Genomic DNA, 72,089 nt, shown 5'->3' with positions numbered 1-72,089 from the left:
AAAATGCAGTTTTTAGTGGAAAAATTTAATCTCTTTTAAAAACAGTTTATTTTAGTTACAAAAGATATTTAATCTAATTCAGTTCCTTTAAAATAAGTCGTTGAACAACTCTCTACGCTGTTCCAGTGCCAAGGTATCTGTGGAAGAGAAGAAAGACAAAAATATCCCATTTAGGCAAAATGTTGTAGTAGCAACCACTTTTCTTGATTTTCAAGCCAATATATTTCCCTTTCTTTTCAAGCCAAGGGACAGATAGTTTCCTTTACAGGGGTCTCGGGCAAGGCAGTTCTAATGGTGTACTTTTTGTTTTGATCTGACCTTTTTTTAGGGGTTTTGGCTATTTATATTTCTTAAAATTGGATGTGTTAGTCTCTTACTAGGTTGGTAGCTACGACTGCAACCCAGATTTCTTAACGAATAAAATTAAAATATAGTTCTTTCTTTAGTGTAAACATTTATAATCGTCCTTTATGTAATAAGTTCCCTGTATTGGGGTTTTGGACATGGTGGTTTTAATAGTTTACTTCTTGATTTGATATGAATCTAATTTCAGAAGTTATCGGTTATTATTTTTCTTACTATTGGACGTTATCGACTCTTACTAGGTTGCTAGCAACTGCTACAACCCAGATTTCATTTACTATCGACAACAGTTCGTTCTTTAATGTAGTAATAGTTAGAAAAACATCATCGTTGCACTTCTTTTCTTATAAGTAGAGAGTATATTCAGTGTGTTGTCGAATAATTTCCATTGCACTTCTTTTCTTATAAGAGTTTTTAGAGTTTTGGTTACTATTGAGATGAGTCGCAATACAGTAGCTATCAACCTAGTAAGAGACGATCCATGCTTGTAATAAGACCTTATTCAAGGAACCAGCAATACCCATTACAAATTAATAGAAAAAGCTACCCCGGCTCACCCTTTATGAAACTTCAACATAAAATTTATTAATCAGAACATTTAATACATCCTAGAAGATCCACTGGTTGGGATACCTGGCTCTAGCCCAGTTGGCGTAGTTCGATACCCGGGATAGAAAATTTTTATTCATGATGATTTCTTAAGGAATAGTAATTATGGGCTATGTATTTTTAGCCCATAGTAATGAAATAACAAACCATTGCATACATTGGACTTAATTAGCTACTTGATTGTACGAAGCTGTCTCTTACTATTTCGAAGACGAAACAGTAAAAATGTTTTTGCCGATTTCAAATCGTTCGTGGTAACAAACTGTATCGTAAGAGCAACTCGTCTCAACAGTAACCAAAACTAAAAAAAAAAGCTTATAAGAAAAGAAGTGTAATGGAAAATATTTGACAACACAGTGAATATACTGAGGGGAGAAGCATTTATTCCCCACTAATAAATCTTATAACTCAGCTTTTAGCGTAATTAAATGAAAAAAAAACAAGTTTTTTTTTAACCGAAAGGAAGGAACGACGTTAAAACCTGAAACAAACAGAAATTATACCGTCACAAAAGGGGCTATCCCCTCTTCAACACCTCGCTCTTCGCGTTATAATATAACTCTTATTCACAATTTCACTTTAAAAATAATAGAAACTTTAGCTTAAGAGGTGAGGTGTTGAGGAGGGGACAGCACTTTTCATATACGGAACAATTTCTGTTCGTTTAAATTTTTTTCACTCCTAACTCTCAGATAAAAAATACTTGTTTTTAAAAATTAAATTTCTGAACGTTTTTCAACTAATGCAGGTTCGAATTTGGCTCACCATACATGGAAAATTAAAAGAAATTTTTCATATTGATTTTGGCAGACTTATTTCGGATATGAAGGGTTGCCTCCTCCTCAGTACCTTGCTCTTTGCGCTAAAGCTGTCAGCACTTTTAAAAAAGCTTCTTATTATAATTAAACAGCCCCCGTGCTTCAATTTCTATTAAGCCATCAAACTTTAGCGCAAAGAGTAAGGTATTGAGGAATGGGAAGCTCTTCATATATGGCATAGTTTCTGTTTTTTGTTTTTTTTATGTTTTTTTAATTCTAATCATCGTCTTTTAATGTAATTCCTTTAAAATGAGCTACTATACAGCTCTCTATGATTTTCCAAGGCCCAGCTAGCCGAGGAGAAAAAAAAGTGGAAAGAAAAAAAGATGACCATTGTGGCGAATATCAGGGTTAAAGTCAATTTCCTTGATTTTCAAGCCAATATATTTTTTTTTTGTTCAAGCCAAAGGACGATAGGTTTTCTATTTAGAAGTGTTAAACAGCGTGGTTCTAATAGTGTACTTCTTGTTTTGATCTGAATCTGTTTTCAGGAGTTATCCTGGTAAAATATATCCTGGTAAAACATGCGTAAAATGTTCCTCAGTTTACAAAGATCAGCCTGCATTTTTGCCATCTTCTTATATTTCTGAACGTAATTTTTCCCTTTGTCTTTATGCGTTCTTCGGTATAACCTCGCAGAGAATTTAATTTTTTCATTATAGCTTTTATCACCCCAGTATTGGTCATTGATGTTTTGTTTGGCTCTCTCTAGCTTTACTTCTCGATAAACCTGGTCCGTTGAATACCTTTTCTTTTTTTATATTTGAATCGGTAATCTTCATCATTTTGATAACGCTCCTTGATTTTTTGTCTAGCCTGCTCAATTGTTGCTTCTCTGTATCTTTATCAATATCATACCATTTCTTGCTCTTTTGTTTGGCTGCCTCAATTTTCACATGTCTATATCTACATCATTATAAGAACGCCGTTTTTCACTATCAACTTTACTTCTCGATACACCTGGTTGGTCGAATACCTTTGCTTTTCTCTTTTCAAGATGCTATATCTTTTTTTGTAGTATTGTGTTTTAACTTGCGTGTAGCTTGCTTTGCTCTAAGCATTATGTGAATGAGATCATAAATGTACCATGAATGCAACCATTTACATCTTTGTCGTTTTTTATATAGTAATTAAATAAAAAACAAGTTTTTTTTAACTGAAAGTGAGGAACGGTGTTAAAACTTAAAACGAAAAGAAATTATTCCGTATATAAAATAGGCTGTCCCCTTCTCAACGCCCCGCTCTTAACGCTAAAGTTTTTCATTATTTAAAAAAATAGAGTTGTGAGAAATTCAAACTTTAGCGTAAAGAGATAGGCGCTGGGAACGGGACAGCCCCTTGTATATACGGAATAATTTCTGTTCGTTTTAAGTTTGAACTACGTTCATTACTTTCAGTTAAAAAAAACTTGTTTTTTTATTTAATTTTTGGACTTTTTTGAATTAATACAGGTTTTGATTTTGGCTCACTGTACATGAATAATTAAAACAAAAAAATTGAACATTGACTTTACTTTTATTTGTTTAAATGGCTTTCTCGAAACCTGCTTAATTTTATTTACGAACGTTTTTATTAGTAATAAATATACGTAACTTACGATTTAGCTTACGTAACGAACTTCTATATTCATATATTTTTAAAACGTATATTATAGGGTTCGCCCCCTAGTTAATACCTTGCTCTTTAAGCTAAAATTCCAATTTTGTTCCAATTCTTTAAAAGTGACCCCTTAATCACCAATGCCGTCAATTACAATAAATAGCTCTTATGAAAGTTCTAAATAACATTTGGCTTAAAGAGAAAGGTATTGAGTAGGACCTGCCTGAAGTAATAACCCATCGCCCATCGCCCTTGCCATCGCCCTATGTTCAGTGTTGCCAAACTTTGAAGAAAACATCCCTCGCCGATTGCCCAATCTTTCAAATTGATTACAGTGTTACCAAATTTAGTCTCCTTTAACCTAAAGGACTATTAAAAGTACTTTAACACAATTGACTCACAGCAGAGAAGATTCTAAGGGGTCAGACACTACTTTTTGGGACAAAACCTTATATGCTTGACTAGTAGCTTATTTTAAAGCCCATTTTTCGCTGATTCATAATATATACGTCTTAACGCGTTTAAAATTCTTGAATTCCATTTAGTTCCCAAGAAATTCAAAATCCTTGTCTTACAAAAAAGCGGGCGATGGCCTTGCTTTGGCTTATTATGTCCTATACAGTGTTTTTATGAAATGAAAACCATTTACCATAAAATTATCATAACATTTAGTATTTCTTTCATTGCTACAGCTCTTTGTGACTTTTTTATTTAACCAGGGTGATTTTCTTATCGCCCTATTCTTAAAATTTCAGCCATAAGGTCAAAGAAGGAGAAAAAGGTTCCTATTCTTCTCAAAACGTGTAGTGCTATCATTGCGGATGAGACGTTTCAAATGAGCTGTCACTCGCCACAAATCGGAGCACAACCATAATTGACTCACAGCAAAGGAGATTCTAAGGGGTCAGACACAACTTTTTGGTACTAAACCTTATCTGCTTGACTAGTAGCTCATTTTAAAGGCCATTTTTCGCTGATTCATAATATATACGTCTTACCGTGTTTAAAAGTCTTGAATTCAATTTAGTTCCCAAATAAAGTTTTTCATAGAAATTCAAAATCCTTGTCTTATAAAAAATTACAAAAAAGCGGGCGATGGCCTTGCTTTGGCTTATTATGTCCTATACAGTGTTTTTATGAAGTGAAAAACAATTTAACATAACATTACCATAAGATTCAATATTTCCTTCATTGCTACAACTCTTTGTGACTTTTTATTTAACCAGGGCGATTTTCTTACCGCCCTAGTCTTAAAATTCTAGCCATAAGGTCAAAGAATGAGAAAAAGGTTCCTATTCTTCTCAAAACGTCTAGTGCTATCATCAGACGGATGATACGTTTCAAATGAGCTGTCACTCACAACAAATTGAAGCACAATCACAATTGACTCACAGCAGAAGAGATTCAAAGGGGTCAGACACTACTTCTGGGAACTCAACCTTATCTGCTTGACTAGTAGCTCATTTTAAAGGCCATTTTTCTCTGATTCATAATATATACATCTTACCGTGTTTAAAAGTCTTGAATTCAATTTAGTTCCCAAATAAAGTTTTTTAAGAGATTCAAAATCCTTGTCTTACAAACAATTACTAAAAAACGGGTGATGGCCTTGCTTTGGCTTATTATGTCCTATACAGTGTTTTCATGAAGTGAAAAACAATTTATCATAACATTACCTTAACATTTAGTATTTTCTTCATTGCTACAACTCCGTGTGAGTTTTTTATTTAACCAGGGTGGTTTTCTTATTGCGCTAGTCTTAAAGTTCTAGCCATCCGGGTTGCAGCGGTAGCTAGCAACCTAGTAAGAGACGATCACGTCCAATGTTAAGAAATATAAAAACCCATAGCTCCTAAAAAAGGAGTCAGATCAAAACAAAAAGTACACCATTAGAACCGCCTTGTCCGAAACCCCTGTATAGGAAACTTTCTGTCCCTTGGCTTGAACAGCAAGGGAAATATATTGAGCTTGAAAATCAAGAAAATTGACTTTAACCACGTTATTCTCCCCAAACGGGATATTTTTTTCTTTTTTTTTTCTTTTGTATCCAGAGATAGCTTGGCACTGGAACATCGTAGAGGGTTGTTCAATATCTCATTTTAAATGAAATTAATTGGGTTAAAAATCTATAGTAACTAAAATAAATTATTTCTAAAAGAGAATAAATTTTTCCAATAAAAACTGTATTTTTGATGCAGTGACGTCATAATTACTATATAAGAAACGTCAAAACTGTAAATGGTCTCATTCATGAATACATAATCCGGGTTGCAGCGGTAGCTAGCAACTTAGTAAGAGACGATCACCTCCAATGTCAAGAAATATTTATAATAAAGATCGAACTCTTCCCTATACTAGCTTGCATACGCAACTTCACTATAGTTAATATAGTTAAGATTACAGTATTTATATTATACATCATTATAAATTATAAAAGGTTCAAATATTCGAAGATTATAGAGTTAAAAATTTTCCCACACCGGGAATCGAACCCGAGCCTGTTTTATAGTAAAGAACGAACTCTTGCCCTAAGTTACCTATGTCTTGTCAAATTAGCTAATTAATTTCACCTGATTTTGTTTTAAAAATAATTCCCACACCGGGATTCGAACCCAAGCCAATTGGTTGAAAGCCAACTATCCTAAACCACTAGACCATATGAGATATGTGTAAAAAGCTAATTAATTATTTTATGATATCCGGGTTGCAGCGGTAGCTCGCAACCTAGTAAGAGACGATCACCTCCAATGTCAAGAAATATAAAACCCCGTAGCTCCTAAAAAAAGAGTCAGATCAAAACAAAAAGTACACCATTAGAACCGCCTTGTCCAAATCCTCCATAAAGGAAACTGACCGCCCTTTGGCTTGAATAACAAAGAAAATATATTGGCTTGAAAATCAAGAAAATAGACTTTTACCACGTTATTCTCCCCAAACGGGATATTTTTTTCCTTTTTTTTTCTTTTTCTTTTCCACAGATAGCTTGGCACTGGACCATCGTAGAGGGTTGTTCAATAGCGCATTTAAAGGAAATTAATTGGGTTAAAAATCTATAGTAACTAAAATAAATTATTTCTAAAAGAGAATAAATTTTTCCACCAAAAACTGCATTTTTGATGCAGTGACGTCATAATTATTATATAAGAAACGTCAAAACTGTAAATGGTCTCATTCATGAATTATAATAAGGATCGACCTCGGGTCTATACTAAATTTTTATAATAAAGAACGACCTCTTGCCTATACTAAATTTTATACGCCACTTAATTATAGTATAGGTTAGTACTTCAACATTATAATAAAGATCGAACTCTTCCCTATACTAACTTGCATACGCAACTTCACTATAGTTAAGATTACAGTATTTATATTATACATCATTATAGATTATAAAAGGTTCAAATGTTCAAAGATTATAGAGTTAACAATTTTCCCACACCGGGAATCGAACCCGAGCCTGTTAAGTGAAAGTTAACTATCCTAGCCACTAGACCATATGGAACGATAAAGATGTATGATTTAAGAGCCATATGCATATTATTATTTCACCATACCAATTATAATAAGGCCAAAACAAAATCGTCGACTTGCAACCTTACTTTTGACACATTAGTTAAATCTTCATCAGGCTTAAAAAATTTTTTGCTAGTTTACATTAAAAGACGATCATTGGCATAACAAACAATTGGATACATTGGAATTTTACATAAGGGACTGATATACTTCATCATAAATGGTATTTGTTAATTAGATTTTTCTAATATAATTATCCATTATTATCCGGGTTGCAGCGGTAGCTAGCAACCTAGTAAGAGACGATCACCACCTATGTTAAGAAATATAAAACCCCCCAACTCCTAAAAAAAAGAGTCAGATCAAAACAAAAAGTGCACCATTAGAACCGCCTTGTCCAAATCCTCTATAAAGGAAACTTATCCGGGTTGCAGTGGTAGCTAGCAACCTATTAAGAGACGATCACGTCCAATGTTAAGAAATATAAAAACCCATAGTTCCTAACAAAGGAGTCAGATCAAAACAAAAAGTACACCATTAGAACCGCCTTGTCCGAAACCCCTGTATAGGAAACTTTCTGTCCCTTGGCTTGAACAGCAAGGGAAATATATTGGCTTGAAAATCAAGAAAAGTGGCAGCTACTACAACATTCTTCCTAAACGGGATATTTTTTTCTTTTTCTCTTTTTTTTCTTTGTTTCCAGAGATAGCTTGGCACTGGAACATCGTAGAGGGTTGTTCAATAGCTCATTTTAAAGGAAATTAATTGGGTTAAAAACATTTTGTAACTAAAATAAATTATTTCTAAAAGAGAATAAATTTTTCCACCAAAAACTGCATTTTCGATGTCTTTTCACACTGCAGTCTTTCAAACATAATCGTATACCAGTGGTAAGATTTGAACCCACGCCTCCGAAGAGACTGGTGGCTAACACCAGTGCCTTGGACCACTCGGCCAGGTTGCCTCTCATAAATAACTATATATATGAATCTGGGTTGCAGCAGTAGCTAGCAATCTAGTTAGAGACGATCAGTCCAATGTAAGAAATATAACAAAACTCCTAAAAATAGAGTCAGATCAAAACAAAAGTACATCATTAGATTTACATTAAAAGACGATCATTGGAATAACATACCACTGCACACATTGGACTTAGTTGGCTACTTGATTGCTTGAGTTATAATAAAGAACGACCTCTTGCCTATACTAAATTATATAGGCCACTTAATCCGGGTTGCAGCGGTAGCTAGCAACCTAGTAAGAGACTTATAATAAAGAACGACCTCTTCCCTATACTAAATTATATAGGCCACTTAACTATAGTACAGGTTAGTAAATCCGGGTTGCAGTGGTAGCTAGCAACCTAGTAAGAGACAATCACGTCCAATGTTGAGAAATATAAAAACCCATAGTTCCTAAAAAAGGAGTCAGATCAAAACAAAAAGTACACCATTAGAACCGCCTTGTCCGAAACCCCTGTATAGGAAACGTTCTGTCCCTTGGCTTGAACAGCAAGGGAAATATATTGGCTTGAAAATCAAGAAAATTGACTTTAACCACGTTATTCTCCCCAAACGGGATATTTTTTTCTTTTTTTTTCTTTTTCTTTTCCACAGATAGCTTGGCACTGGAACATCGTAGAGGGTTGTTCAATAGCTCATTTTAAAGGAAATTAATTGGGTTAAAAATTTATGGTAACTAAAATAAATTATTTCTAAAAGAGAATAAATTTTTCCACCAAAAACTGCATTTTTGATGTCTTTTCACACTGCAGTCTTTCAAACATAATCGTATACCAGCGGTAAGATTTGAACCCACGCCTCCGAAGAGACTGGTGGCTAACACCAGTGTCTTGGACCACTCGGCCAGGCTGCCTCTCATAAATAAATATATATGTGAATTTGGGTTGCAGCAGTAGCTAGCAACCTAGTAAGAGACGATCAGTCCCATGCTAAGAAATATATCAAAAGTCCTAAAAATAGAGTAAGATCAAAACAAAAGTACATCATTAGAACTACCTTGTCTGAAACCCTACTAGATAAATAATGAATGTCGTAGCTTTATATTAGAGCTATGAAGTGAATAGAAAAACATATAATAAAGAACGACCTCTTGCCTATACTAAAGTTTATATGCCACCTAATTATAGTATAGGTTAGTAGTTCAACAGACAGCTTGGCACTGGAACATCGTAGAGAGTTGTTCAATGGCTCATTTTAAAGGAAATTAATGGGGTTAAAAACCTTTTGTAATTAAAACAAATTATTTTTATTACATTAAGAAACGAAATGTAGCCCATAGTATATGAAGTAATAAAAGAAATTTATATAAATGATTATTTTAATTATATTCCTTAAGAAATCATCATAAGTAAAAATTTTCCATACGGAAATTGAACTCAAGCCAACTGGGTGAGAGTCATCCCAACCTCTAGACCATATAGGATATATTAAAACATCTGATTAATGAAGTTTATGTTAAAGAACAAATTATAAACCTAGTTAGCTGCCTGATTATTTGAGGATCGTCTCTTACTATTCCAAAGAAGAAAAGGCCGTAGGCATTTTCCTGTTTGTAATTTATAATCCGGGTTCAAGCGGTAGTTATGGTAATATAATAAAGAACGACCTCTTGCCTATACTAAATTTTATACGACACTTAATTATAGTATAGGTTAGTAATTCAACAGATAGCATGGCACTGAAACATCGCAGAGAGTTTTTCAATAGCTCATTTTAAAGGAAATTAATGGGGTTAAAAAGCTTTTGTAATTTTCACAAAGGACCGATATAGCTCATTATAAATGGTGTTTGTCAATTATTACATTAAAAGACGATCATTGAAACAAATAATTATTGCATACATTAGACTTAGTTAGCTACTTGATCGTTCGCGGTTCGTCTCCAACTATTTCAAAGAAGAAAAGCCGTAGGCTTTTTCCTGTTTGTAATATTTTCCAGTTTAATATCAGGGTTTCAGCGGTATTACATAAAGGATCGATATAGTTCATCATAAATGGCTACATTGAAAGAAGATCATTGGAGTAACAAAGCATTGCAAACATTGAACTTAGTTCGCTACTTGTTATAATAAAGAACGACCTCTTGCCTATGCTAATCCGGGTTGCAGCGGTAGCTAGCAACCTAGTAAGAGACGATCACGTCCAATGTTAAGAAATATAAAAACCCATAGCTCTTTAAAAAAGATTTTGTACTAAAGATCACCCTAAAACAACTAGATTAAGCCAGGGTCCGCACCATAATTTTACCGACTCATTTTTTTTTACCGAGTACCCAAAAACATTGGGGGAGAGGTGTCCCCTCCCCCCACACGTGATGGTCCTGAATTAATCATGTATACTATTATCATTTTAAGCAAGTTTGATTTCTTCTAGTCAAGAGATTTAAGGAAACAGCACAAGAGAAACGAAAGAAAAAGGAAATACTACATAAAGGACCGATATAGTTAATCATAAATGCTGTTTTTCAATACGGTTTTCCTTATATAATTATCTATTATTATGCAAAATGCAGTATTTTTTTGGGGAGGAGTAAAAAAAAATTGAACTGAAATTAGAATAATTCCTGAAAATTTAAATAATTACAGTAAAGAACGATCTCTCTCCCATAGTAACTGATATGTTACGTTAAAAGACGATCATTGGAATAAAAAATTATTTTATACATTGGACTTAGTTAGCTACTTGATCGTTCGAGGTTCGTCTCTTACTATTTCAAAGAAGAAAAAGCCGTAGGTTTTTTCCTGTTTGTAATATTTTCCTGTTTTTTATCAGGGTTACAGCGGTATCCGGGTTGCAGCGGTAGCTAGCAATCCGGGTTGCAGCGGTAGCTAGCAACCTAGCAAGAGACGATCACGTCCAATGTTAAGAAATATAAAAACCCATAGTTCCTAACAAAGGAGTCAGATCAAAACAAAAAGTACACCATTAGAACCACCTTGTCCGAAACCCCTGTATAGTATCCTAGTAATTATAATAAAGAACGAATATTTTACCGATTATCTACTAATAACCATATATGACGTAATAAGTGACATGACGTAATATCTAAAACATATTGTGTACTAATAACCATATATGACTTAATGAGCGACGTGACGTGAAAATTGAAAAAATTAATTTTTATCTTATTTTCGTTTTTAGTTCAGAATCGCTAAAGTTATAAACTGCAAAAATATTTATGGTGTCTGAACAATATTTTAGTAAAACACCGTTAACATACCCATTATTGAGAGGTGTAGAGGACACTAGCTACTAAGATTGGTAAATATGGATACCACGCTTCATTATAAACAAAGCCGACATCTTGAGTTTCCATAACCTTCCCCCAACCTAACTCGGGTTAAGGAATAACCAGTCGAAGTGCATAGAAAAATAACTCCCATCTAATTGTAAATTTGTGCATATCCGGACGCAAAAACTTAAACGTGATTCAGCAGGAACGTAACATGAACTGAACTAAAAACACCTAAATGAAAACAAGGTAAACTCATCTCTTCTTACGGACCAGGAAGTTTTGATCAATTAGAAGAACCAGTTATCATTGACCCTCTGGAACACAAATCACCAATATCCAGAGAGTAAAATCAGTTAGAACAAATTAAGTCACTTAGCATGGTGCCTCATCTCTAAGGAATGTTATAAGCCAGTGTGTTTTCGACCAGATTTAAGCTTTGAAAAATCAATTCATTTAAAGCGCAAATGAAAGCGAATGAAAGGGTGAAAAAGACATTAATCTGATAAAAAATGGATGACACACTGTGTTATCCAATTCAACACTAACCACAATGCTTTCCTTTGATTTCCTAATAACACAAGAGAGTTTAAAGTCGTCCTAATAGCACCAAAAAACGTGTTAATTACATCTAGTTATGCAGTTTAATTGTTATATTGCTATTTGTTAAAGTAATGTAATGCAACCAGTGGTGCCAATTCATGAAAAAATTAGGGGGAGGGGCAAATGGATTTTTCAAAATCTATGTTTTATTCAATTCTTTCATGGAAAACACCAAAAAAAAAGGCATTTTTCAATGAAAACACCACCAAAAAGGGTTTTTCTAAATCTATGGGGGAGGTAAAAACTCAATGGGGCAAGTGCCCCCCTTCCCTCCCCCAGTTGACCCCGTTGAATACAGCCTGAGTGCATTAGATCTAGTTATTTAGATACTAGTGTTGTCATCAGCAACGGTAGTTAACGTTGTCAGTATGCTTGTCCAGGCGGATCGGTGGGAGGATTATGCTTCTCCCTTTGAGATCGAAAAAATAGGATATATATATATATATATATATATATATATATATATATATATATATATATATATATATATATATATATATATATATATATATATATATATATATATATATATATATATATATATATATATATATATATATATATATATATATATATATATATATATATATATATATATATATATATATATATATATATATACATATATATATATATATATATATATATATATATATATATATATATATAAAAAAAAAAATATATAAGTATATATATATATATATATATATATATATATATATATATATATATATATATATATATATATATATATATATATATATATATATATATATATATATATATATATATATATATATATATATATATATATATATTCTTTCTCCTGTCCATATTTGATTACAAATATATCTAAAAAATTTAAAATTCATAATATTCTTCCAGGCAAAGATAAGATGGCTTCGGACCGGCCACCTTAAAATCCTGAATTCTCTTAAAATGTCTGGACATGTCTTATTCAAACTATGAAGTAAAGATTAAATTTTTATTATTGGCCACCCTTGAATATTTTGTACATGTTCACATACCATGTCATTATCATATGTTTATGGCAAGATGACTCTTGTCATTCAAACTGTGCTTGCATATGTTATACTTTAATGGATTTTCACCGGTGTGGGTTCTCATGTGTAGGGCAAGAGTATTCTTCTGACTAAAACTGTGCTTGCATACGTTACACTTGAATGGCTTTTCACCGGTGTGGGTTCTTATATGCATGGAAAGATTACTCGACGTTAAATGTACGCTTGTATGCGTCACACTTGAATGGCTCTTCACCAGTGTGGATCTTCACATGTTTTTTGAGGTTACTAGTTTGAGAAAAGCTCTTATTTCATGTATTGCACTTGTATGGCTTTTCACCGGTGTGGGTTCTCATATGTGTGGCAAGATTACTTGTTTTAGTAAAACTCCGCTTGCATACGTCACACTTGAATGGCTTTTCACCGGTGTGTGTTCTCGTGTGTATGGCAAGATTACCCTTGTGACTAAAACTTTGATTGCATACGTCACACTTGAATGGCTTTTAACTGGTGTGGGTCCTCATATGTATGACAAGATTACTCTTGTTATTAAAACTGCGATTGCATACGTCACACTTGAATGGCCTCTCACCAGTGTGGATCCTCACATGTTGAATGAGCTGACTCTTTTGAGAAAAGCTCTTATTACATGTATTGCACTTGTATGGCTTCTCACCGGTGTGGGTTCTCATGTGTATGACGAGATTTTTCTTCTGACTAAAACAGTGCTTGCATACGTCACACTTGAATGGCTTTTCACCGGTGTGGGTTCTCATGTGTATGGCAAGATTATTCTTAAGATTATTGCATATTGATCGTTTCTCGTCATTCTGAAAAGATATTTTATTCTTCTGATTTGCGGCGTCCTCTTCTGTTTTGTATGGTAGTTTCTTCAGCTGGTTAGTCAGCTCCTTTGTGGCTGGATTTTCATCAAAAATGTCTACTGGTGAGATATTTGTATTCGATAGCTCAGTTTTAGTACAGTCTGTTAGAAACCGATTGGACTGATTGGTTTCATTCATTGAATTCATCTTTGAGGGTTCAAACTCATGTAATCATGTATTGAGTTGTTTCTATCAAACAAAAAAACAAACTAATTTAAAAATTTTTAGGTATTTTTGTACTATGAATTAAAACATTAAAATTATTGCTCGGACACCATAAATATTTTTGAAGTTTACATAATAACTTTAGCGATTCTGGGCTGAACCTAAAAAATTTTCATGTTTTTTTTTCATGCCTTAAAAAGACATTGCGTGTATCCTTAGCAAATGAAATTCGGTAATGATTTTTTTGGAATATATATTCCAAAGAACGCATGCTGCTCGGGAGTTTTTTCTTTTACAATAACGTTTTTTTCTAAAAAAAGGTTTTTTAAGCTTTTGGTTACTATGGGCTGCGGTCCGCCTTTTACTAGGTTGCACCTAGAGCTGTAACCATGATTATCTGAGGGATTACACTGTCTCCGGAGAAATCTTCATCAATTAATATTCAAACTTGGAGTAACTTTTGGAGATTAACAACCATTATAGAGAATGGATTTTATACTTTTGTTTTGTGCTTTATTCTTTCGGTTCTTTGCTGTATACATTTTTTGGACAGATTATTCTTCAAAGAATAAATTGTGGTAGAAACTTGTAAAGTAAATAGTGAATGAAAAACAAATTTTATTTTAATTTTTTTTTAATTAAAGAAAACTGAGAAAAGTATCTAAGCCGACCAACCAAAACATTTACTTTAAAACACAGCACAACAGAAAAAATATTGATAGCATCATGAAATATAACTTTTGATTTTGGTTACCATGGGGTGCGGTTTGGCTTTACTAGGTTGCAGGTACAATTGCAGCCATAATTTTATAACCACTCCACACACCCCCACACTCTTTTCAGTTACTACAAGCTATAGTTTGTTTTCACTGTAATTCTTTAAAACAAGCCATTAAACTGCTCTCTATGATGTTCCAGTGCCGCGCTATACAAACAGGAAAACGCCTATGGCTTTTTCTTACTTGGAGTAGTAAGAGACGACACTCAGAGAATAAGGCAGCTGAATAAGTTAAAAATGTGCTGCGGTTTTTCTTTACTAGATGTCATTTTTCTCTACAACCATGATACCAATGAAACTTATATAATTCTTTTTATAAATAACTACACTGAATAGCTTGTAAAAATTGTCTGAAGAACTGAAGCCTGATGTCTCCGGAGGGCCAATTACTCCCATACCCCCCTTCGAATCCCAGTCCCGACACTTTTTTGAAACTTTCTCAAGACACCGGTGTTTGTTACATAATAGGGAGAACTTTCAGGGCCTTGCCAAATCAAGATGCAAACGTAGACGTTACCTCATAGTTTTTGATTGCATAAAAACTTAGGGGTGTAGGGGGGACCTTGAGAGACCCTCCCCAGTAGGGAACCTTCAAGACACCGGGTCCCTTGCAACCAACTCCAACGGGAGACCTAGCATTCAATTTCACCGGGCCCCTAACAACCATTTACAACGGGGGCCCTAGTGGGTAATTTCAGCGGGGGCCCCTAGCAGTCGATTCCAATGGGTTCCTAACATTCAATTCCACCGGGACCCTAGCAACCAATTCCAACGGGGGGCCAGCTAGTCAAGTGGGGAACCCCCACTCGTAACTGAGAATGACGTAATCTCTCATGACATGCTAGAGATTAGGGCCTGTGGGGATCCCTCGCTTGCAACTGAGGATGACGCATTCTTGCGTGACATGTTAGAGCTCAGGGCCCGTGGGGAACCCCCTGTTGTAACTGAGGATGACACATTCTCGCGTGATATATTAGATGTCAGGGCCCGTCAGTCATGCGAGAAATCCCCGATTGTAACTGAGGACGTCACACACGTGGGATGTTGTAATACATTCAGAGATATTTCATTTTCTTCAAGATTTTTCTCCCCCTTTTTTCTTCGAGACATTTTCTTCAAGACTTTTTTCCACAGGGAACTTTTATAATCTAAAGATTTTTGTCCGCTTTAGGAATCGAAAGAGATTTCTCCACCAATGGAACAATGCCTTAACCGGCTCGACCAAGAAGCAGTTGATGTTATCCGGATTGCAGTGGTAGCTAGCAACCTAGTAACAGACGATAACCTCCAAAGTTAAGAATTATAATAACCAATAACTCCTAAAAATAGAGTCAGGTCAAAAAAAGTATACCGTTAGAATCGCCTTGTCCAAAACCCCTATATAGGAAACATTCTATCCCTTGGCTTGAACAGCAAGGGAAATATATTGGCTTGAAAATCAAGAAAAGTGGCAGCTACTACAGCATTCTGCCTAAGCGGCATCTTTTTTTTCTTTTTTTCCACAGATAGATCAGCACTGGAACATCGTAGAGAGTTGTTCAATGGCTCATTTTAAAGGAAATTAATTGGTTTAAAAACGTTTTCTATTAAAAAAAAAATATTTTTAAATTAGAATCAGTTTTTTTTACGAAAAACTGCATATTTCATGTTAAAGACTGATAAATGACGTCAGGGTCATAGGATGTAGCCAGGTCGTCTCTTACTATTCCAATTAAGAAAAATCCATAGGCTTTTTCCTGTTTGTAATTTTATCATACTTAGATCACTTGACTCTTTGCATCCTTTTATATTGATGCACGACGTCATAATATATAGAGGCTTATATATAATATGTTACAGCCATAAATGGCGGCATACAAAACAAAGAAGATTATTCTGTTGAATATCCCCCTTTATAAAATCATGATGATATCACTTACACAATTGCACACCACCCCCCCTCCGCATAAAAATGTGAATTGATGCAACTGTACATATTCTGTCAGGATTTTCATGTAATATTAAGAGTTTAGAAGGACGTTGGCCAAGAACCTGATACTGCATCAGCCTCTGTTAAAAAACAAAAGGTTCTGCGATATGTTTTTTTTACATAAAAAATCTATCATAAATGGTGTCAGCCCAGATAATGAAATTGACAAATGTGTAAAAATGTTCTGCGGCAGGAATGAAGCCTCTGACCTTTGGAGTAGAATACCAACAAGCTATCCACTTCACCGAGCAGCCTTTTGAGGATACAATTTTAAAATAGTTTATTCTATACTTAAATATTTTTCTTGTTTGTAATTATACTTAGGAGAAATAAAGATCTGGGTTGCAGCGGTAGCAAGCAACATAGGTACAATTAATCCGGGTTGCAGCGGTAGCTAGCAACCTAGTCTAGGTTGCAGCAGTAGCTAGCAACCTAGTAAGAGACGATCACGCCCCATAGTAAAAAATGAAATAGGTCATAACTTCTAAAACTAGAATCGGATAAAAAAAGTGCAGTATTAGAACTGCCTTGTCCGAAACCCCTATATAGGAAACTTATAGTCCCTTGGCTTGAACAACAAGAAAAGTGGCTGCAACCAGGATATTCTGTATATACAGCAGTTATTTTTATTTCTTCTTCTTCTTTTCCTCAGATAGTGGGGCACTGGAACATCGTAGAGAGCTGTTTAATGGCTCATTTTAAAGGAAGTTGATGGGGCTAAAAAAATTTGCAATTAAAAAAATGTTTTTTCATAAAGTCATTATTTTACGAAAAACTGCATTTTCATGTTCAAGAGTGAAGTCATAATCGTAGATATTTAAACATCATAATAGAGAGCTGTTTAATGGCTCTTTTTAAAGGAAATTGCTGTATATATAAACCTTTTGTAATTAACAAAATAATTTTTAATAAAAAATAATTTTTTTATCCGGGTTGCAGCGGTAGCTAGCAACCTAGTAAGAGACGATCACCTCCAATGTCAAGAAATATAAAACCCCCCAACTCCTAAAAAAAGAGTCAGATCAAAACAAAAAGTACACCATTAGAACCGCCTTGTCCGAATCCTCTATAAAGGAAACTTACCTCCCTTTGGCTTGAATAACAAAGAAAATATATTGGCTTGAAAATCAAGAAAATTGACTTTTACCACGTTATTCTCCACAAACGGGATATTTTTTTCTTTCCACTTTTTCTTTCTGCTCAGCTAGCTGGGCACTGGAAAATCATAGAGAGCTGTATAATAGCTCATTTTAAAGGAAATTTCAACATCTACTCACTTTTGTATTTAAAAATAAAATACTTTTTAAAGTAGAATCAATTTTGTCAAAAAAATTGCATTTTTTATGTATTTTCATGATGAAGTATTTTCAAAAATATTTTAATTTTTAAGAAATAAAACAGTCCATGTAATGAACTCTATAGTAATAATAGCTACTTGTCTCAATAGCAACCGAAATTCCTGGAACCAAAATTTTCTTTTTTGGCTTAATCGCTAAAATTATTATGTAAACTGCAAAAATATTTATGATGCCTAATCAGTAATAGTAATTTTTTAATTTAAACAACAAAAATACATGAAAATTCTAAAATTAGTTTTGCTTTTTGTCTCCTGGAAGAAATTTTTTTTTCATCTCAGTTCAAATTTATTATTGTATCCTGTAACCCGTAAAGTACATATCTCCATATTATTGTCTCATAATTGCAATTATTTTAGTTTTCAGTCCAGAATCACTAAACTTATTATTTAAACTGCAAAAATATTTATGGTGTCTAACCAATAATACTAATTTTGTAATTCAAACAAGATAAATACCTGAAAATTTTAAAATTAGTTTTGTTTTATGCTAGGTTTTAGATACTCGACACGGGATTTTGTGTGATTAATAATTTTAAATCTTGAAAAAATATGGTCTCACGCGAGTGGAAAAAAAGAAAGAATAATTACAGTAAAGAACGAACTTTATTCCATAGTAACTGAAGTATTATAAGGGATCATTTAATAGATGATGTATTTTCAATAATCATCATAATAGAGAGCTTTGAAATGGCTCATTTTAATTACAGTAAAGAACGAACCTCCAGCCCATAGTAACTAAAATAAGATTATAATTAATACTAAAGATAGATCAATGATGTCATAAGCGTAGGTTGTAGCCAGGTCGTCTCTTACTATTCCAACTAAGAAAAATTACATTAAAGAACGATCATTGAAATAACAAACCCTTGCATACATTGGACTTAATTAGCTACTTGATTGTTTGAGGTTCGTCTCTTACTATTTCAAAGAAGAAAAAGCCGTAGGCTTTTTCCTGTTTGTAATTTCAAAGAAGAAAAAGCCGTAGGCTTTTTCCTGTTTGTAATGATGCAGCATAAAATTGATTTTGATTAATAAATTTGATGATAATGATTTTGTAATAAGGTTCGATAATAATATATATGATTATCCGGGTTGCAGCGGTAGCTAGCAACCTAATAAGAGACGATCACGTCCAATGTTAAGAAATATAAAAACCCATTGTTCCTAACAGAGGAGTCAGATCAAAACAAAAAGTACATCAATAGAACCGCCTTGTCCGAAACCCCTGTATAGGAAACTTTCTGTCTCTTGGCTTGAACAGCAAGAGAAATATATTGGCTTGAAAATCAAGAAAAGTGGCAGCTACTACAACATTCTGCCTAAACGGGATATTTTTTCTTTTTTTTCTTTTTTTCTTTTCCACAGATAGCTTGGCACTGGAACATCATAGAGGGTTGTTCAATAGCTCATTTTAAAGGAAATTAATCGGGTTAAAAATCTATAGTAACTAAAATAAAATATTTCTAAAAGAGAATAAATTTTTCCACCAAAAACTGCATTTTTGATGTCTTTTTACACTGCAGTCTTTCAAACATAATCGTATACCAGCGGTAAGATTTGAACCCACGCCTCCGAAGAGACTGGTGGCTAACACCAGTGTCTTGGACCACTCGGCCAGGCTGCCTCTTATAATTTGGGTTGAAGCAGTAGCTAGCAACCTAGTAAGAGACGATCAGTTCCATGCTAAGAAATATAAAAACCCAAAATTCCTAAAAATAGAGTAAGATCAAAACAAAAGTACATCACTAGAACTACCTTGTCTGAAACCCTACTAGATAAATAATGAATGTCGTCATAGCTTTATATTAGAGCTATGACGTGAATAGAAAAACACGAAATTATGTTTTGGTTTCTGAATCCGGGTTTTTCCGGGTTGCAGTGGTAGCTAGCAACCTAGTAAGAGACGATCACGTCCAATGTTATCCGGGTTGCAGCGGTAGCTAGCAATCCGGGTTGCAGCGGTAGCTAGCAACCTAGTAAGAGACAATCACGTCCAATGTTAAGAAATATAAAAACCCATAGTTCCTAACAAAGGAGTCAGATCAAAACAAATACATAAAGGATTAATTTAAAACACGAGACAGAGTATAGTTAAAAACAAAGGTGGTAAAAAATTGCATCGACCTGGATTTGAACCAGTGACATACGTCCATTTGCCGTCCGACGACTCTACCAACTGAGCTACCGAAGGCTTAAACTATTATTTGACTAAAAATTATATCATGTATATCCGGGTTGCAGCGGTAGCTAGCAACCTAGTAAGAGACGATCACGTCCAATGTTAAAATATATAAAAACCCATAACTCCTAAGAAAAAGGTTAGATCAAAACCAAAAGTACACCATTAGAACCGCCATGTCTGAAACCCCTGTATAGGAAACTTTCTGTCACAATTATCCTGGTTGCAGCGGTAGCTAGCAACCTAGTAAGAGACGATCACGTCCAATGTTACGAATTAAAAAACTCATAGTTCCTAAAAAAGGAGTCAGATCAAAACAAAAAGTACACCATTAAAACCGCCTTGCCTGAAACCCCTTTATAGTAAACTTTCAGTCCCTTGGCTTGAACAGCATTTACAGTAAAGAACGATCTCTCATCCATAGTAACTGATAAATGGTGGTTCCAGGGGTAATTACTTGAGGTTCGTCTCTTACTATTTCAAAGAAGAAAAAGCCGTAGGCCTTTTCCTGTTTGTAATTGCAGTAAAGATCCGGGTTGCAGCGGTAGCTAGCAACCTAGTAAGAAACGATCACGTCCAATGTTAAGAAATATAAAAACCCCTAACTCCTAAAAAAAAGAGTCAGGTAATAACAAAAAGTACACCATTAGAACCGCCTTGTCCGAAACCCCTGTATAGTTAACTTTCTGTCCCTTGGCTTGAAAAGCAAGGGAAATATATTGGCTTGAAAATCAAGAAAAGTGGCAGCTACTACATCATTCTGCCCAAACGGGATATTTTTTTTCTTCTCTTTTCTTTCTTATCCACAGATAGCTTGGCACTGGAACATCGTAGAGAGTTTTTCAATAGCTCATTTTAAAGGAAATTAATTCGGTTAAAAATCTTTAGTAACGAAAATAAATTAATTCTAAAAGAGAATAAATTTTTCCACCAAAAACTACACTTTTGATGTCTTTTCATGCTGCAGTCTTTTCAAAGATATTTGATTTTTGTACATAAATCATAATCGTATACCAGCGGTAAGATTTGAACCCACGCCTCCGAAGAGACTGGTGTTCCTAAACATAGTTACATAAAGAACCGATATAGTTCATCATAATTTATACAGAGGTTATTTTAAAAAAAAAGTTCATAGGTATGATTATTATTAACAAATGTTCCTTCCTAATAACGGCTACACTATAGCGTCCTAGAATAAATCTAAGGAAAAGTATAAAACAAAATGGAGAATTTTCGTGTAAAGAGTTATATAATTTCAAAGAGTACACATTGAATTCAAAGACCAAGAACTACTTCCTTTATTGATACCACAATGAATATGGAATTAAAAGAGAGTTTAACCTTACCCAGTAGTATATAAGAATTATTAGCCTCTTCGAAAACCAACTCTCATCAAGAAGGTTACTGACAACTTTCCAGCTCTCATCAAACTACCCTCGTCTCGTCTACTATCATGAAAGAATACTGAGCCGTATGACCCCTAGGCTTTTCGGGAGCCTGAAGTCATCACCATCCTCATCAATTTCATTGCTGTTTATAATAAAGAACGAACTCTTCCCAATACTAACTGGTAAAGTAGTTAAGATTACAGTATTTATATTATGACAATGCAAAAGGTATGAGAAAAAAGTGCAAAACTCTGTAAACTGCAAAAATATTCAGAATGTTTGAGTAATAATTTCACTTTATGAAAAGAAACTATATACATTCCTAAAAATCTTTAAATGAGTCTTATTTTATCTTAATGTTTAAACAACTTGATACAATATTATCATTATTAAATATTCATAATAAGGAACGACCTCTTGCCTATACTAAATTTTATAGCCCACTTAACTATAGTATAGGTTAGTAAAGTTTTCATAAAGGACAGATATAGTTGATTATGGTAATTACAATAAGGAATGAAGTGTAACCCATATTAATTGAATTTTTAAATCAAACATTTCTTGGTCATAATAAAGAGCTGTCTAATGGCTCATTTTAATGGAAATTGCTGTATATAGAAACCTTTTGTAATTAACAAAACTAATTATTATCATAAAATAAATTGTTACGATATTGTAAACAACTAACTCTAGGCAATAGTAAGCAATTTAATTTTGATCCGGGTTGCAGCGGTAGCTAGCAACCTAGTAAGAGACGATCACCTCCAATGTCAAGAAATATAAAACCCCTCAACTCCTAAAAAAAGAGTCAGATCAAAACAAAAAGTACACCATTAGAACCGCCTTGTCCGAATCCTCTATAAAGGAAACTTACCGCCCTTTGGCTTGAATAACAAAGAAAATATATTGGCTTGAAAATCAAGAAAATTGACTTTTACCACGTTATTCTCCACAAACGAGATATTTTTTTCTTTCCGCTTTTTTTTTCTGCTCAGCTAGCTGGGCACTGGAAAATCATAGAGAGCTGTATAATAGCTCATTTTAAAGGAAATTGCAACATCTAGTCACTTTTGTATTTAAAAATAAAATACTTTTTAAAGTAGAATCAATTTTGTCAAAAAAATTGCATTTTTGATGTATTTTCATACTGCAGTCTTTTCAAAGATATTTGAATTTTGAAGCAATAAAACAGTCCATGTAATGAACTCTATAGTAATAATAGCTACTTGTCTCAATAGTAACCGAAACTCCTGGAACCAAAATTTTCTTTTTTGGCTTAATCGCTAAAATTATTATGTAAACTGCAAAAATATTTATGATACCTAATCAGTAATAGTAATTTTTTAATTTAAACAACAAAAATACATGAAAATTCTAAAATTAGTTTTGCTTTTTGTCTCCTGGAAGAAATTTTTTTTTCATCTCAGTTCAAATTTATTATTGTATCCTGGAACCAAGCTTTTTTTGGTTTGTAACCCGTAAAGTACATATCTCCATATTATTGTCTCATAATTGCAATTATTTTAGTTTTCAGTCCAGAATCACTAAACTTATTATGTAAACTGCAAAAATATTTATGGTGTCTAACCAATAATACTAATTTTGTAATTCAAACAAGATAAATACCTGAAAATTTTAAAATTAGTTTTGTTTTATGCTAGGTTTTAGATACTCGACACGGGATTTTGTGTGCTTAATAATTTTAAACCTTGAAAAAATATGATCTCACGCGAGTGGAAAAAAAGAAAGAATAACCAAAAACAATATCAAAATAGAACAATCAAAATTTCTACTAATAGAAAACTTTACTACACAAAAAATAAAGCTAACATCCTGAAATATCAGAAAAGTTTATTTAAAAGAGATAAAAATGCCACCAAACGCAATAAAGCTCGAGCACGCGTAAGGATTGCTACTAAGATGTCTTGTGATCCAGGATTTAAGAAAATGAAATATGACAGAGCAAAACAGAGGTATCTTACGGATCAGGGGTATCGAGAAGGGAAAATTGAGACAGCGAAACAAAAGAGCAAGGAAAGGTATGATAACGATATAGATTACCGAAACAAACATAAGAAAAAAGTTGCTACCAGAATAATGGGTAGATACTGGGGTGACAAAAGCTATAATGAAAAAATTAAATTCTCTGCGAGGTTGTACCGAAGAACGCATAAGGACAAAGGGAAAAATACAATAAAGAACGACACCTTGCCCATGTTAACTTAAACATAAATAGGGATTATGTAATTTCCAATAGTATCATGGCTGTAGAGATGGCTGAAACCTAGTTACAATAAAAAACGATCATTGGAATAACAAAAATTGCATACCTTTGGAATTAGCTGACTACTTGATTATTTGAGACTCGTCTCTTACTATTTAAAAGAAGAAAAAGCCGTAGGCTTTTTCCTGTGTGTAATCAGTTGATTATCATAGGCAGCGCGCTAGCACTGCCTGAGTAAAGAACGATGTGGGCACAATGTGTTTTTTTCCGGGTTGCAGCGATAGCTAGCAACCTAGTAAGAGACGATCACGTCCAATTTAAGAAATATAAAAACCCCTAACTCCTAAAAAAGGAGTCAGATCAAAATCCGGGTTGCAGCGGTAGCTAGCAACCTAGTAAGAGACGATCACGTCCAATGTCAAGAAATATAAAACCCCCCAACTCCTAAAAAAAGAGTCAGATCAAAACAAAAAGTACACCATTAGAACCGCCTTGTCCGAATCCTCTATAAAGGAAACTTACCTCCCTTTGGCTTGAATAACAAAGAAAATATATTGGCTTGAAAATCAAGAAAATTGACTTTTACCACGTTATTCTCCACAAACGGGATATTTTTTTCTTTCCGCTTTTTCTTTCTGCTCAGCTAGCTGGGCACTGGAAAATCATAGAGAGCTGTATAATAGCTCATTTTAAAGGAAATTGCAACATCTAGTCACTTTTGTATTTAAAAATAAAATACTTTTTAAAGTAGAATCAATTTTGTCAAAAAAATTGCATTTTTGATGTATTTTCATACTGCAGTCTTTTCAAAGATATTTGAATTTTGAAGCAATAAAACAGTCCATGTAATGAACTCTATAGTAATAATAGCTACTTGTCTCAATAGTAACCGAAACTCCTGGAACCAAAATTTTCTTTTTTGGCTTAATCGCTAAAATTATTATGTAAACTGCAAAAATATTTATGATGCCTAATCAGTAATAGTAATTTTTTAATTTAAACAACAAAAATACATGAAAATTCTAAAATTAGTTTTGCTTTTTGTCTCCTGGAAGAAATTTTTTTTTCATCTCAGTTCAAATTTATTATTGTATCCTGTAACCCGTAAAGTACATATCTCCATATTATTGTCTCATAATTGCAATTATTTTAGTTTTCAGTCCAGAATCACTAAACTTATTATTTAAACTGCAAAAATATTTATGGTGTCTAACCAATAATACTAATTTTGTAATTCAAACAAGATAAATACCTGAAAATTTTAAAATTAGTTTTGTTTTATGCTAGGTTTTAGATACTCGACACGGGATTTTGTGTGCTTAATAATTTTAAATCTTGAAAAAATATGGTCTCACGCGAGTGGAAAAAAAGAAAGAATAACCAAAAACAATATCAAAATAGAACAATCCAAATTTCTACTAATAGAAAACTTTACTACACAAAAAATAAAGCTAACATCCTGAAATATAAGAAAAGTTTATTTAAAAGAGATAAAAATGCCACCAAACGCAATAAAGCTCGAGCACGCGTAAGGATTGCTACTAAGATGTCTTGTGATCCAGGATTTAAGAAAATGAAATATGACAGAGCAAAACAGAGGTATCTTACGGATCAGGGGTATCGAGAAGGGAAAATTGAGACAGCGAAACAAAAGAGCAAGGAACGGTATGATAACGATATAGATTACCGAAACAAACATAAGAAAAAAGTTGCTACCAGAATAATGGGTAGATACTGGGGTGACAAAAGCTATAATGAAAAAATTAAATTCTCTGCGAGGTTGTACCGAAGAACGCATAAGGACAAAGGGAAAAATTACATTCAGAAATACAAGAAGATGGCAAAAATGCAGGCTGATCTTTGTAAATTGAGAAACATTTTACGCATGTTTTATCGGGATCACGAAAAGTATTCGAAATTACAGATTAAAATTCTCTTTGAAAGAGCGGATGCTGTTGAAAAGTCGGCTAGAAATGCTTTGGCAAAGCTTCATGGCAATATCCAAAAGAAATGTTGTCAGTTTAACGAAAAGCTTCCAAGGTATGGATTGGCAACTGCGGAACAGTTTATAGATGCAATGGAAAATGTTCGACAACACAGTGAATATACGGAGGCGTACTTCTTAGAAAATTCGTATATTAATTTTGGAAGGAGCAATTGCAGTTTATGTAGCAGCAATAAAAATATATATACAAGCATACCTATCAACAGCGAAGGAAAAGCAATGTTTTTCAATTATGGCGAAAACGAGCCTGTTAGGGTTATTAGTAAATGTGTTTGTAAGACTAATGATTTAGAACAAATTCCTGGAACACCGACTCAAGAAAAAAGCATTTCTAACTGTGTTTTAAACAGTTCGTTTAGTTCTACTGAATATTTGGCAAAAAATTCTCTGTGTAGTAGAACACACTGTCCTGAAAAGTACGAGACAACTATTGAAAAATGCTCTAAAACTAGATCTGACAAGGAAATTATGATGGCTGAAGTCACCTATAACAATCTGAGTAAAAATTCAAAACCAAAAATTGGGCAGCAGGTTACTTGGCAATGTCACCCTGATATCTGCAAGCTCTATCCGACGGATATTGAATTATGTCAAATTCTTTTTGATATCCTTGAAAACAATATAGCATTAAAATTTTCAACTGACAAAGTGGTTAATTCCTACCTTGGCGGCTTGGATTATTGTGAAATCAATTACAGGGACACAAGAAAGCATGGGCATTCGTTATACTGTAGCCCAAATGAGGGATGTCAGAGCTATTTGCGTTCTCTAAGGGCACTAGCTCCACATTTTCCTGTCTTGAACTGTTTCATTAATAGCGTATATAAGGCAGTATCAAAATGTAAGATTATACAACATATTAATCTACTAAAAGTCGAGGGCTCGTACAAGGAACTAAGTCATCACATAGAAGAAGTGTCAAGTAGACTCTGTCGTAATAATAGTCAAGACTTCATTTACGGTGATGGCAATATTAGAGTTTCTGTGGATGAAAATACAATAATAAAATTATTTGGTGAGAGCCTTGATAAGGTAGCTAACATTAGGGATGTATACCCCACAATGCATTGTGACAGTTGTGAGCAGATAAAGACAAAATACCAATTGAAGAGTCTAAGATCCCTTTCAAATAAGAAAGGTTTTGATGTAATGATGGCCACGATTTTAGAACACCTACAACAGGACATACCCAAAGATGACAGAGAAGAACTAATTCAATGTACAGGTTGGAAAGAGGATGTCATAGATTCATTCTTTGTCTGTGATTACTGTGCTGGGAAAATGTTGAAAAGTCAGGAGAATGCCCGATCAGTATTAAATAACCTTCATATAGACTGTACACCGGAATGTATAAAGTGTTTAAATAATTTTGAAATGGCAATGATTCGATTTGTAATGCCTTGTCTTACGATCGTCAGATTAGGGCAAGTAACTGCATTGAAGAGACCTAGAACAGAACTTGTTGACGCTCTTAAGGGGAGAATAGTATATCTACCTGTTGATGTGCAAGCAAATGCAGATATTCAGCCTGAAAAACTTCTTAACATTGATAGTTTTGTAGTCATTGTCAATGGTCAGCCTACTTACAACAAGAATGTTTGGACTGCACTAATAGATCTGAGAAAAGTCCATGAAGCACTGTTGTGGTTAAGAGAGAACAACAGTCTCTATAAAACAATACATGCATACACCCTAGAAGATTTAAAAAAAATACTTGAAGCCCGTCTTGCTGAAAAAGCGGTTGGTATTGATAATTTACCTGAAATACCGGAAGCTGCAATCCTTCAGAAACTGACAGAAAGTGCAAAATCTACATTGGTTGAACATTTTTCTGTCCAGCCTCTCAATTCAGCGGTTCCAAAAGACTTCATTGAAGATTTTAAGCAAATGAAAGATCTTGGTACTGACCAATTTCAAATCAAGAAACTAAAAGGTGAGAGCGAAGACTTATTTCAGGAAGAACTTGATCTAAAAGTGTTTCTAAATCTTTTCCCGAAAGGCAAATATGGCTTGCGTGACAAGGCAAGACCATTTCGGATTAGGAATGCAGAATATTTTAAATCAAGGCTTCTTAGCAGACATACTAAGTTTCGTCTTGACAAACAGTTTCTTTTTCACAGCTTCCAATTGCAAGAATTCTCTTACATGTGTAATAGCGTTGGTCATATGTTGCGGACTGTGAAACCAAATCAAAATGCTCGTCAATTTATAGACAGGCTTCATTCCCGTGATGGAGAGATGGAAGCGACTTTGTTTTCTGTTCAATCAAAAATCAGAGGATCTCAGCAGTATTTTCAATCTCTTTCCTATAAAGTAAAGTCAATGATTGAGCAATTGGGTCCACCGACTTTGTTTTTGACAGTTTCATGTGCTGAGTGGTACTCTCCTGAATTTATTGACTATTTACGGACTGTCCATAAGAACTTACCTGGTGTGGCAAAAATGACCCCAGCAGAGTTGACGTGTCTAGATCCAATTGCAGTTTCCATGCACTTTGACAAAAAATGGACACCTATATTTAATGAGCTAATATGTTCAAAGACAAATCCTTTGTTTGGTAAAATTAAGGATCATTTCTGGCGTATCGAGTATCAGAAACGAGGTGCGCCTCATGTACACTGTGTGTTGTGGATTGAAGATGCTCCTATTATTGGGAAATCAACAGCGTCTGAAGTGATTCAGTATATCAATAGTATTATAACTTGTGAAATACCAAATAGATTGACTAGTCCAACTCTTCACAAACTGGTCAAAGACCATCAAGTGCACCGCTGTAATAAATACTGTCAAAGAAAGTATAAGAGAAAAAGAGGAAGATGGGTTACTTATTGTAAGTTTGGCTTTCCTCGTCCTACAAAGGAACGAACAGAATTATATGACATCCTTGACTGCTTGGCTCATGGTACAAACCGTAAAAAGCCAAGAAAAAGAATATATCATCTGCTTCGAAGAGATGACGAGCGTTATATAAATGACTATTCTCCTGCGTTACTTATTGCTAATCAAGCAAACATTGATGTTCAATATATTGGCCATTTGGGCTCTAAATTACCGTATTACATTACCGATTACATGACAAAAGCAGAGAGTGTCGAAATAGAAGCAATGTGGGAGGAAGTAAATAATGCATGCAAAAGTCTTGGTCAACGAACTATGTCCTACTTGTTGAAGTCCATAAAAACCCGTCAAGTTGGAGCAGTTGAAGCTGCTGATAGGCTTCTTGGTACTAAATTGTATAGTATTTCTAGGCAATTTAGATATATTGACCTTGCGAAACAGAGCGAGGTGAAGAGGACACTGAGAAGGTATGAGGAGCTTGAAAAGCTTGCTAAAAACGATCCACAGAGTAGTGATTTGTACATTGCCCACTGGGTTATTGATATCTACCCTAAAAGACCGGAACATATGGAAAATATCAGTCTTTTTCAGTTATTGTCTTGGTATGAACGGGAGCGTAATGGTACTGATGATAATATGGTGTTAACGGACGGGTCCTTCTACCTCAGAAAAAGGCTTTTTAAACCGTATATCATACAGCACAGAAAGGTAAACCCATTTGAAACTGACGAGAAGAAAAATGCTTATTATGGAGATCTTTTAAACTTGTTTAAACCTTGGCGAAATGAAAATGAACTAATAGTAAGTGGAAATAGCAACTACAAAACCTACTGTGTTGAAAGCGTAATCTATCCCAACATGGTAGCTTACCACGAAAAATTTGTTGTTAAGAGGAAAAGCGATATAGAATTTGAAGAAAGGGTCCGAAAACGTGCAAAAGAAATTCTGAAGGCAGAAAATATTGATAAAAACATTGAAGATGACCCAGAAAATGCAATTCAGGGAGGATTCATTGACAGAGCAGCAGATGCTATGGAGGATTTGTTAGACGCAAACAAACAGATTTTAAATGGTGACACCGAAGACAGGTTGAAAAATTATTATGAGTCGCTCAATATTGATCAAAAGAGAGTTGTTGACAAAATCTTAGACTCAGTTACCAAGCGGAATGGTGCAACATCTTTGAAGTTGATTGTATCTGGATCTGGGGGTACAGGAAAATCTCGCGTTATCAGTGTCGTGAGAAGACTACTTTGCAACAAGTTCAAGAATGAAGATTGTCTCGTTGTAGTTATGGCACCTACTGGTATTGCTGCACATAGCATAAATGGTTTAACAATACATAGTTGTTTAAGTTTAGCTATTGATCAAGAAAACACCACAAAATACACACCTCTCTCCACTGAAAAACTTCTCACTTTGAGAAAGACACTTAAAGAGACAAGACTTTTTATTATTGATGAAATTAGTATGGTTTCGTCTCTTCTTTTAACGTCCATTCATTTAATACTATCAGAAATATTGGCAGTTGATTTGCCAATGGGTAATGCTAACTGCGTATTTTTGGGAGATTTTCTTCAATTAATACCAGTAAGTGGTAATCCTCCTTATATGCCTCTCACACGACTAGAAGTAAAAAACAGGATCGGATCAGTTGGTACTTTTAACCTCTGGCATCTATTTGAGTATGAGGAACTAAGCATAAATGTGAGACAAAAGATGGATAAGAGTTATGCTAACACACTTGCTGAAATTAGACAGGGGTTTTGCACTGGTGAAAATTTGAATAGTCTTTACAAGAGAAAAATTGGGAACTCCTACAGAGCTTCAAATGACGAAATAATAGATCGTTACTCAAAATTGTATGAAGAGGGAAATAGACCTGTCATTCTTATGCCCACCAATGAAAATTGTATGGTAGTTAACGATTTACTTCTTAAAAAAAGCTGCTCAGACTACGTTAAACTTTCTGCAGTTGATCGACTCTCTTCAGTTGTTGACGACAAACGAATCGAACAGAAAGCAGCAAACACTGTTTTAAACTTTGGCAACGACAGAAAAATAACAGCCGGTTCTTTCATGAGCTTGTTACTTGCAGTAGGTGCACGTGTAATGCTCCAAAGAAATATTTGTGTTGCTAAGTGGCTAGTAAATGGATCAATGGGAACAGTAACAAGCTTCAAGTTGCTACCAAACGGAGAAATAATTGGAGTTCTTGTAAAATTTGATGGACTGGAACTTCCAGTTGAAATTGGCAGAGAAACCGTGCGCTTTGAAGTTTTGAAGCAAGTCTTTTTTACGCGAAGACAGTTTCCTCTTCAACTGGCCTTTGCCATTACAATACACAAGTCCCAAGGACTAAGTTTACAGTGTGCAATTGTTGACGCAGGTAATCGTTGCTTCGGTCCAGGTATGTTGTACGTTGCTCTTTCCCGGGTGACCACTAGTGCAGGTTTACATCTAGTAGAATTTGATAAAACAAAGATTTATTGCGATGTTGATGCTTTAATTGAGTACAACCGTTTGAGACAAAATTATAGAACAGATCTTCCATTGTTTGAGTTCCCAGAAAGGCAACTCAGAGGTACACCAGATGAAGTATGTGTAACAAATGAAGTAAACTCTAAAGGACAATAGACTCAAGGAAAAAAAATTTCCATTGTTGGAGGTCCCAAAAAAAGAATGAGAAGCCCTTCAGTTGAAGAACCCTTATTAATAGAAATTTATCCCAAAAATAAGAAAAGGATAACTAGTGTCGGACCAGTGGTGTCAACAGAAGAGAAAAAATTAAATACTAATGCGAAACTTGATCACAGTGATATATTTCGTGTCATTCAACCGGCCCAAGATCGTCAAGAACAACACACAAATGCTAATAATGCAAATGCACCAGCAAGTGCATATGGTACTCTTGATAGTAATAGAAAGGTATCAAGAATTATATATGCTGACTGGAATCAAGCAGAAGATAATATATTTCTATCTGGATACGCAGGCAGCCAATGCTTTGCCATGGTACTCGCAAATATTGTCCGAGCTGCTATTATACCTCCAAGGCAATGGAATAAAAATATTCTGAACAGAAACGTGATTGAATGGGATACTATTTATGCTCTCATACGTGAAAATAATAATAATATAAATCCAAGAGTTTTTCCGATTCCTCCTAGTGGATATTTGGTATTGATAAATTTAGATGTCATCAAGGACGATTTTCTAATGTATGACGCAGTGTTTTCCCTAAATTATGACGATAATTGGTTGTGCAGCGGAAGCTTATTGGATTCTATAAATAATGGAGAATTAGGAATTACATTATTGGCTGCTTTAAAAAATTATTTAGAGAACATAATGCTGGAATAATAGTTGCATACTCTAAATCACTGGGTCTTATGCATTATGATGAAAAATACTATTTTACAGATTCTCACTCATGCGGACCCAGAGGGGCACCATTGCAAAATGATAATGGAAAAGCATGTGTCATAGAATGTGACACGATTGAAGAATTATATCGCATTACTCGAAGAGTCTTCAAAGCCAAAAATGAACAATTTACTATTCATTATATTGACGTTACAGTAAGTACATTAAAAGACGATCACTGAAATAACAAATTTACAGTAAATTTTGCAGCGGTAGCTAGCAACCTAGTAAGAGACGATCACCTCCAATGTCAAGAAATATAAAACCCCCCAACTCCTAAAAAAAGAGTCAGATCAAAACAAAAAGTACACCATTAGAACCGCCTTGTCCGAATCCTCTATAAAGGAAACTTACCGCCCTTTGGCTTGAATAACAAAGAAAATATATTGGCTTGAAAATCAAGAAAATTGACTTTTACCACGTTATTCTCCACAAATTATAATAAAGAACGAACTCTTCCCTATACTAACTTGCATACGCAACTTCACTATAGTTAAGATTACAGTATTTATATTTTTACATTAAAAGACGATCACTGAAATAACAAACCATTCCACACATTGGACTTAGTTAGCTACTTGATTTTTTGAGTTTCGTCTCTTACTATTTAAAAGAAGAAAAAGCCGTAGGCTTTTTCCTGTTTGTATTTATAGTTAAAAAACGAACTCAAGTCCAAAGAAACTGAACACTGTGGTTCATTCATATTATCTTCATTGTTTTAGCTAGAATGTAAATAAATAAGTTTCTTTTTTAAATTTTAAATTGATTTACAATAAAGAACGACCTCTTGCCTATACTAAATTTTATACGCCACTTAAATATAGTATAGGTTAGTAATTCAAGAGATAGTTTGGCACCGGGAGATCGTAGAGAGTTGTTCAATGGCTCATTTTAAAGCAAAATTAATGGGGTTAAAAACTTCTTGTAATTAAAATAAATTATTTTTATTACATTAAGATTTACAATAAAAGACGATCATTGGTTATTACATTAAATCCGGGTTGCAGCGGTAGCTAGGAACCTAGTAAGAGATTCTGCCTAAACGGGATATTTTTTTCTTTTTTTTCTTTTTTTTTTTCTTTTTCTTTTCCACAGATAGCTTGGCACTGGAACATCGTAAAGGGTTGTTCAATAGCGCATTTTAAAGGAAATTAATTGGGTTAAAAATCTATAGTAACTAAAATAAATTATTTCTAAAAGAGAATAAATTTTTCCACCAAAAACTGCATTTTTGATGTCTTTTCACACTGCAGTCTTTCAAACATAATCGTATACCAGCGGTAAGAATTGAACCCACGCCTCTGAAGAGACTGGTGGCTAACACCAGTGCCTTGGACCACTCGGCCAGGCTGCCTCTCATAAATAAATATATATGTGAATTTGGGTTGCAGCAGTAGCTAGCAACCTAGTAATAGACGATCAGTCCAATGCTAAGAAATATAAAAACCCAAAACTCCTAAAAATAGAGTCAGATCAAAACAAAAGTACATCATTAGAAATACCTTGTCTGAAACCCTACTAGATAAATAATGAACGTCATCATATCCGGGTTGCAGCGGTAGCTAGCAACCTAGTAAGAGACGATCACGTCCAATGTTAAGAAATATAAAAACCCATAGTTCCTAACAAAGAAATCAGATCAAAACAAAAAGTACACCATTAGAACCGCCTTGTCCAAAACCCCTGTATAGGAAACTTTCTGTCCCTTGGCTTGAACAGCAAGGGAAATATATTGGCTTGAAAATCAAGAAAATTGACTTTAACCACGTTATTCTCCCCGAACGGGATATTTTTTTCTTTTTTTTTCTTTTTCTTTTCCACAGATAGCTTGGCACTGGAACATCGTAGAAAGTTGTTCAATAGCTCATTTTAAAGGAAATTAATTGGGTTAAAAACCTTTTGTAACTAAAATAAATTATTTCTAAAAGAGTTATAATAAAGATCGAACTCTTCCCTATACTAACTTGCATACGCAACTTCACTATAGTTAAGTTTACAGTATTTATATTATGCATCATTATAAATTATACAAGGTTCAAATGTTCGAAGATTATAGAGTTAAAAATTTTCGCACACCGGGAATCGAACCCGAGCCTGTTAAGTGAAAGTTAACTATCCTAGCCACTAGACCATATTGAACCATAAAGAAGTATGATTTAAGAGCCATATGCGTATTATTATTTCACCATACCAATTATAATAAGGCAAAAACAAAATCGTCGACTTGCAACCTTACTTTTGACACATTAGTTAAATCTTCATCAGGCTTAAAAAATGTTTTGCTAGTTTTACATGAAAGAACGAACCTTAGTCCATATTACATTAAAAGACGATCATTGGAATAACATACCACTGCATACATTGGACTTACTTACTCTTCTTTTGGACTTAGTACGTCTCTTACTATTTCAAAGAAGAAAAACCCGTAGGCTTTTTCCTGTTTGTAATGATATAGCATAAAACGAAACCCAAGTTGTAACTAACGTCATCCTTGTTGTTATACCACTTAATCTATATAGGTTTTACAGTAAAGAACCATCTCTAGTCCATTGTAATCAAATAGTTCGTGGTAAAGATTTACAGTAAGGACCGAAGTCAATCTCATAGTAACTGATGCAACAGGGAAAAGAAAAAAGAGGTCTGTGGTATATATGACGTCATACGAGGTTAAATTTGATTTTAAATAAATCCGGGCTGCTGCGGTAGCTAGCAACCTAGTAAGAGACGATCACCTCCAATGTTAAGAAATATAAAACCCCCAACTCCTAAAAAAAGAGTCAGATCCAAACAAAAAGTACACCATTAGAACCGCCTTGTCCGAATCCTCTATAAAGGAAACTTACCGCCCTTTGGCTTGAATAACAAAGAAAATATATTGGCTTGAAAATCAAGAAAATTGACTTTTACCACGTTGTTCTCCACAAACGGGATATTTTTTTCTTTCTTTTCCACAGATAGCTTGGCACTGGAACATCGTAAAGAGTTGTTCAATGGCTCATTTTAAAGGAAATCTCTAGATCTAGCGCTATTTGTACTTAATTTTTTTTTTTATTAATTTTTTTACGAAAAACTTAATTTTTTATATACAATATTAAACAATGACGTCATAGTCTTTGGATGTAGTTAGTACATAAAGTCTGGATCATCGAATTAAAGCTGAAACTAAGTAATTTATATTAAAGAACGATCATTAGAAAAGCACACCATTGCATATATTGGACTGAGCTAGTTTTTTTTATAATGTACATAAAGGACCGATACAGTTCAGTATAAATGGGGAATATGTAAGTTTCATCGGATATAGCTGAAATCCGGGTTGCAGCGGTAGCTAGCAACCTAGTAAGAGACGATCACGTCCAATGTTAAGAAATATAAAATTACATTAAAAGACGATCATTGGAATCCGGGTTGCAGCGGTAGCTAGCAACCTAGTAAGAGACGATCACGTCCAATGTTAAGAAATATAAAAACCCGTAGCTCCTAAAAAAGGAGTCAGATCAAAACAAAAAGTACACCATTAGAACCACCTTATCCGAAATCCGGGTTGCAGCGGTAGCTAGCAACCTAGTAAGAGACGATCACGTCCAATGTTAAGAAATATAAAACCCCCCAACTCCTAAAAAAAGAGTCAGATCAAAACAAAAAGTACACCATTAGAACCGCCTTGTCCGAATCCTCTATAAAGGAAACTTACCGCCCTTTGGCTTGAATAACAAAGAAAATATATTGGCTTGAAAATCAAGAAAATTGACTTTTACCACGTTATTCTCCACAAACGGGATATTTTTTTCTTTCCGCTTTTTTTTCTGCTCAGCTAGCTGGGCACTGGAAAATCATAGAGAGCTGTATAATAGCTCATTTTAAAGGAAATTGCAACATCTAGTCACTTTTGTATTTAAAAATAAAATACTTTTTAAAGTAGAATCAATTTTGTCAAAAAAATTGCATTTTTGATGTATTTTCATACTGCAGTCTTTTCAAAGATATTTGAATTTTGAAGCAATAAAACAGTCCATGTAATGAACTCTATAGTAATAATAGCTACTTGTCTCAATAGTATCCGAAACTCCTGGAACCAAAATTTTCTTTTTTGGCTTAATCGCTAAAATTATTATGTAAACTGCAAAAATATAAGTATGATGCCTAATCAGTAATAGTAATTTTTTAATTTAAACAACAAAAATACATGAAAATTCTAAAATTAGTTTTGCTTTTTGTCTCCTGGAAGAAATTTTTTTTTCATCTCAGTTCAAATTTATTATTGTATCCTGGAACCAAACTTTTTTGGTTTGTAACCCGTAAAGTACATATCTCCATATTATTGTCTCATAATTGCAATTATTTTAGTTTTCAGTCCAGAATCACTAAACTTATTATGTAAACTGCAAAAATATTTATGGTGTCTAACCAATAATACTAATTTTGTAATTCAAACAAGATAAATACCTGAAAATTTTAAAATTAGTTTTGTTTTATGCTAGGTTTTAGATACTCGACACGGGATTTTGTGTGCTTAATAATTTTAAACCTTGAAAAAATATGGTCTCACGCGAGTGGAAAAAAAGAAAGAATAACCAAAAACAATATCAAAATAGAACAATCCAAATTTCTACTAATAGAAAACTTTACTACACAAAAAATAAAGCTAACATCCTGAAATATCAGAAAAGTCTATTTAAAAGAGATAAAAATGCCACCAAACGCAATAAAGCTCGAGCACGCGTAAGGATTGCTACTAAGATGTCTTGTGATCCAGGATTTAAGAAAATGAAATATGACAGAGCAAAACAGAGGTATCTTACGGATCAGGGGTATCGAGAAGGGAAAATTGAGACAGCGAAACAAAAGAGCAAGGAACGGTATGATAACGATATAGATTACCGAAACAAACATAAGAAAAAAGTTGCTACCAGAATAATGGGTAGATACTGTTACAGTAAAGAACGAACCTCCAGCCCATAGTAACTAAAATAAGATTATAATTAATACTAAAGATAGATCAATGATGTCATAAGCGTAGGTTGTAGCCAGGTCGTCTCTTACTATTCCAACTAAGAAAAAGCCATAGGCTTTTTCCTGTTTGTAATAGAGTAAGGTAAAATAAAGAACGAACTCTAGCCTATATTTTATATCAAAGGACAATTACAATAATCCGGGTTGCAGCAGTAGCTAGCAAACTATTAAGAGACGATCACGTCCAATGTTAAGAGATATAAAAACCCATAACTCCTAAAAAAGATCTGGGTTGCAGCGGTAGCTAGCAACCTAGTAAGGGACGTTCACGTTCAATGTTAAGAAATATAAAAACCCATAGTTCCTAATAAAAAGTCCGATCAAAACAAAAAGTACACCATTAGAACCGCCTTGTCAGAAACCCCTGTTTGGGAAACTTTCTGTCATTTGGCTTGAACAGCAAGGGAAATATATTGGCTTGAAAATCAAGAAAAGTGGCGGCTACTACAACATTCTGCCTAAACGGGATATTTTTTCTTTCTTGTTATCCAGAGATAGCTTTGCACTGGAACATCGTAGAAAGTTGTTCAATGACTCATTTTAAAGAAAATTAATTGGGTTAAAAAGCTTTTGTAACTAAATTATTTTAAAACAGGATAAATTTTTCCACTAAAACTGTATTTTTGATGTCTTTCCATACTGCTGTCTTTTCAAAGACATTTGATTTTTGAAGCCATCAAACAGTTCGTGGTAAGGTTGTATTTTAAACTTTATATTCCATAGATAGCTTAGCACTGGAACATCGTAGAGAGTTGTTCAATGGATCATTTTAAATCCGGGTTGCAGCGGTAGCTAGCAACCTAGTAAGAGACGACCACGTCCAATGTTAAGAAATATAAAAGCCCCTAACTCCTAAGAAAAGAGTCAGATCAAAACAAAAACTACACCATTAGAACCACCTTGTCCAAAACCCTTATTAAGGAAACTTATCACTCTTTGGCTTGATTTACAGTAAAGAACGATCTCTCGCCTATAGTAACTTATATATGGTGGTTCCAGGGATAGTTATACACAGGGTTATACACACACCGATATAGCTCATCATAAATACTGTTTGTCAATTATTACATTAAAAGAGGAGAATTGGAATAAAAAATTATTGCATACATTGGACTTAGTTCGGTACATGATCGTTTGAGGTTCGGCTCTTACTATTTCATAGAAGAAAAAGCCGTAGGCTTTTTCCTGTTTGTAATATTTTCCTGTGTGTCCGGGTTGCAGAAGTAGCTAGCAATCTAGTAAGAGACGATCATGTCCAATGATAAGAAATATAAAAACCCATAACTCCTAAGAAAAATTTCAAATCAAAACATCCGGGTTGCAGCGGTAGCTAGTCTGGGTTGCAGCGGTAGCTAGCAACCTAGTAAGAGACGATCACGTCCAATGTTAAGAAATATAAAAACCCATAGTTCCTAAAAAAGAAGTCAGATCAAAACAAAAAGTACACCATTAGAACCGCCTTGTCCGAAACCCCTGTATAGGAAACTTTCTGTCCCTTGGCTTCAACAGCAAGGGAAATATATTGGCTTCAAAATCAAAGAAAGTGGCAGCTACTACAGCATTCTGCCTAAACGGCATCTTTTTTTCTTTTCCAAAGATAGCTTGGCACTGGAACATCGTAGAGAGTTGTTCAATGGCTCATTTTAAAGGAAATCTCTAGATCTAGCTTCTTTTGCACTTAATTTTTTTTCGATTAATTATTTTTTACGAAAAACTTAATTTTGTATATACAATATTGATCAATGACGTCATAGTCGTTAGATGTAGTTAGTATTACATAATTATAATAAAGAACGAATATTTTACCGATTATCTACTAATAACCATATATGACGTAATAAGTGACATGACGTAATATGTAAAACCTATTGTGTACTAATAACCATATATGACTTAATGAGTGACGTGACGTAAAAATTGAAAAAATTAATTTTTATTTTATTTTCGTTTTTAGTTCAGAATCGCTAAAGTTATAAACTGCAAAAATATTTATGTTGTCTGAAAAATAGTTTTAATCTTTTAATTTAGACTAGAAAAATACCTGAAAATTTAAAAATTAGTTTAATTTTTTGTTAGGTTCTTGATACTTGATACATGACATAAACATTCAACTAATGGTTACATAATGGTTTCAATCAAGCAAGCTACACGCAAGTTAAAAAACAGTACTACCAAAAAAACAGAGATAGCATCTTGAAAAGAGAAAAGCAAAGGTATTCAACCGACCAGGCGTGTCGAGATGCGAAAATTGATAGTGACAAACAGCGTTATTATAATGATGTAGTTTATAGACATGCGAAAATTGAGTATTTATATTATGACAATTTATCCGGGTTGCAGCGGTAGCTAGCAACCTAGTAAGAGACGATCACGTCCAATGTTAAGAAATATAAAAACCCATAGTTCCTAACAAAGGAGTCAGATCAAAACAAAAAGTACACCATTAGAATCCGGGTTGTAGTGGTAGCTAGTAACCTCGTAAGAGACTATCACGTCTAATGTTCAGAGATATAAAAACCCATAAATCCTTAAAAAAAAGAGTGAGATCAAAACAAAAAGTACACCATCAGAATTACCTTGTCCGAAATTCCTATAAGGGAAACTTACCGCCCTTTGGCTTGAATAAAAAACAAAATATATTGGCTTGAAAATCAAGAAAATTGACTTTAACAACGTTATTCTCCACAAAGTTTATAATAAAGAACGAATATTTTACCGATTATCTACTAATAACCATATATGACGTATTAAGTGACATGACGTAATATCTAAAACCTATTGTGTACTAATAACCATATATGACTTAATGAGTGACATGACGTAAAAATTGAAAAAATTAATTTTTATTTTATTTTCGTTTTTAGTTCAGAATCGCTAAAGTTATAAACTGCAAAAATATTTTTGGTGTCTGAACAATAGTATTAATCTTTTAATTTAGAATAGGAAAATACCTGAAAATTTAAAAATTATAAATAAAGGACCGATATAGTTAAGCATACATGGTATTTGTCAATTAGGTTCTTTTATAAAATTATCCATTATTATGTAAAATGCAGTAATTTTTGGGGGGTTTTAACAAAAAATTTATTTGTTAAATGCAGCTAGAATAATTCCTGAAAATTTTACATATAATAATTTTATTTAACAGCAAACTGCAAAAATATTTATGATGTATGAGCAATAATTTTAATTTTTTAATTCAAACCAGAAAAATTCCTGAAAATTTTAAAATTATTATGGTTTTAATTTCGCCTAAAGTGACTCGATACACCATTTTATCGGATGTAAATCATAATATTTCCCATACAAGGAATCGAACTTTAGCCAACTGGGTAAGAGTTTACAGTAAATCCGGGTTGTAGCGGTAGCTAGCAACCTAGTAAGAGACCTTCACGTCCAATGTTAAGAAATATAAAACCCATAGTTCCTAAAAAAGGAGTCAGATCAAATTCAAAAGTACACCATTAGAACCACCTTGTCCGAAACCCCTGTATAGGAAACTTTCAGTCCCTTGGCTTGAACAGCAAGAAAAATATATTGGCTTGAAAATCAAGAAAAGTTGCAGCTACTACAACATTCTGCCTAAACGAGATATTTTTTTTCTCTTTTCTTTCTTTTCCACAGATAGCTTGGCGCTGGAACATCGTAGAGAGTTGTTCAATGGCTCATTTTAAAGGAAATTAATTGGGTTAAAAATCTATAGTAACTAAAATAAATTATTTCTAAAAGAGAATAAATTTTTCCACCAAAAACTGCATTTTCGATGTCTTTTCACACTGCAGTCTTTCAAACATAATCTTATACCAGCGGTAGGATTTCAGCCAACGCCTCCGAAGAGACTGGTGGCTAACACCAGTGCCTTGGACCACTCGGCCAAACTGCCTCTCATAAATAATATATATGTGAATCTGGGTTGCAGCAGTAGCTAGCAACCTACCAAGAGACGATCAGTCCAATGCTAAGAAATATAAAAACCCAAAACTCCTAAAAATATGAGTCAGATCAAAACAAAATCCGGGTTGCAGCGGTAGCTAGCAACCTAATAAGAGACGATCACGTCCAATGTTAAGAAATATAAAAACCCATAGTTCCTAAAAAAGGAGTCAGATCAAAACAAAAAGTACACCATTAGAACCGCCTTGTCCGAAACCCCTGTATAGGAAACTTTCTGTCCCTTGGCTTGAACAGAAAGGGAAATATATTGGCTTGAAAATCAAGAAAAGTGGCAGCTACTACAACATTCTTCCTAAACGGGATATTTTTTTCTTTTTTTTTTCTTTGTTTCCAGAGATAGCTTGGCACTGGAACATCGTAGAGGGTTGTTCAATAGCTCATTTTAAAGGAAATTAATTGGGTTAAAAACCTTTTGTAACTAAAATAAATTATTTCTAAAAGAGAATAAATTTTTCCACCAAAAACTGCATTTTCGATGTCTTTTCACACTGCAGTCTTTCAAACATAATCGTATACCTGCGGTAAGATTTGAACCCACGCCTCCGAAGAGACTGGTGGCTAACACCAGTGCCTTGGACCACTCGGCCAGGTTGCCTCTCATAAATAATATATATGTGAATCCGGGTTGCAGCAGTAGCTAGCAATCTAGTAAGAGACGATCAGTCCAATGCTAAGAAATATAACAAAACTCCTAAAAATAGAGTCAGATCAAAACAAAAGTACATCATTAGAATTACCTTGTCTGAAACCCTACTAGATAAATATTGAATGTCGTCATAGTTTTATATTAGAGCTATGACGTGAATAGAAAAACACGAAATTATATTGTTGTTTCTGAAGACGTCATGAAATAATGTTATTGCGCTATGACGTCAATAAAATCATTACGCTGTGACGTCATAATTACTATATAAGAAGCGTCAGAACTGTAAATGTTCACATTCATAATTACATAATGGTTTCAATCAAGCAAGCCGCACGCAAATTGAAAAAACAGTACTACACAAACAACAGAGATAGTATCTTGAAAAGAAAAAAGCAAAGGTATTCAACCGACCAGGCGTATCGAGAAGTAATCAAACAAAACAGCAAGATGTGTTATCACAATGATGAAGATTATAGACATTCAAAAATTGAGATAGCCAAACAAAAGATCAAGGAACGGTATGATAATGATGAAGATTACAGAGAAGCAACAATTGAGCAGGCTAGACAAAAGAGCAAGGAACGGTATGATAATGATGAATATTACAGAGAAGCAAGAATTGAGCAGGATAGACAAAAGATCAAGGAGCGTTATCATAATGATAAACTTTATAGAGAAGCAACAATTGAGCAGGCTAGACAAAAGAGCAAGGAACGGTATGATAATGATGAAGATTACCGAAACAAACATAAGAAAAAAGTTGCTACCAGAATAATGGGTAGATACTGGGGTGACAAAAGCTATAATGAAAAAATTAAATTCTCTGCGAGGTTGTACCGAAGAACGCATAAGGACAAAGGGAAAAATTACATTCAGAAATACAAGAAGATGGCAAAAATGCAGGCTGATCTTTGTAAATTGAGAAACATTTTACGCATGTTTTATCGGGATCACGAAAAGTATTCAAAATTACAGATTAAAATTCTCTTTGAAAGAGCGGATGCTGTTGAAAAGTCGGCTAGAAATTCTTTGGCAAAGCTTCATAGTAATATCCAAAAGAAATGTTGTCAGTTTAACGAAAAGCTTCCAAGGTATGGATTGGCAACTGCGGAACAGTTTATAGATGCAATGGAAAATGTTCGACAACACAGTGAATATACGGAGGCGTACTTCTTAGAAAATTCGTATATTAATTTTGGAAGGAGCAATTGCAGTTTATGTAGCAGCAATAAAAATATATATACAAGCATACCTATCAACAGCGAAGGAAAAGCAATGTTTTTCAATTATGGCGAAAACGAGCCTGTTAGGGTTATTAGTAAATATGTTTGTAAGACTAATGATTTAGAACAAATTCCTGGAACACCGACTCAAGAAAAAAGCATTTCTAACTGTGTTTTAAACAGTTCTTTTAGTTCTACCGAATATTTGGCAAAAAATTCTCTGTGTAGTAGAACAAACTGTCCTGAAAAGTACGAGACAACTATTAAAAAATGCTCTAGAACTAGATCTGACAAGGAAATTATGATGGCTGAAGTCACCTATAACAATCTGAGTAAACATTCAAAACCAAAAACTGGGCAGCAGGTTACTTGGCAATGTCACCCTGATATCTGCAAGCTCTATCCGACGGATATTGAATTATAACAAATTCTTTTTGATATCCTTGAAAATAATACAGCATTAAAATTTTCAACTGACAAAGTGGTTAATTTCTACCTTGGCGGCTTGGATTATTGTGAAATCAATTACAGGGACACAAGAAAGCATGGGCATTCGTTATACTGTAGCCCAAATGAGGGATGTCAGAGCTATTTGCGTTCTCTAAGGGCACTAGCTCCACATTTTCCTGTCTTTCCGGGTTGGAGCGGTAGCTAGCAACCTAGTAAGAGACGATCACGTCCAATGTTAAGAAATATAAAAACCCATAGTTCCTAACAAAGGAGTCAGATCAAAACAAAAAGTACACCATTAGAACCGCCTTGTCCGAAACCCCTGTATAGGAAACTTTCTGTCCCTTGGCTTGAACAGCAAGGGAAATATATTGGCTTGAAAATCAAGAAAATTGACTTTAACCACGTTATTCTCCCCAAACGGGATATTTTTTTCTTTTTTCTTTTTCTTTTGTTTTCTTTTCCACAGATAGCTTGGCACTGGAACATCGTAGAGGGTTGTTAAATAGCTCATTTTAAAGGAAATTAATTGGGTTAAAAATCTATAGTAACTAAAATAAATTATTTCTAAAAAAGAATAAATTTTTCCAATAAAAACTGTATTTTTGATGCAGTGACGTCATAATTACTATATAAGAAACGTCAAAACTGTAAATGGTCTCATTCATGAATACATAATGGCTAGATCAAAGCAAGCTACACGCAAGTTAAAAAATCAGTACTAAAAAATCAAGAAAAGTGGCAGCTACTACAACATTCTGCCTAAACTGGATATTTTTTTCTCTTTTCTTTGTTTCCAGTATAATAAAGATCAAACTCTTCCCTATACTAACTTGCATACGCAACTTTACTATAGTTAAGATTACAGTATTTATATTTTTTTTACATTAAAAGATTATAATAAAGAACGAGCTCTTGCCTATACTAAATTTTATACGCCACTTAATTATAGTATAGGTTCGTAATTCAAAAGATAGCATGGCACTGGAACATCGTAGAGAGTTGTTCAATGGCTCATTTTAAAGGAAATTAATTGGGTTAAAAACCTTTTGTAATTAAAACAAATTATTTTTATTACATTAAGAAATTTTAATTATGTTCCTTAAGAAATCATCATAAGTAAAAATTTACAGTAAAGAACGATCTCTCATCCATAGTAATCATTACGCCGTGACGTCATAATTACTATATAAGAAACGTCAAAACTGTAAATGGTCTCATTCATGAATCCATAATGGCTAGATCAAAGCAAGCTACACGCAAGTTAAAAAAAACAGTACTACAAAAAAAACAGAGATAGTATCTCGAAAAGAAAAAAGTAAAGGTATTCAACCGACCGGGCGTATCGAGAAGTAATAATTGAGATTGCAAAACAAAACAGCAAGATGTGTTACCACAATGATGAAGATTATAGACATGCAAAAATTGAGACAGCCAAACAAAAGTTCAAGGAGCGTTATCACAATGATGAAGATTATAGACATGCCAAAATTGAGACAGCTAAACAAAACATCAAGGAGCGTTATCAAAATGATAAACTTTATAGAGAAGCAACAATTGAGCAGGATAGACAAAAGATCAAGGAGCGTTATCACAATGATGAAGATTACATAAAGGACTGATATTGTTCATTATTGTTTAGAACGAATTCTAGGCCATAGTGACTAATTTGGTTTTAAAATTACATTAAAAGACGATCATTGGAATAATTTTACATTAAAAGACGAGCATTGGAATGACAAACCATTGCATACATTGGACTTAGTTCGGCTATTGTAGGTTCGTCTCTTTCTATTTCAACGAAGAAAAAGCCGTAGGATTTTTCCTGTTTGTTTTATAATAAAGAACGACCTCTTACCTATACTAAATTTTATACGCAACTTAATTGTAGAATAGGTTAGTAATTCAACAGATAGCATGGCACTGCAACATTGTAGAGAGTTGTTCAATGGCTCATTTTGAAGGAAATTAATGGGGTTAAAAACCAGTTTGTAATTAAAACAAATTATAATAAAGAATGACCTCTTGCCCATACTAAATTTTATAGGCCACTTCACTAGAGTATAGGTTAGTAAAGTTTGCATGAAGGAATGATACTTACCGTCACTTGGCTTGAACAAGAGGGAAAATATATTGGCTTGAAAATAAAGAAAAGTGGCTGAAACCATGATATTCTCTACATACGGCATCTTTTTTTCTTTCCTTTTTTTCTTCCTATGCTAGCTGGGCACTGGAAAATCCTTCAGAGCTGTATAACAGTTAAATTCAAAGGAAATTGCACATCTAGTACCTTTTTTAATAAAAATGAAATAGTTTTTGAAATAGAATCTATTTTGCCAAAAATTGTATTCTCGTGTATAAGCTTGATTAATGACGAAATTGTCGTATATAGGCTATAACCATATCTGGGTTGCAGCGGTAGCTATCAACCTAGTAAGAGACGACCACGCCCCATATTAAAAACTAAAGTAACCCATACCTCCTAAAATTAGATTCAGATTAAAGCAACAAGTATACTATTAGAGCTGCCTTGTCCAAAACATCTATATAGCAAACTTACCATCCCTTAGCTTGAATAACAGGGAAAATATATGGCTTGTCCGGGTTGCAGCGGTAGCTAGCAACCTAGTAAGAGTTATAATAAAGAACGAACTCTAGCCTATAGTAACTGAAATCCGGGTTGCAGCGGTAGTTAGCAACCTAGTAAGAGACGATCACGTCCAATGTAAAGAAATATAAAAACCCATAGTTCCTAAAAAAGGAGTTAGATCAAAACAAAAAGTACACCATTAGAACCGCCTTGTCCGAAATCCCTGTATAGTAAACTTTCTGTCCCTTGGCTTGAACAGCAAGAGATATATATTGGCTTGAAAATCAAGAAAAGTGGCAGCTACTACAACATTCTGCCTAAACGGGATATTTTTTTTTCTTGTTTTCTTTTTTTCTTCTTTTCCAGAGATAGCTTGGCACCGGAACATCGTAGAGAGTCGTTCAATGGCTCATTTTGAAGGAAATTAATTGGACTAAAAATCTATAGTAACTAAAATAAATTATTTCGAAAAGAGACAGTAAAGAACGATCTCTCTCCTATACTAACTAATGTATGGTGGTTCCAGGTGTAGTTACATAAAAACGATTATACTTCATCATAAATGGTGTTTGTCAATTATCCGGGTTGCAGCGGTAGCTAGCAACCTAATCTGGGTTGCAGCGGTAGCTAGCAACCTAGTAAGAGACGATTAAGTCCAATGTTACAAAATATAAAAACTCATAGTTCCTAAAAAACGAGTCAGATCAAAACAAAAATTACACAATTAGAACCGCCTTGTCCGAAACCCTGTATAGGAAACTCAGTCCCTTGGCTTGAACAGCAAGGGAAATATATTGGCTTGAAAATCAAGAAAATTACATTAAAATACGATCATTGGAATAACATACAACTGCATACATTGGACTTAGATAGCTACTTGATTGCTTGAGGATCGTCTCTTACTATTTCAAAGAAGAAAAAGCCGTAGGCTTTTTCCTGTTTGTAATGATATAGTATAAAGAAACCCAAGTTGTAACTGACGTCATCCTGGTTGTTTACAGTAAAGAACGATCTCTCACCCACAGTAACTTGTATATGGTTATATTAAAAGACGATCATTGGAATAACAAATCATTGTATACATTCGAGTTAGTTATCTACTTGATTGTTTGAAGTTCATCTCTTTCTGTTTCAAAGAATCAGGGTTGCAGCGGTAGCTAGCAGCCTAGTAAGGGACCATCACGTCCAATGTTAAGAAACACAATAAGTCATTACATGAAAAGACGATAATTGGAATAGCAAACCATTGCATACATTGGACTATATTAGCTACTTGACTATTTGAGGTTAGTCTATTACTATTTCAGAGAAGAAAAAGCTGTAGTTTTTTCTGGTTTGTAATCATATAACATAGAACGAACCCCAGTTGTAACTGACGTCATTACATAAAAGCTCGATTTAGTTCATTAAAACTGTTCAAACTGTTCTCAAAATAAAAAGTACACCATTAGAACCACCTTGTCCAAAACCCCTATAAAGGAAACTTACCGTCCTTTGGCTTGAATACCTAGCAACCTAATTAAAAGACGATCATTCGAAGAACATATCATTGCATTTATTGGACTTAGTTAGCTGTTCGATTCCTTGAAAAAAAAATACAGCAAAGAACCACATGCCAATGTTAACTGAAATAATCTATTGACAATATAACTTCAAACACATATCTTTTTAAAGTTACTTCTATAAGGTATGTTACATAAAATCTGGGTTGCAACTGTAGCTATCAACCTCGTTAAAGACGACCCCGCCCCATATTTAAAACTAAAGTAACCCATAATTCCTGAAAATAGATTCAGATCAAAACAAAAAATACACTGTTAGAACCGCCTTTTCCGAAACAGCCATATAGCAAACTTACCGTCCCTTGGCTTGAATGGGGAGAAAAAAACGGAAAAACAAACCTGCTTTCGATGCGGAATACCTTGGTGGCAGCCACTTTTCTTGATTTTTGAACTGATATATTTTCCTTGTTTTTCAAGCCAAGGGGCAGTTAGTTTCCTACATAGGAGTATTGGAGAATAAGGTTCTAATAGCGTACTTAGTTTTATGATGTGATTATAGTTTTAGGAATAATGGGCAATTTTTTTTTACTATGGGCATGGTCGTCTCTCACTAGGTTACTAGTTATTTGTTGACACCCGGATATTTTGAAAAAAACTTGAAAGCGAGAAAAAACTGTCTTTCCTACCTGACTAAGGAATGGTAACCACTATCTATCTAAGTCAGTCTTAATCCATTGTCTAAGCAAGGTTAACCATAAAATGATGATGGTTTCTTCTTTCAACAGAAGAAGTTTAACAAAAATCACATTTTTTGGCATGTTTACTATTTGCATAAGCAAGTTAAAAGCATTTTCTGTGAACAATGGATGGTCCAGACTCATCGTATTCCTGCTTAGAAATCCACATCTGTTGAAATGTTGAGAGGGAAGCTAAGATTGATCCACCGATCCATACGGTGTATTTACGCTCAGGAGGGGCAATGACTTTGATCTTCATGGTGGATGGTGCAATGGTAGTTATTTCCTTTTGCATTCTGTCAGCAATCCTAGGGAACATGGTAGAACCGCCAGACAAAACGATGCTGCCATAGAGATCCTTTCTTATGTCAACGTCGCATTTCATGATACTTTTGTACATTGTTTCATGAATCCCGTCAGACTCCATACCGAGAAAAGATGGCTGGAATAAGACTTCTGGGCATCTGAATCTCTCATTACCTATATTGATGACCTGACCATCAGGCAGCTCATAGTTTTGTTCAAGAGATGCTGAGCTGGCGGAAGTTGCCATCTCCTGTTCGAAGTCCAAAGCGACATAGCAAAGTTTTTCTTTGATATCACGAACGATTTCTCTTTCGGCAGTGGTGGTAAAGGAATATCCTCGCTCAGTTAAAATTTTCATCAAATAATCCGTCAAATCTCGACCAGCAAGGTCCAATCTCATAATTGCATGTGGAAGGGCATAACCTTCGTAGATGGGTACAGTATGTGAGACACCATCGCCAGAGTCAAGAACAATACCAGTGGTTCTTCCAGATGCGTAGAGGGATAGGACGGCTTGGATGGCAACATACATAGCAGGGGTGTTAAAAGTTTCGAACATGATTTCAGTCATTTTTTCTCTGTTGGCTTTTGGGTTAAGAGGAGCCTCTGTGAGTAAAACTGGGTGCTCTTCTGGGGCAACGCGAAGTTCATTGTAGAATGTATGATGCCAAATCTTTTCCATATCGTCCCAATCTGTGACAATTCCATGCTCTACAGGATACTTAAGTCTCAAAATTCCCCTTTTTGCTTGAGCGTCATCGCCTACATAAGCATCCTGGCTGCCTGAATTAATCATCACTCCCGTATGTTTTGGACGTCCAATCACAGCAGGAAACATAACTTTTGGGGCATCATCTCCTGAAAATCCTTCTTTACAAATACCTGATCCATTATCAATAACAACTGCAACTAAATCTTCTGTCATATTTTTTTCAAATGTCTTAGTAATTCTTACTATAATATGACATTACAAGCTTAAGTACCGTATCGAGTTGCAAATCCCTAACAAAAAATAAAACTAATTTTAAAATTTACAGATATTTTTCTAGTTTGAAATAAAAAATAAAAAGTATTGCTCGAACACCATACAAATTTTTGCAGTTTACAAAATAACCTTACCGATTCTGAACTGAAAACTATAATAAAAATTGATTTTCTTTTCTACAAAAGATACGCACTTTAGAAGTTGAGCCAAAAACAGTTTGATTCCAGGAGATAGTTATAACTTTTAAGTAAGAGATGGAATAAAACTTTCGTTGATGAAATTGAACCTACAACAAAACTATTTTGAAAATTTCAGGTATTTCTCTATTTTGAAACAAGAAAAAAATTAATATTATTTCTCAGACACCATAAATATTTTTGCACTTTACATAATAACCTTAGCGATTCTGAACTGAAAACTAAAATAAAATAAGAAATTGAAATTCTTTTCTACGAAAATGTAGCACAAAACATAGGGTACGCACTTTAAAAATTGAGCCAAAAAAAGTTTGGTTCCAGGAGACAATTATAGCTTCGAAGTAAGAGACTAAATAAAAGTTTTATTTATTAAATCGAACAAAAAAACAAAGCTAATTTAAAAATTGTCAGGTATTTTCCTAGTTTGAATTAAAAAATTAATATTATTTCTCAGATACCATAAATATTTTTCCAGTTTGCATCATAATATTAGCGATTATGTACTGATGCAATTATAGCTAACACTATAATATCGCATTTACTTTTGTGCCATATATGGTTAGAGTCTAGTATTATGACATCATTCATCTATCTTATACATGATTGGACGTCATGACATCAAGCAAAGGCTCAAATTGTCTACGTTTAGAAGACAAATGACAGTGAGAATCTATATATAGAAGCCTACCGCGTGCCAATTACCGGGGCCTGGTGGCGTTTGAAAAATTGAAGATTTTCATGCATTGAGAAATATATTAAACTGGTTAAAGAGCGATATATTGGTAATTGCAAAAATAACTGTATATATTGGAAAAGGGATTAAAACAATCTTAAAACCCTAAAATCGAAAACCAAAAGTTTGAAGCTTAGTAGAAATCGTTGTTAGAAATTGGACTTGCTGTAATAATCAAATGTTTATGAATAAATTCAGTATTAAAAGTCATTAAATTGCCTAAAGAACAAAAACTGGAAATTGCAAAAATATTTGTACATATTTTAACAAGGCATTACAACAATTCTAAAAACTTATTAGAATAGAAAACCGAAAGTCTGAAGCTTAGTAGAAATCATTTTTAGAAATCGGACTTGCTGTAATAATCAAATATTTATGAAAAGATTCAGTATTAAAAGACATTAAATTGCCTAAAGAACAAAAAACTGGTAATTGCAAAAGTTTTTGTATATGTTTTAACAAGGCATTACAAAACTTCTAAGACCTCTGAAAAGAAAACCAAAAGTTTGAAGCTTAGTAGAAATTGTTTTAAGAAATCGGATTTACTTTAAAAATCAAATATTTTTGATAAAACTGCAGTATGAAAAGACATTGAATTGTGGAAAAGCAAAGTTTATTAGAAATCGTTGTTAGAAATCAGACTTGATGTAATAATCATATGTTTGAATAGACTCCAGTACGAAAAAATATTTAATTGCTTAAAGAGCAAAAAACTGGTAAATGAAATTTTTTATATGCTTTAACAAGGGATTACAAAAATTCAGAAACTTTGAAAAATTAAGCCAAAGTTTGAAGCTTAGTAGAAATCATTGTTAGAAATCGGAAATACAGTAAAAATGAATTTTCTTTGGATAGGTTGCAGTGTGTAAATAAATTTAATGGAGTATCTGGGTTGCAGCTGTAGCTAGCAACCTAGTAAGAGACGATCACGTCCAATGTTGAGAAATATAAAAACCCCTAACTCCTAAGAAAAGAGTCAGATCAAAACAAAAATTACACTATTAGAACCACCTTGTCCAAAACCCCTATTAAGGAAACTTATCACTCTTTGGCTTGAATAACAAAGAAAATATATTGGCTTGAAAATCAAGAAAATTGACTTTAACCAAGTTATTCTCCACAAACGGGATATTTTTTTCTTTCCGCTGGATTTTCCTCCTCAACTAGCTGGACACTGGAAAATCATAGAGAGCTGTATAATAGCTGATTTTAAAGAAAATTGCAACATCTAGTCACTTTTGTAATTAAAAATAAAATACTTTTTAAAGGTAGAATCAATTTTGTCAAAAAAATTGCATTTTTGATGTTATTTCATGCTGCAGTCTTTTCAAAGATATTTGAATTTTGAAGCAATCAAACAGTTCATTGTAATAAAATCTATAGTAATAATAGCTACTTGTCTCAATAGTAACCGACACTCTAATGAACAAAACTATGATTGTCTCAATAGTGACCAAAACTCTAAAGAACGAAATTTTGGTACCAATAGATACATCAAAGCAAACATTTCGTGTTAACGAACTATATGTTGTAGTATAGTAAGAGTGACTCGTCTCAATAGTAAAACTTGCTACATCTAGTTCCTTCTGTAATTAAAGATAAAATATTTTTTAATTTTTCCGGTTTGCAGCGGTAGCTAGGAACCTAATTAAAAGAGATTCTTCGAAAAACATACCATTGTATATATTGGACTTAGTTAGCTGCTCGATTCCTTGAAGAAAAACAATCTTATTTGTCAACTGAAACTAGAATAATTCCTGAAAATTTAAAAAAATATAATTTTATTTAGCTGCAAAGTGCAAAAATATTCACGGTGTCTGAACAATAATTTCCATTTTTTAATTCAAACCAGAAAAAAACCTGAAAATTTAAAAATTAGTTTGGTTTTCCTTTTGCTTCGATTGACTCGCTACACCATTTTATACGCCATTAATTTTATATCATCTTAGTTCAAATCTTTTAGGCTTAACCTGTAAATTACGTATTTCTGTATTGTTGTCCTATATTTCCAATGAGAAATATTCATTTTTTTTTTATTTTAGTTTTGAGTTTAGAATCTCTTAAGTTATTATGTAAACTGCAAAAATATTTATTATGTCTAACCAATAATACTAATTTTTTAATTCAAACTAGAGCAATACCTGACAATTTTTGAATTAGTCCGGGTTGCAGCGGTAGCTAGCAACCTAGTAAGAGACGATCACCTCCAATGTCAAGAAATATAAAACCCCCCAACTCCTAAAAAAAGAGTCAGATCAAAACAAAAAGTACACCATTAGAACCGCCTTGTCCGAATCCTCTATAAAGGAAACTTACCTCCCTTTGGCTTGAATAACAAAGAAAATATATTGGCTTGAAAATCAAGAAAATTGACTTTTACCACGTTATTCTCCACAAACGGGATATTTTTTTCTTTCCGCTTTTTCTTTCTGCTCAGCTAGCTGGGCACTGGAAAATCATAGAGAGCTGTATAATAGCTCATTTTAAAGGAAATTGCAACATCTAGTCACTTTTGTATTTAAAAATAAAATACTTTTTAAAGTAGAATCAATTTTGTCAAAAAAATTGCATTTTTGATGTATTTTCATACTGCAGTCTTTTCAAAGATATTTGAATTTTGAAGCAATAAAACAGTCCATGTAATGAACTCTATAGTAATAATAGCTACTTGTCTCAATAGTAACCGAAACTCCTGGAACCAAAATTTTCTTTTTTGGCTTAATCGCTAAAATTATTATGTAAACTGCAAAAATATTTATGATGCCTAATCAGTAATAGTAATTTTTTAATTTAAACAACAAAAATACATGAAAATTCTAAAATTAGTTTTGCTTTTTGTCTCCTGGAAGAAATTTTTTTTTCATCTCAGTTCAAATTTATTATTGTATCCTGTAACACGTAAATTACATATATACATATTATTTTCTCATAATTTCAATTATTTTATTTTTCATTCAATAATCAAAAAAATTATTATTTAAACTTAAAAAATATTTATTGTGTATAAACAATAATACTAATTTTTTAATTAAAAAAAGATAAATACCTGAAAATTTTAAAATTAGTTTTGTTTTATGCTAGGTTTTAGATACTCGACACGGGATTTTGTGTGCTTAATAATTTTAAATCTTGAAAAAATATGGTCTCACGCGAGTGGAAAAAAAGAAAGAATAACCAAAAACAATATCAAAATAGAACAATCCAAATTTCTACTAATAGAAAACTTTACTACACAAAAAATAAAGCTAACATCCTGAAATATAAGAAAAGTTTATTTAAAAGAGATAAAAATGCCACCAAACGCAATAAAGCTCGAGCACGCGTAAGGATTGCTACTAAGATGTCTTGTGATCCAGGATTTAAGAAAATGAAATATGACAGAGCAAAACAGAGGTATCTTACGGATCAGGGGTATCGAGAAGGGAAAATTGAGACAGCGAAACAAAAGAGCAAGGAACGGTATGATAACGATATAGATTACCGAAACAAACATAAGAAAAAAGTTGCTACCAGAATAATGGGTAGATACTGGGGTGACAAAAGCTATAATGAAATTATAATAAAGATCAAACTCTTCCCTATACTAACCTGCATACGCAACTTCACTATAGTTAAGATTATTACAGTAAAGAACAAACTTCCAGTCCATAGTAGCTAAAATAAGATTATAATTTCATGTTAAAGATTGATCAATGATGTCATAATTGTAGGTTGTAGCCATGTCGTCTCTTACTATTCCAATTAAGAAAACGCCATAGGCTTTTTCTTGTTTGTAATAGATTAGTATAATAAATCATCACCAAAACCATAGTTATTGGACCTTTGAACTAATGTCTAACACAATGCTTATCTCAAAAGTTTAATTGGACAACTTTGGGGGAAGGGGGTATAATAAAGATCGAACTCTTCCCTATACTAACTTGCATACGCAACTTCACTATAGTTAAGATTACAGTATTTATATTATACATCATTATAAATTATAAAAGGTTCAAATGTTCGAAGATTATAGAGTTAAAAATTTTCCCACACCGGGAATCGAACCCGAGCCTGTTAAATGAAAGTTAACTATCCTAGTCACTAGTCCGGGTTGCAGCGGTAGCTAGCAACCTAGTAATAGACGATCAGGTCCAATGTTAAGAAATATAAAAACCCCTAACTCCTAAAGACAGAGTCAGATCAAAACAAAAAGTACACCATTAGGACCGCCTTGTCCGAAACCCCTATAAAGGAAACTTACCGCCCTGCGGCTTGAATAACAAAGAAAATATATTGGCTTGATAATCAAGAAAATTGACTTTAACCACGTTATTCTACACAAACGGGATATTTTTTTCTTTCTTTTCCACAGATAGCTTGGCACTGGACCATCGTAGAGAGTTGTTCAATGGCTCATTTTGAAGGAAATCTCTAGATCTAGCGCTATTTGTACTTAATTTTTTTTTTAAATAAATTTTTTTTTACGAAAAACTTAATTTTTTATATACAATATTAATCAATGACGTCATAGTCTTTGGATGTAGTTAGTACATAAAGTCTGGATCATCGAATTAAAGCTGAAACTAAGTAAAGAACAATTATGCCTCCATATATTCACAGTGATGTATAAGATTTCCCATTACATCTGTAAACTGTTCCACAGTTGCCGGTTCATACCTTGGAAGCTTTTCACTAAACATGCAACATTTCTTTTGGATATTACTATGAAGTTTTGCGAAAGCATCTCTAGCTGACTTTTCAACAAAATCCATTCTTTCAGAGATAATTTTAATCTTTAATTTTGAATATTTTTCGTAATCCCGGTAAAACATTCGTAAAATTTTTCTAAATTTACATCCGGGTTGCAGCGGTAGCTAGCAACCTAGTAGGAGACGATCACGTCCAATGTTAAGAAATATAAAAACTCATAGTTCCCAACAGAGGAGTCAGATCAAAACAAAAAGTACACCAATAGAACCGCCTTGTCCGAAACCCCTGTATAGTAAACTTTCTGTCCCTTGGCTTGAACAGCAAGGGAAATATATCGGCTTGAAAATCAAGAAAAGTGGCAGCTACTACAACATTCTGCCTAAACGGGATATTTTTTTCTTTCCGCTTTTTCTTTCTGCTCAGCTAGCTGGGCACTGGAAAATCATAGAGAGCTGTATAATAGCTCATTTTAAAGGAATATAATAAAGAACGACCTCTTGCCTATACTAAATTTATACTTCACTTAATTATAGTATAGGTTATTACACATTAAAAGATTTCATATTAAAGATTGATCAATGACGTCATAGTCGTATATCATCCGGGTTGCAGCGGTAGCTAGCAACCTAGTAAGAGACGATCACGTCCAATGTTAAGAAATATAAAAACCCATAGTTCCTAACAAAGAAATCAGATCAAAACAAAAAGTACACCATTAGAACCGCCTTGTCCGAAACCCCTGTATAGGAAACCTTCTGTCCCTTGGCTTGAACAGCAAGGGAAATATATTGGCTTGATTATAATAAAGAACGACCTCTTGCATACGCAACTTCACTATACTTAAGATTACAGTATTTATATTATACATCATTATAAATTATAAAAGGTTCAAATGTTCGAAGATACATGAAAATTCTAAAATTAGTTTTGCTTTTTGTCTCCTGGAAGAAAATTTTTTTCATCTCAGTTCAAATTTATTATTGTATCCTGGAACCAAACTTTTTTTGGTTTGTAACCCGTAAAGTACATATCTCCATATTACTGTCTCATAAATGCAATTATTTTAGTTTTCAGTCCTATAATAAAGATCGAACTCTTCCCTATACTAACTTGCATAGGCATTATAATAAAGAACAAACTCTTGCCCTTAGTTACCTGTCTTGTCAAATTAGCTAATTAATTTCACCGGATTTTGTTTTAAAAATAATTCCCACACCGGGATTCGAACCCAAGCTAATTGGTTGAAAGCCAACTATCCTAAGCCACTGGACCATATGAGATACGTGTAGAAAGCTAATTAATTGTTTTATGATATCTTATAGCATAAATTTCATCGGATATAGCTTAAACCTAGTAAAGAACAAACCAAGGCACGTAGTAACTAAAACTTTTATCCGGGTTGCAGCGGTAGCTAGCAACCTAGTAAGAGACGATCACCTCCAATGTTAAGAAATATAATACCCCCAACTCCTAAAAAAGAGTCAGATCAAAACAAAAAGTACACCATTAGAACCGCCTTGTCCGAATCCTCTATAAAGAAAACTTACCGCCCTTTGGCTTGAATAACAAAGAAAATATATTGGCTTGAAAATCAAGAAAATAGACTTTTACCACGTTATTCTCCACAAACGGGATATTTTTTTCTTTCCGCTTTTTTTCATGCTCAGCTAGCTGGGCACTGGAAAATCGTAGAGAGTTGTATAATAGCTCATGTTAAAGGCAATTGCAACATCTAGTCACTTTTGTAATTAAAAATAAAATACTTTTTAAAGTAGAATCAATTTTGTCAAAAAAATTGCATTTTTTATGTCTTTTCATGCTGCAGTCTTTTCAAAGATATCCGGGTTGCAGCGGTAGCTAGCAACCTAGTAAGAGACGATCACGTCCAATGTTAAGAAATGTAAAAACCCATAGTTCCTAAAAAAGGAGTCAGATCAAAACAGAAAGTACACCATTAGAACCGCCTTGTCCGAAACCCCTGTATAAGAAACTTTCTGTCCCTTGGCTTGAACAGAAAGGGAAATATATTGGCTTGAAAATCAAGAAAAGTGGCAGCTACTACAACATTCTTCCTAAACGGGATATTTTTTTCTTTTTTTTTTTCTTTGTTTCCAGAGATAGCTTGGCACTGGAACATCGTAGAGGGTTGTTCAATAGCTCATTTTAAAGGAAATTAATTGGGTTAAAAACCTTTTGTAACTAAAATAAATTATTTCTAAAAGAGAATAAATTTTTCCACCAAAAACTGCATTTTCGATGTCTTTTCACACTGCAGTCTTTCAAACATAATCGTATACCAGCGGTAAGATTTGAACCCACGCCTCCGAAGAGACTGGTGGTTAACACCAGTGCCTTGGACCACTCGGCCAGGTTGCCTCTCATAAATAATATATATGTGAATCCGGGTTGCAGCAGTAGCTAGCAATCTAGTAAGAGACGATCCGGGTTGCAGCGGTAGCTAGCAACCTAGTAAGAGACGATCACGTCCAATGTTAAGAAATATAAAAACCCATAGTTCCTAAAAAAGGAGTCAGATCAAAACAAAAAGTACACCATTAGAACCGCCTTGTCCGAAACCCCTGTATAGGAAACTTTCTGTCCCTTGGCTTGAACAGAAAGGGAAATATATTGGCTTGAAAATCAAGAAAAGTGGCAGCTACTACAACATTCTTCCTAAACGGGATATTTTTTTCTTTTTTTTTTCTTTATTTCCAGAGATAGCTTGGCACTGGAACATCGTAGAGGGTTGTTCAATAGCTCATTTTAAAGGAAATTAATTGGGTTAAAAACCTTTTGTAACTAAAATAAATTATTTCTAAAAGAGAATAAATTTTTCCACCAAGAACTGCATTTTGATGTCTTATAATAAAGATCGAACTCTTCCCTATACTAACTTGCATACGCAACTTCACTATAGTTAATATAGTTAAGATTACAGTATTTATATTATACATCATTATAAATTATAAAAGGTTCAAATATTCGAAGATTATAGAGTTAAAAATTTTCCCACACCGGGAATCGAACCCAAGCCTGTTTTATAGCAGAGAACGAACTCTTGCCCTTAGTTACCTATGTCTTGTCAAATTAGCTAATTAATTTCACCTGATTTTGTTTTAAAAATAATTCCCACACCGGAATTCGAACCCAAGCCAATTGGTTGAAAGCCAACTATCCTAAGCCACTAGACCATATGAGATATGTGTAAAAAGCTAATTAATTGTTTTATGATATTATAATAAAGAACGACCTCTTGCCTATACTAAATTTTATACGCCACTTAATTATAGTATAGGTTAGTACTTCAACAGATAGCATGGCACTGGAACATCGTAGAGAGTTGTTCAATGGCTCATTTTAAAGGAAATTAATGGGGTTAAAAACCTTTTGTAATTAAAACAAATTATTTTTATTACATTAAGAAATTTTAATTATGTTCCTTAAAAAATCATCATAAGTAAAAATTTCCCATACAGAAATTGAACTCAAGCCTACTGGGTGAGAGCTATCCCAACCTCTAAACCATATAGGATATATTAAAATATCCGATTAATGAAGTTTATGTTAAAGAACAAATTATAAGCCTAGTTAGCTGCCTGATTATTTGAGGATCGTCTCTTACTATTCCAAAGAAGAAAAAGCCGTAGGCTTTTTCCTGTTTGTAATTTATTTCATAATAAAGTATTACAGTAAAGAACGATCTTTCACCCGTAGTAACTGATATATGGTGGTTCCAGGGGTAGTCCGGGTTGCAGCGGTAGCTAGCAACCTAGTAAGAGACCATCACCTCCAATGTTAAGTAATATAAAATCCCCCAACTCCTAAAAAAAAGTCAGATCAAAACAAAAAGTACACCATTAGAACCGCCTTGTTTACATTAAAAGACGATCATTATAATATAATAAAGATCGAACTCTTCCCTATACTAACTTGCATACGCATCTTCACTATAGTTAAGATTACAGTATTTATATTATACATCATTATAAATTATAAAAGGTTCAAATGTTCGAAGATTATAGAGTTAAAAATTTTCCCACACTGGGAATCGAACCCGAGCCTGTTAAGTGAAAGTTAACTATCCTAGCCACTAGACCATATGGAACCATAAAGATATAATAAAGAACGACCTGTTGCCTGTACTAAATTTTATAGGCCACTTAACTATAGTATAAGCTACTACAGTTCCGGGTTGCAGCGGTAGCTAGCAACCTAGTAAGAGACGATCAAGTCCAATGTTAAGAAATATAAAAACCCATAGCTCCTAAAAAGGAGTCAGATCAAAACAGAAAGTACACCATTATCCGGGTTGCAGCGGTAGCTAGCAATCCGGGTTGCAGCGGTAGCTAGCAACCTAGTAAGAGACGATCACGTCCAATGTTAAGAAATATAAAAACCCATAGTTCTTAAAAAAAGAGTCAGATCAAAATTACTATATAAGAAGCATCAGAACTGTAAATGTTCTCATTCATAATTACATAATGGTTTCAATCAAGCAAGCTGCACGCAAGTTAAAAAAACAGTACTACACAAACAACAGAGATAGTATCTTGAAAAGAGAAAAGCAAAGGTATTCAACCGACCAGGCGTATCGAGAAGTAAAAATTGAGCAGGCTAGACAAAAGACAAGGAGTGTTATCACAATTTACATTAAGGAACGAACTGTAATCCATAGTAACTGAAGTGTTAAATCAAACAGCTCGTGGTCATAATAAAGAGCTGTATAATGACTCATTTTAAAGGAAATTACTGTATATAGAAACCTTATGTAATTAACGAAAATAATTATTATTATAAAATAAATTTCTACGATATGGTAAAGAACTAATTCTAGGCCATAGTAGCTAATTTAATTTTGAAATACATAAAGGATCGATACCCGGAATGGGAACCTTTATAGTACCTTTATGCTGTATATAGAAATTAGAATAAAGAATGAACTCTTGCCTATACTAGATTAGATACATACGTAAATACATTGGAATTAGCTAGTCCGGGTTGCAGCGGTATTACAGTAAAGAACGATCCCTCACACATAGTGACTGATATACGACTGTACAATTGGAGACTGGAAATAATATCAGGGTTGCAGGAGTAGCTAGAAAACTAGTAAGATCCGGGTTGCAGCGGTAGCTAGCAACCTAGTAAGAGACGATCACGTCCAATGTTAAGAAATATAAAAACCCATAGTTCTTAAAAAAAGAGTCAGATCAAAACAAAAAGTACAACATTAGAACCGCCTTGTCTGAAACCCCTGCATAGTAAAATTTCTGTCCCTTGGCTTGAACAGCAAGGGAAATATATTGGCTTGAAAATCAAGAAAAGTGGCAGCTACTACAACATTCTGCCTAAACGGGATATTTTTTCTTTTTTTCTTTTTTTTTTCTTTTGTATCCAGAGATAGCTTGGCACTGGAACATCGTAGAGGGTTGTTCAATAGCTCATTTTAAAGGAAATTAATTGGGTTAAAAATCTATAGTAACTAAAATAAATTATTTCTAAAAGAGAATAAATTTTTCCACCAAAAACTGCATTTTGATGTCTTTTCACACTGCAGTCTTTCAAACATAATCGTATACCAGCGGTAAGAATTGTTACAGTAAAGAGCATTAAATGTTAAAGATTGATCAATGATGCCACAATCATAGTTTTTAGCCAGGTTTACAGTAAAGAACGAACCTTAGCCCATAGTAGCAGAAATAAGAATATCTAGGTTGCAGCGGTAGCTAGCAACCTATTAATTACATAGTCCGGGTTGCAGTGGTAGCTAGCAACCTCGTAAGAAACGCCAAATTAATATAATAAAGAACGACCTCTTGCCTATACTAAATTATATAGTTATAATAAAGAGTATGTTAGTAAATCACTGAAATAACAAACCATTCCATACATTGGACTTAGTTAGCTACTTGATTGTTTGAGTTTTATAATAAATTATTATAAAGAACGACCTTTTGCCTATACTAAATTTTGTAGGCCACTTTACTATAGTATAGGCTTGTACAGTTATATTTAAAGTCAATATATTAAAATTTTCCATTAAAAGAAAATCATTGGAATAAAAATTACAGTAGAGAACGATCTCTCACCCATACTAACTGATATATGGTGGTTCCAGGTGTAGTTACATAAAGGACGAATATAGCTCATCATAAATGGTGTTTGTCAATTATCCGAGTTGCAGCGGTAGCTAGCAACCTAGTAAGAGACAATCACATCCAATGTTACGAAATATAAAAACTCATAGTTCCTAAAAAAGGAGTCAGATCAAAACAAAAAGTACACCATTAGAATTGCCTTGTCCGAAAACCCTGTATAGGAAACTTTCAGTCCCTTGGCTTGAACAGCAAGGGAAATATATTGGCTTGAAAATCAAGAAAATTACATTAAAACACGATCATTGGAATAACATACCACTGCATACATTGGACTTAGATAGCTACTTGATTGCTTGAGGATCGTCTCTTACTATTTTAAAGAAGAAAAAGCCGTAGGCTTTTTCCTGTTTGTAATGATATAGCATAAAAAGAAACCCAAGTTGTAACTGACGTCATCCTGGATGTTATAGTAAAGAATTATAATAAAGATTCATTAAAAGACGATCATTGGAGTAATCTGGGTTGCAGCGGTAGCTAGCAACCTAGTAAGAGACAATCACTTCATGTCTCAAGTCTGGATTCATCTGGAGAAACATCAAATACAGAGATAATGAAGAGTATTGTCAAAATACTATCAAGTCTGCATAACTCCGGAGAAACATATACAGAAATGACGAGGCGTATCGCCTGAATACTATCAAGTATGCATCGATCCAGAGGCACGAGTGATGATCTGTGTCGGAGAAATTTACATTAAAGAACGATCTTCAGTCTATATCCGGGTTGCAGTGGTAGCTAGCAACCTGGTGAGAAACGATCACGTCCAATGTTAAGAATTACAGTAAAGAACGATCTCTCGCCAATAGTAGCTGATATACGGTGGTGCCAGGGGTAGCTACAAGTACATAAAAGGATTGATACGGTTCATCGTAAATGCAGAATATGTAAGTTTCATCAAATATAATTTCATGATCAAGATTGATCAATTTACATAAGGGATCGACACAGATCATCATAAAATTTGTCAGTCAAAATATAATAAAGAACGACCTCTTGCCTACACTAAATTTTATACGCCATTTAATTATAGTATAGGACAATAAAGAACGACCTCTTGCCTATACTAAATTTTATACGCCACTTAATTATAGTATAGGTTATCCGGATTGCAGCGGTAGCTAGCAACCTAGTAAGAGACGATCACGTCCAATGTTAAGAAATATAAAAACCCATAGCTCCTAAAAAAGAGTCACATCAAAACAAAAAGTACACCATTAGAACCGCCTTGTCCAACTTTCTGTCCCTTGGCTTGAACAGCAAGGGAAATATATTGGCTTGAAAATCAAGAAAAGTGTACTACAACATTCTGCCTAAACGGGATATTTTTTTTCTTTGTTTTCCAGAGATAGCTTGGCACTGGAACATCGTAGAGAGTACAGTAAAGAACGACCTCTTGCCTATACTAAATTTTTATAGGCCACTTACGTATAGTATAGTCTAGTATAGTTATATTTAAGGTCAATATATTAAAATTTTCCATTAAAAGAAGATCATTGGAATAAAAACCAATTACATATATTGAATTTAGTTCGCTACTTGATTATTTGAGGCTAGTCTCTTACTATTTCAAAGAAGAAAAAGCCGTAGGCTTTTTCCTGTTTGTAATCATCCGGGTTGCAGCGGTAGCTAGCAACCTAGTAGGAGACGATCACGCCCTATAGTAAATACTAAAGTAACCCATAACTCCTGAAAAAAGATTCAGATCAAATTTACATTAAAAGACGATCACTGAAATAACAAACCATTCCATGCATTGGACTTAGTTAGCTACTTGATTGTTTGAGTTTCGTCTCTTACTATTTAAAAGAAGATTACATTAAGGAACGAGCTGTAGTCTATAGTAACTGAGGTATATAGATGATGATGCAGCACATACTCATCTTTAGAAATCCGGGTTGCAGCGGTAGCTAGCAATCTAGTAAGAGACGATAACGACCAATGTTAAGAAATATAAGAACCCATAACTCCTAAAAAAAAGTAAGATCAAAACAAAAAGTACACCATTAGAACCGCCTTGTCGGAAATCCCTGTATAGGAAACTTTCTGTCCCTTGGCTTGAACAGCAAGGAAAATATATTGGCTTAAAAATCAGGAAAGTGGCAGCTACTACAGCATTCTGCCTAAACGGGATATTTTTTTCTTTTTTTTTTCTTTTCCACAGATAGCTTGGCACTGGAACATCGTAGAGAGTTGTTGATTATTTGAGAGAGTAGTTCGCTACTTGATTATTTGAGGCTAGTCTCTTACTATTTCAAAGAAGAAAAAGCCGTAGGCTTTTTCCTGTTTGTAATCATCCGGGTTGCAGCGGTAGCTAGCAACCTAGTAGGAGACGATCACGCCCTATAGTAAATACTAAAGTAACCCATAACTCCTGAAAAAAGAGTCAGATCAAATCCGGGTTGCAGCGGTAGCTAGCAACCTAGTAAGAGACGATCACGTCCAATGTTAAGAAATATAAAAACCCATAGTTCCTAACAAAGGAGTCAGATCAAAACAAAAAGTAGACCATTAGAACCGCCTTGTCCGAAACCCCTGTATAGGAAACTTTCTGTCCCTTGGCATGAACAGCAAGGGAAATATATTGGCTTGAAAATCAAGAAAATTGACTTTAACCACGTTATTCTCCCCAAACGGGATATTTTTTTCTTTTTTCTTTTTTTTTCTTTTCCACAGATAGCTTGGCACTGGAACATCGTAGAGGGCTGTTCAATAGCTCATTTTAAAGGAAATTAATTGGGTTAAAAACCTTTTGTAACTAAAATAAATTATTTCTAAAAGAGAATAAATTTTTCCAATAAAAACTGTATTTTTGATGCAGTGACGTCATAATTACTATATAAGAAACGTCAAAACTGTAAATGGTCTCATTCATGAATACATAATGGCTAGATCAAAGCAAGCTACACGCAAGTTAAAAAATCAGTACTAAAAAATCAAGAAAAGTGGCAGCTACTACAACATCCGGGTTGCAGCGGTAGCTAGCAACCTAGTAAGAGACGATCACGTCCAATGTTCAGAAATATAAAAACCCATAGTTCCTAACAAAGGAGTCAGATGAAAACAAAAAGTACACCATTAGAACCGCCTTGTCCGAAACCCCTGTATAGGAAACTTTCTGTCCCTTGGCTTGAACAGCAAGGGAAATATATTGGCTTGAAAATCAAGAAAATTGACTTTAACCACGTTATTCTCCCCAAACGGGATATTTTTTTCTTTTTCTTTTTTTTTCTTTTCCACAGATAGCTTGGCACTGGAACATCGTAGAGGGTTGTTCAATAGCTCATTTTAAAGTAAATTAATTGGGTTAAAAACCTTTTGAAACTAAAATAAATTATTTCTAAAAGAGAATAAATTTTTCCACCAAAAACTGCATTTTCGATGTCTTTTCACACTCCAGTCTTTCAAACATAATCGTATACCAGCGGTAAGATTTGAACCCACGCCTCCGAAGAGACTGGTGGCTAACACCAGTGCCTTGGACCACTCGGCCAGGCTGCCTCTCATAAATAAATATATATGTGAATTTGGGTTGCAGCAGTAGCTAGCAACCTAGTAAGAGATGATCAGTCCAATGCTAAGAAATATAACAAAACTCCTAAAAATAGAGTCAGATCAAAACAAAAGTACATCATTAGAATTACCTTGTCTGAAACCCTACAAGATAAATAATGAATGTCATCATAGTTTTATATTAGAGCTATGACGTGAATAGAAAAACATGAAATTATATTGTTGTTTCTGAAGACGTCATGAAATAATATCATTGCTCTATGACGTCAACAAAATCCGGGTTGCAGCGGTAGCTAGCAACCTAGTAAGAGACGTTACAGTAAAGAACGAACTTCAGTCCATAGTAACTAAAACAAGATTATAATTAGCTTTGGTATAAAATACTGTCACCAGTGGGATTCGATCCCATGCCTCCGAATTGAAGAGTGGCTAACACCAGCACCTTAAACCGCTCGACCACGCTGCCTCACATAACTATGCCGATATAATGCCATTATAAACGCCATAATACTCTAAATTAAAACTCTAAACTAAAACTTAAACTCTTCGATGTATTTTGCTATCAGGCCACCTTTCTATGAAGCTGTTAATGGATATGATGCTATAGAATATAATAAAGATCAAACTCTTCCCTATACTAACTTGCATACGCAACTTTACTATAGTTAAGATTACAGTATTTATATTTTTTTTATCCGGGTTGCAGCGGTAGCTAGCAACCTAGTAAGAGACGATCACGTCCAATGTTAAGAAATATAAAAACCCATAGCTCCTAACAAAGGAGTCAGATCAAAACAAAAAGTACACCATTAGAACCGCCTTGTCCGAAACCCCTGTATAGGAAACTTTCTGTCCCTTGGCTTGAACAGCAAGGGAAATATATTGGCTTGAAAATCAAGAAAATTGACTTTAACCACGTTATTCTCCCCAAACGGGATATTTTTTTCTTTTTTCTTTTGTTTTCTTTTCCACAGATAGCTTGGCACTGGAACATCGTAGAGGGTTGTTCAATAGCTCATTTTAAAGTAAATTAATTGGGTTAAAAACCTTTTGTAACTAAAATAAATTATTTCTAAAAGAGAATAAATTTTTCCACCAAAAACTGCATTTTCGATGTCTTTTCACACTCCAGTCTTTCAAACATAATCGTATACCAGCGGTAAGATTTGAACCCACGCCTCCGAAGAGACTGGTGGCTAACACCAGTGCCTTGGACCACTCGGCCAGGCTGCCTCTCATAAATAAATATATATGTGAATTTGGGTTGCAGCAGTAGCTAGCAACCTAGTAAGAGATGATCAGTCCAATGCTAAGAAATATAACAAAACTCCTAAAAATAGAGTCAGATCAAAACAAAAGTACATCATTAGAATTACCTTGTCTGAAACCCTACTAGATAAATAATGAATGTCATCATAGTTTTATATTAGAGCTATGACGTGAATAGAAAAACATGAAATTATATTGTTGTTTCTGAAGACGTCATGAAATAATATCATTGCTCTATGACGTCAACAAAATCATTACGCTGTGACGTCATAATTACTACTTAAGAACTACAAAGATGAAAATGTTCTCATTCATAATTACATAATGGTTTCAATCAAGCAAGTCGCACGCAAGTTGAAAAAACAGTACTACACAAACAACAGAGATAGTATCTTGAAAAGAGAAAAGCAAAAATATTCAACCGACCAGGCGCATCGAGAAGTAAAAATTGAGAGAGCAAAACAAAGGTATTCAACCGACCAGGCGTATCGAGAAGTAATAATTGAGAGAGCAAAACAAAGGTATTCAACCGACCAGGCGTATCGAGAAGTAATAATTGAGAGAGCAAAACAAAACAGCAAGATGTGTTATCACAATGATGAAGATTATAGACATGCAAAAATTGAGACAGCCAAACAAAAGATCAAGGAGAGTTATCACAATGATGAAGATTACCGCATCAAATATAAGAAAAACCAAAAGCAAAGGTATTCAACCGTCCAGGTGTATCGAGAAGCAAAAATTGAGACAGCCAAACAAAAGATCAAGGAGCGTTACTGGGGTGACAAAATCTATAATGAAAAAATTAAATTCTCTGCGAGGTTGTACCGAAGAACGCATAAGGACAGAGGGAAAAATTACATTCAGAAATACAAGAAGATGGCAAAAATGCAGGCTGATCTTTGTAAATTGAGAAACATTTTACGCATGTTTTATCGGAATCAAGAAAAGTATTCAAAATTACAGATTAAAATTCTCTTTGAAAGAGCGGATGCTGTTGAAAAGTCGGCTAGAAATTCTTTGGCAAAGCTTCATAGTAATATCCAAAAGAAATGTTGCCAGTTTAACGAAAAGCTTCCAAGGTATGGATTGGCAACTGTGGAACAGTTTATAGATGCAATGGAAAATGTTCGACAACACAGTGAATATACGGAGGCGTACTTCTTAGAAAATTCGTATATTAATTTTGGAAGGAGCAATTGCAGTTTATGTAGCAGCAATAAAAATATATATACAAGCATACCTATCAACAGCGAAGGAAAAGCAATGTTTTTCAATTATGGCGAAAACGAGCCTGTTAGGGTTATTAGTAAATGTGTTTGTAAGACTAATGATTTAGAACAAATTCCTGGAACACCGACTCAAGAAAAAATCATTTCTAACTGTGTTTTAAACAGTTCGTTTAGTTCTACTGAATATTTGGCAAAAAATTCTCTGTGTAGTAGAACAAACTGTCCTGAAAAGTACGAGACAACTATTGAAAAATGCTCTAGAACTAGATCTGACAAGGAAATTATGATGGCTGAAGTCACCTATAACAATCCGAGTAAACATTCAAAACCAAAAATTGGGCAGCAGGTTACTTGGCAATGTCACCCTGATATCTGCAAGCTCTATCCGATGGATATTGAATTATGTAAAATTCTTTTTGATATCCTTGAAAATAATATAGCATTAAAATTTTCAACTGACAAAGTGGTTAATTTCTACCTTGGCGGCTTGGATTATTGTGAAATCAATTACAGGGACACAAGAAAGCATGGGCATTCGTTATACTGTAGCCCAAATGAGGGATGTCAGAGCTATTTGCGTTCTCTAAGGGCACTAGCTCCACATTTTCCTGTCTTGAACTGTTTCATTAATAGCGTATATAAGGCAGTATCAAAATGTAAGATTATACAACATATTAATCTACTAAAAGTCGAGGGTTCGTACAAGGAACTAAGTCATTACATAGAAGAAGTGTCAAGTAGACTCTGTCGTAATAATAGTCAAGACTTCATTTACGGTGATAGCAATATTAGAGTTTCTGTGGATGAAAATACAATAATAAAATTATTTGGTGAGAGCCTTGATAAGGTAGCTAACATCAGAGATGTATACCCCACAATGCATTGTGACAGTTGTGAGCAGATAAAGACAAAATACCAATTGAAGAGTCTAAGATCCCTTTCAAATAGGAAAGGTTTTGATGTAATGATGGCCACGATTTTAGAACACCTACAACAGGACATACCCAAAGATGACAGAGAACAACTAATTCCATGTACAGGTTGGAAAGAGGATGTCATAGATTCATTCTTTGTCTGTGATTACTGTGCTGGGAAAATGTTGAAAAGTCAGGAGAATGTCCGATCAGTATTAAATAATCTTCATATAGACTGTACACCGGGATGTATAAAGTGTTTAAATAATTTTGAAATGGCAATGATTCGATTTGTTATGCCTTGTCTTACGATCGTCAGATTAGGGCAAGTAACTGCATTGAAGAGACCTAGAACAGAACTTGTTGACGCTCTTAAGGGGAGAATAGTATATCTACCTGTTGATGTGCAAGCAAATGCAGATATTCAGCCTGAAAAACTTCTTAACATTGATAGTTTTGTAGTCATTGTCAATGGTCAGCCTACTTACAACAAGAATGTTTGGACTGCACTAATAGATCTGAGAAAAGTCCATGAAGCACTGTTGTGGTTAAGAGAGAACAACAGTCTCTATAAAACAATACATGCATACACCCTAGAAGATTTAAATAAAATACTTGAAGAACGTCTTGCTGAAAAAGCGGTTGGTGTTGATAATTTACCTGAAATACCGGAAGCTGCAATCCTTCAGAAACTGACAGAAAGCGCAAAATCTACATTGGTTGAACATTTTTCTGTCCAGCCTCTCAATTCAGCGGTACCAAAAGACTTCATTGAAGATTTTAAGCAGATGAAAGATCTTGGTACTGACCAATTTCAAATCAAGAAACTAAAAGGTGAGAGCGAAGACTTATTTCAGGAAGAACTTGATCTAAAAGTGTTTCCAAATCTTTTCCCGAAAGGCAAATATGGCTTGCGTGACAAGGCAAGACCATTTCGGATTAGGAATGCAGAATATTTTAAATCAAGGCTTCTTAGCAGACATACTAAGTTTCGTCTTGACAAACAGTTTCTTTTTCACAGCTTCCAATTGCAAGAATTCTCTTACATGTGTAATAGCGTCGGTCATATGTTGCGGATTAGGAAACCAAATCAAAATGCTCGTCAATTTATAGACCGGCTTCATTCCCGTGATGGAGAGATGGAAGCGACTTTGTTTTCTGTTCAATCAAAAATCAGAGGATCTGAGCAGTATTTTCAATCTCTTTCCTATAAAGTAAAGTCAATGATTGAGCAATTGGGTCCACCGACTTTGTTTCTGACAGTTTCATGTGCTGAGTGGTACTCTCCTGAATTTATTGAATATTTACGGACTGTCCATAAGAACTTACCTGGTGTGGCAAAAATTACCCCAGCAGAGTTGACGTGTCTAGATCCAATTGCAGTTTCCATGCACTTTGACAAAAAATGGACACCTATATTTAATGAGCTAATTTGTTCAAAGACAAATCCTTTGTTTGGTAAAATTAAGGATCATTTCTGGCGTATCGAGTATCAGAAACGAGGTGCGCCTCATGTACACTGTGTGTTGTGGATTGAAGATGCTCCTATTATTGGGAAATCAACAGCGTCTGAAGTGATTCAGTATATCAATAGTATTATAACTTGTGAAATACCAAATAGATTGACTAGTCCAACTCTTCACAAACTGGTCAAAGACCATCAAGTGCACCGCTATAATAAATACTGTCAAAGAAAGTATAAGAGAAAAAGAGGAAGATGGGTTACGTATTGTAAGTTTGGCTTTCCTCGTCTTACAAAGGAACGAACAGAATTATATGACATCCTTGACTGCTTGGCTCATGGTACAAACCGTAAAAAGCCAAGAAAAAGAATATATCATCTGCTTCGAAGAGATGACGAGCGTTATATAAATGACTATTCTCCTGCGTTACTTATTGCTAATCAAGCAAACATTGATGTTCAATATATTGGCCATTTGGGCTCTAAATTACCGTATTACATTACCGATTACATGACAAAAGCAGAGAGTGTCGAAATAGAAGCAATGTGGGAGGAAGTAAATAATGCATGCAAAAGTCTTGGTCAACGAACTATGTCCTACTTGTTGAAGTCCATAAAAACCCGTCAAGTTGGAGCAGTTGAAGCTGCTGATAGGCTTCTTGGTACTAAATTATATAGTATTTCTAGGCAATTTAGATATATTGACCTTGCGAAAAAGAGCGAGGTAAAGAGGACACTGAGAAGGTATGAGGAGCTTGAAAAGCTTGCTAAAAACGATCCACAGAGTAGTGATCTGTACATTGCCCACTGGGTTATTGATATATACCCTAAAAGACCGGAACATATGGAAAATATCAGTCTCTTTCAGTTATTGTCTTGGTATGAACGGGAGCGTAATGGTACTGATGATAATATGATATTAACTGACGGGTCCTTCTACCTCAGAAAAAGGCTTTTTAAACCGTATATCATACAGCACAGAAAGGTAAACCCATTTGAAACTGACGAGAAGAAAAATAAGGTTAAAGAATGAGAAAAAGGTTCCTATTCTTCTCAAAACGTGGAGTGCTATCATCAGACGGATGAGACGTTTCAAATGAGCTGTCACACGCCACAAATCGGAGCACAATCACAATTGACTCACAGCAGAGGATATTCAAAGGGGTCAGACACTACTTCTGGGAACTAAACCTTATCTGCTTGACTAGTAGCTCATTTCAAAGGCCATTTTTCTCTGATTCATAATATATACAACTTACCACGTATAAAAGTCTTGAATTCAATTTAGTTCCCAAATAAAGTTTTTCTAAGAAATTCAAAATCCTTGTCTTAAAAAAAATTACAAAAAAGCGGGCGATGGCCTTGCTTTGGCTTATTATGTCCTATATAGTGTTTTTATGAAGTGAAAAACAATTCACCATAACATTACCATAGCATTTAGTATTTCCTTCAATGCTAAAACTCTTTTTGACTTTTTTATTTAACCAGGGCAATTTCCTTATCGCCCTAGTCTCAAAATTCTAGCCATAAGGTCAAAGAATGAGATAAAAGTTCCTATTCATCTCAAAACGTGGAGTGCTATCATCAGACTGAAGAGAAGTTTCAAATGAGCTGTCACACGCAACAAATCGGAGCACAATCACATATGACTCACAGCAGAGGAAATTCTAAGGGGTCAGACACTACTTTTTGGGACTAACCCTTATCTGCTTAACTAGTAGCTCATTTTAAAGGCAATTTTTATCTGATTCATAATATATACGTCTTACCGCGTTTAAAAGTCTTGAATTCAATTTAGTTCCCAAAAAAAGTTTTTTTTAAGAAATTCCAAATCCTTGTCTTACAAAAAATTACAAAAAGTGGGCGATGGCCTTGCTTTGACTTATTATGTCCTATACAATGTTTTTATGAAGTAAAAAACATTATACCATAATATTACCATAAAATTTAGTATTTCTTTCATTGCTACAACTCTTTCTGACTTTTTTGTTTAACCAGGGTTATTTTCTTATCGCCCTAGTCCTAAAATTTCAGCCATAAGCTCAAAGAATACGAAAAAGGTTCCTGTTCTTCTTAAGACGTGTAGTGCTATCATCAGAAGGATGAGACGTTTCAAATGAGCTGTCACTCGCCACAAATCGGAGCACAATCACAATTGACTCAAAGCAGAGGAGATTCTAAGGGGCCAGACACTACTTTTTGGGACTAAACCTTTTCTGCTTGACTAGTAGCTCATTTTAAAGTCTATTTTTCTCTGATTCATAATATATATGTCTTACCGCGTTTAAAAGTCTTGTATTCAATTTAGTTCCCAAATAAAGTTTTTTTTAAAGAAATTCAAAATCCTTGTCTTACAAAAAATTACAAAAAAGTGGGCGATGGCCTTGCTTTGACTTATTATGTCCTATACAATGTTTTTATGAAGTAAAAAACATTTTACCATAATATTACCATAACATTTAGTATTTCTTTCATTGCTACAACTCTTTCTGACTTTTTTGTTTAACCAGGGTTATTTTCTTATCG

General features: G+C 34.0%; 2 pseudogenes; both read right to left on the bottom strand.

Annotated features, from left to right (window-relative positions):
• Positions 1-12,796: 12,796 nt before the first annotated feature.
• Positions 12,797-13,811, bottom strand: LOC148956793 (uncharacterized; annotated as a pseudogene).
• A 34,400-nt stretch (positions 13,812-48,211) lies between these two features.
• On the bottom strand, positions 48,212-49,339 carry LOC148956792 (actin, cytoplasmic pseudogene; annotated as a pseudogene).
• Between the last annotated feature and the right edge of the window lie 22,750 nt (positions 49,340-72,089).

The sequence above is a fragment of the Artemia sp. Qi Xiang Cuo genome, chromosome 1, assembly GCF_049724085.1.
Source record: "Artemia sp. Qi Xiang Cuo chromosome 1, ASM4972408v1, whole genome shotgun sequence".
NCBI classification, from domain to species: Eukaryota; Metazoa; Arthropoda; class Branchiopoda; order Anostraca; family Artemiidae; genus Artemia; species Artemia sp. Qi Xiang Cuo.
This window is presented reverse-complemented; position numbering and strand designations above follow the sequence as displayed.